The sequence below is a fragment of the Phaethon aethereus genome, assembly GCF_964289735.1.
Source record: "Phaethon aethereus genome assembly, chromosome: 5".
Classification (NCBI taxonomy): domain Eukaryota; kingdom Metazoa; phylum Chordata; class Aves; order Phaethontiformes; family Phaethontidae; genus Phaethon; species Phaethon aethereus.
The window spans coordinates 8,821,063-8,893,151 of NC_138579.1; the positions used below are offsets into that span (position 1 = coordinate 8,821,063).

At 44.6% G+C, this 72,089-nt stretch overlaps 1 protein-coding gene across 1 annotated transcript; it reads left to right on the top strand.

Annotated features, from left to right (window-relative positions):
- Positions 1-2,632: 2,632 nt before the first annotated feature.
- Positions 2,633-59,428, top strand: RHOJ (ras homolog family member J; the record flags this gene model as incomplete). Its single annotated transcript, XM_082000770.1, has 5 exons — positions 2,633-2,810; positions 51,011-51,069; positions 56,521-56,685; positions 57,991-58,086; positions 59,282-59,428. 5 exons carry the CDS (start codon positions 2,633-2,635, stop codon positions 59,426-59,428), a joined length of 645 nt encoding a protein of 214 aa, XP_081856896.1.
- Between the last annotated feature and the right edge of the window lie 12,661 nt (positions 59,429-72,089).

Consider the following 72,089-nt stretch of genomic DNA (forward strand, 5'->3'; position numbering starts at 1 on the left):
TGGAGGAATCAGCCATGGGGATTTTGTTGTAGACCTAAATACGTGGCATTAAGGCTTGCCTTAACTATGGTATGTCTGATGTTGAAAAACTTGCAGATAGATTGTGCCTGTGTAAAATGGGAAGCGAGATAGCTGTTGCTTTTGTCTGATAGAGGCGATGGGGAACTGAACCATGGATTATTGGAATTTTTTGCTTCCTCAGGCTCTGCAGCTACCTTGCAACAGCATGCACTTACTCATATATTTGTCAAACTTACCCAAAAAGGTCCCTAGGCTGGTAAGCGAAGGCACAGAGGTATCAGTGTGCTGGTACCTATTCAGCTACATAATAGCTAAACAGAGGCGCATGCTTGGAGTTTGACCTCAATTGCAATTAAAAAGAAGCTTAAAGAATAAATCCATGTAACGCTCGATGCACCTCAGGATGACCCAGCTGTGCTGCTGATGGTGGAAATGATCAGCAGAGTAAATGCCTGGAGAATGGGGGTTTAGTTGCCCAGAGCTCACAAGTTTTCTTGGATAAACCTCAGCCTTGGGCTGTCGTTTTGAAGCTAAGAGGATGCCACCTGACTCCTAACTGTGGGAAATGCTTTAGTGATGCTCTGTGACAGCGGGTGTGATGCTGGGCCTGACACTGCCTACTAAGGTCCCTGTTGTCAAAAGGGAAGAGGACATGAAGAAGATTAAGAACATGGGACATGGTGTACAAATTACTGAATGACCAGGACTCCTGATAAAAGACAGCAAACAGAGCTCCCTGGGACTCTCCGGGTAAAGAGACAAACCTCGTTCAACCTTGTTCACATGTTTTATCCATCTTCCACCTCTTGGGAAAGGTGTCCAGAGCTAGTCCAGCATACAGCTAGATCACTGAAGAGCTCTGGCAGACATGGGGCTTAGCCTGTCAAGGGGAGACGGCTGCACCCCTTCACTGCAAAAATTGAAGGACATGCATTTTGAGGGTAAGGATGTTCGTTATTGAAGTTATGTTTGTCTTTACTCATGCAGCTTTGGGCTAAGACAATTCCTTTCAAGGTTGCGTTGGTCCTTAAACTTCCAGGTGTGCATCACTCCAAACCTGTGTGTGCTTTGGGGCATTTCTTTCTAACCAGGCATGAACAAGACAGGGCAAGCATTCAGCACCGGTGTGCTTCCCCGTGGAGTCCCAGTGGGGGGGTGTTTCCCCCTTTCAAAGCCTTTGAGCTTCATGGAAGGGAAATGCAGCCAGCAGGATGTGCTGGGCTGCGGTACTGGGGTTTATGTTAATGTCTGGTTCATTTCTGCTGGAAATTGCAAAATCTTTCCTGTGGAAGGAGCAGGGAGTTTGGCCTTTCATGTGCATATAGACTGTTATATATTTAAATGGAGAGAAGTCCTAGGATGCACATGAAACACCAGAACAAAACATATGAGGGGACAGGAATCACACCGTTCAAATCTGTTTTCCACAGGCTGCTATGCGGTGTGGTTTTTTTTAATTTACTTTTATTTTTTTAATTCCTGTAACTCTCAATTCCACTTTTTTCTCTACCTCTGTGTTTACATACTTACACTGGGAGGGTAAAAATCCCTCTTTTTCTTTTTTTAGGTGGATGAGGGGAAAGCTAGCGAAACTTTCTGAGTGCCTGAATTGAAAAATCAATTATTTATTATTTCTAACAAAGTTCTTTAAAGAGCTATGGACACAGAGAAAGTTGACATTAAACTCCCCTGACTCACTATACCTCTTGTCTGCCTTTCCACCTCCCTCCCTTCCCCTCCGAAATGTAAGAAAATACCTATCCCGAGATCAGAGGAGATCGCGCCCGGGAACAACAGACAACCCTGCGACACAGGCGTAGCTCGCAGCCTCCCGTACCCCGCCCGGCCATGTAGGTCCGGCACCCGCGTCTTTCACACCCTCTCCGAAACCCTCCTCGCCGATCTTGGTGCCGGCAGCCCAGGGAGCAGCTCCAGCGCGGGATGGAGCAGGAAGCCTAAAAACTTTGGTCTGCAGAGAGACCTCTAGTGTTTTTCTTTCTCCATGTCCTGGCAGAGTTCCTCCAAAGTACAAATACACACAGAGCTCCCATTGTTTGCAGCCCTTCACAAGCCCACTGATCCTAATATGGAATTCAGCAGGAAACCCATGATTTCCTGACACACAGCAAGCTGGAGAAAGAAAGGAAAAACTCCATTAAAAACCTTCAGGCTCTCCTCCATGTTAGAAATGAAATGGAAAATGGAGTGGATTTAACAGGAATCCCCGATTCCTGCAGCCAAGCTGGAGGAAGGGAGACACGAATCAAAGCCGCAGGCTGCTGATATTTTTTAAGTCGCAATAAATACTGAGAACTACGGGGCAGGATGAGGATTTCCTGACGCAGACGAACGAAAAAGGACAGGTCACTTTTTGATCATATTCCTCTCTATTTAATTTATTCACCTCGATGATTCTCTGGACTGATCTGGTAATTGTCAGAAGCGGCTGTGACAGCCTGGAAACATTAGTATGATTTCCTGAGTTTGAGATTTGCTGCCCCCCCCCCCCCCCCAACTCAGGAAAAGTCAATACAATCGCACTTCATTTTTCCTTCATGTGCACTTGGAAGTCCTGGGAGCAGCAAGAGCAGCGGCAGCGGCAGCAGCAAGAATGAACTGCAAGGACGAAGATGACAACTGCGCCGACGGGAGCAGCAACAACGCGAAGAAGATGTTAAAATGCGTGGTGGTTGGGGATGGTGCAGTTGGGAAAACCTGTTTGCTGATGAGTTACGCCAACGATGCCTTCCCGGAGGAGTATGTCCCCACAGTGTTTGACCACTACGCAGGTAAGAAAGTGCTTTAAAAGAAATTTAATTGAGAGCCGCCGGAGGGCCAGGTGGGAGGTAAAGGAAGATCGAGGCGAGGAGAGGACCGTTCAAAAGGGAGGGACGGGTTACTTCTTGTCCGGGAATGTGACTGGGGCCTGAAGGGTAGCCAGGCAGCTTAGGTGGCAGCTCATACAATTGGGACAATGCTGGATTTATTCAGAGAACTTATTTGTTTGCTTCTGATTTTTATTTTGGTTTTCATAAATAAGCAGTGCTAGGGACGCAATTAAATCCACTGGATTTGGGGGACAACAAATATAATTCAGCCTCCATCAGGTTATACTCAGCTGCTTTGTTTGTTTTTGAAATTCTGAAGTTCTGAACTTTGCGGGCTGCAGTTATGATGAAGACTATATATATACACACACACAAAAAATATGTCATTGGTGATCTTGTGTGTCGTGGCAAACGATGCACAAATTATAATATTTAGATCCTATTTGAGGAGTAATCTTTGAGAAAACCAGCACAGTGTCTTTCAGTGCTGACAGAATATAACTCTCCTTTCAGAGATATTTGTTACTCCATCTATAAATAGAATTTGATACTATAACTTGATGGTAGGGAAAACAGAAGTGGTGACTGGTTTGAGTACTGTATAGTGAGGGAATTTGTGGTATAAGAAAAAAATATGAATATAAAGGTGATCGTCAATGATGTTCACTACATCAGATTAAGTACAATATTCACAGGCCTCTTTCTGTAGCAATTACTTACTTTACCCAGCTCTGTCCAAAGTTACCACGCAGATGGTGCGATAGGCTAAAACTGCTGCTCAGATTTCTACTTAAATGTTCCTATCGCAGATTCTGCTGGTTTTCTCCTCTCACTGTTCCTTTGGCTTACAGTTGTTGTTTGTGAGATCCCTGAAAAACAGATTCTCGGAGCACTGCAAAACTCGTTGCTTATCTTGCAGCAGCAGTTGGAGTTTCCTTCGTTCTCTCCCCACCTCCTTAAAAACTGAATTTTCATGGCGTGGCTTATCATAGATTTGGTGTTCTGTAATGGGAAAATCTCTGTTTTCATTCTGGCTTCGTGTCAGGTTTAGCAGATGAACTGGCCAAACAAGAAAACTGTGTAATTGCAGAATCTGATCCATGAAAATGTGAAGACCTTTTCCTCCACAAGAGTGGGCAGCGTCACTTCTAATGCAAGCAATACGCTCTTTCCTCTACCCTTCCCACCAGATACAAGTTAAACGACCATTTTAGAAAAAAAGCCTTGACCCAGGCAAGATGTAAGAATACTGCATGGTGTAAATGCGTACTTCCATGAGCCAAAAACCCTGAGGAAGCCTCTCTGTGTGAAATTATGTCTTGTATTGCAACAGCACCCACTTTCCCGTGGTAAGCCGAGATCCTTACAGCCTCGCTCCCCAGCAATACGCTGCCCCTCGGGCTCTCCCGCGCCCCGTGAATACCTCTGCCGATGGAAAAATCCATGCGGTAGCGGGTTCCAGACCACGCATGCGTCGGCCCGCGGGTCAGGTGGTTCCGGCGCGCGTGGGGCACACGCGTGTGCGCGTGGGGGCTGTGCACACGCACAGGCGCTGGTGCCAGCCGGGCAGGCTGGCACTCGGTGGGGGCACCACGCCGAGCCTCTCTTCCCCACCCGGCCATGGGTGACTCGCAAGGATGTGCTTTCATTCTGTTTCCTCTCTGTCAGAGGCAAAGTTGGCAGTGGGCTCCGAAGTTACTGAGAGGAGGGCTGGGAGAAGGATGGGAAGATGAAGAGTGGTCCTGCGCGGTCCTTATTTCCTTAGGGTGCCAGGTAAAAGCAATACGCGTGCACTTTTAAATCAAGCTATGTTTTCAGGGTTTGAAGATTTTGACCTCAAACATCTCCAGCTATTCTTATTGGGCCTCCTTAAGTATCGTAGCACATAAATATAAACGAAGAATGTTTTCAGTGAGAAAGTTCAGAAAGATAAGGGAAAAAATAGCTCTGTATATTAACATGCTATTCTGAGACAAACCCTGTCCAGCAGCAGTGGTCAAGACCAGCATCGATCAGAAAAGGAATTTCAGCTTTTTGAGAAATCCATTTATTAAAACAATTTCACTACGAAGCCGCACACAGAACTGAGCAGTGGAAATGACTTCTGGAGCAGAGTGCTGGAAAAAAACCACTCATATAACATAAAAATATTACGTGGCATAAAGCATAACATAACCCAGTTAAAATACTATGAGTATTGAGAGGGAAAAGAGCTCACTTGGGGCAACCTTACCCCTGGGCTCACAGCCTTTAAGAAATTCTGTAGCAGCAGCCCCTTGCACACCCAGCTGCGTGGCAGCCCGTGGTCAGGAGGAGAAGTGGCAACCATGGGCACAGCAGTACCACGGGCATGGTGGTACCACAGGCACCACAGCACACAGGGAGGCCTCGCATGGCAGCAGACCCCGCAGGAGGGTTGAGGCTCTGGAAAAATCACATTTGAATTTACCCCAGGGAATTGGTTTGTCTGACCCTGCCCTTGCCCCTGCCAAAACCAACTGTTTCAACTTTCCCAAACAAGCTGAAACTGTTTGATTCAGTTCTGTGCTGGAAATGCTCAAAAGCAATTAATTGCTGTGGATTTTTTGCAAAGCTGCACTTTCCATTGAAGGTTCTTCGCCCAGGCGCTGTTACCAGCAGTGGTGTGTTAGCGAGCGCTTCCTCTTGCCTCACCAGGTCACAACCTGGTTGTGAGTCCCAGGGCATTTACCGATTTCCTTCTTTCTAATGGAAAAAGAGGGGGAAGCATTAAAAATCGAGGATTCCAGTGGTGATCTCAGAGCAGTTTCTCACTGCCGTGACTCCAGCGACTCCAGCGAGACAGTGATGCTATCCAGCCCAGCATTGGGAAAAGCTCCAGATGCACCGCTGCCATGGCCAAGGCATTAACCGTTCATGGCCCCACAGTGCCAGAAATGTTTACTTGCCCTCTGCTTTGCATCTTTTTGGCTGCATAACTGGGGCAGGTTTCAAAGGCGCCGGTGAAGCAGGTGAACGTACTGACAAGGGTGGCCCAGAGGAAGCAACTGGCATTTCAGGGGGCTGAGCTCCAGCAGTCTTAGATCTGTACGGTACTTATTCAGTGCCTTTCACATGAAAGGGCTTGAAACCACTTAATAAAATTTGGGCCCACCCTGCCTCTAAGAAAATAAAAGGGAGTACATGGATTTCACCCTGGGAAGGAGCAGGCTTCCTGCAGATATCTCACACAGTATTTACAACTCAGATACAGCGATGCCTGGGACGAAAGACTGTTGGTGTTTCACCATGTACGCAGCTGCACTGTACAAAAGTCCAAACCAGTTATTAGCTCCACACTAGTCATATTCTGCCACAGATTTCACCCACAGTCCACAAAAATGGATTTGTTCAGGGCCTGTTGCCAGGGTTGGGATGTGATGGATGTAGAGTAGGGTCAGCGGCAATGCCAGACAGATGGGGAAAGCAAATTTGTTATTTGGATAGGAAACTGGGTTCTTTTGTTGGATGTGTGGAAGTTCATGAGTCTGGTTATTTCTCAGGGCATTTTGAAGAGGTTTTACTGGAGGCCAGAGCCCTGAGTAGGTTTTCTTACCTTTGGTGAAATTACAAGTCCCACACTGAAGGGGTTTAGCCACGAGGTAAATGGCTATTTCTAGGGCAGGCAAACCAAAGTGCTATCCCGGTGACAAACAGGATATTACTGGCTATAACTGTAACAATAGGGACTGTTTGGATAGTGAGTAGATGCTTTAACATGCTGGTTCCATTCTGTCTTTTGAACATCAAATGCTGATTTTCCGAGAGCAAAGGTCTCTCAGCCAGGGTGACTTGTATTGTGTCTAAATATGCGAGGTTATAAAGGTTTAATTGGGGCTAAGGTTGTACCAACAAAACAATTCAATTGAGCTGCTAGTGGAGTTGGTTTAAGAGTACCAAAATTAACTGGTTTGCTCTGTGAAAGACAGAAGGGAGATGAGTGGTGTTTGTTACTTAAGCAGCCACTGAGCATCTCATTTGGTATTCATGAACCCTAAAAGCCCAATAATTTTTAGCATGAAATTTAGTCACCCTAAAATTTATATTCAGGATTCCTAGAGAAGTGGTCGATGCCACATGCTTGTCAGTATTTAAGAGGTATTTGGGCAATGCCCTTAACAATACGCTCTAACTTTTGGTCAACCCTGAAGTGGTCAGGCAGTTGGACTACACGACCATTGTAAGTCCCTTCCAACTGGAACTATTCTATTCAATTCTATTCTATTCTAAAATTGTATTTGTTTTTTTATGTAAAATACCTCAATGACTAGGGAGCAGTACCAATGCCATGCAACTAACTTAGCCCACTCTGCAGACAAAGTGAATGGACTCATTAGATGGTTGAAGTCTAAGGAGAAGAGAGTGGTAAGTCTTAAACTGTCTGGTTTAGGCACAGCACATAGGTGAATGTCATACAATAGCTTTAGGAGTCAAGCTGCATCTTTGGTAAATGAGAGAGAGGTCAGCACCTCCCAAGGAGAACTGCAAAGCATCTGCACTAAAGACATAGAGTGGATGGTGTAAATACGTCTCTCCCTCCCCTCATGTGTCGGCACAAACTGGTGAACATTTATAAATAGTGAATCCATTTGAAAAAAATTAGCAGTGGCATGTGCTCAGCTAATGAATAGCATACAGAATAGTTCAGCCATGACTGAAGTTCTGTAAATTAAAAGCAATATAGAAGATGACTGCCATTAATTACTGTTAGAAGACACATTTTTTTGGGTTTTTGTGATGATTGAATCTAATCTGTCTGACTTGGCATTGAAGTGGGCTGGAGCACTCACCGGTCTCACAGAGCAGTGATCCCAAATGTGCTGGCCAGTCAAGCCATGCCGGAAAGGAGACTCTTCTGCTTTGGCATTTTTATTAGCATAGGAGGCAGTACCACTTCTCTGAGCAGTCAGCAAATCCATAAATCAGTTATATCCTGCCCATATGCCACAGTACTGACTCAAATCCCTGTTCCTCATGTCCTCCCATGAAAGAGAGCAGTTGAAAGTGGGCTGTCACCAATCCTGGGGCTGCCCATGGCTGGCCACACTCAGTCCTGGGGCAGGCAGGAGCACCCAAGGGAGACTGGGACCACCCTGACACCATTGACAGGCCATGCACCAAGCAGCTCGCCTCGCAGCTTCTCCCCATGGGGAAGGAACTACCAGCCAAGATACGGCAGAAACCAGATGGGAGCTGTAACATCCCAAATTTCTCCAGCTACAGGCACAAAAGCACATCTGTCTACACTTTTGATGTGCTAGTTATTTTTAATTGATTGCTAATGCACACTGGTTTCGACCCGTCTCTGCTTGTCATGATGTATGAGCAATGAGTTAAACCCCATACCATCACTTTTTTCCCCTATTGAAACTTCATTAGACAGGAAGAGGCTGCCCAAGGAGGTTTGCAATTTCTGCATGGGTGCTGCCGTGGGAGTCTTCACACTACCACATTCTTGAGACAGTTGTCTCCTATAAGCAGTCTTGGTAGCACATTAGAGAAACTCTTCATACAATGTTTGGGGTCATTAAACTGAGAGCGCTATAAATAGCACAGAAAGAGAACTGTGATGTTTATTTGCATGGATGTTTGCAGTGAGGGGTTTTTTTTCCTTTTAATGTTCATCCAATTTTGATCATACAGATTTGAACTTCATCCTTGAGACAAGAAAGCATTGACTCTTTTAAGATCTGGCTCTTTAGACTAGCAGCCGCAGAACAGATATGCTCATTTTGCCTCTCAGGAGCTAAAAGGACTTCTCTGCCAATCTTCCCTGGTATCACCCAGAACAAACCAGGGATCTCAATAAAACATTCAATGTACAACACAACAGTTTCTGTTGCGCAGTTCACCAGGCTTTCATGCCTGGCAGCAGTGCAATTCAAAGGTTTTCATGGATGGCTTTTCTGAAGATAAGTTAAGTTTTACAAGACCACTAATTCTCAGGCTCCCCACAGAAGGTTTAATTTTGTGTCCTGTGTCACATAAGCCAGAGGAGATCTAGTGATCCTCAGGCTTTTTCACACCCAGGAAGCCTAGACAGTCTTTATAGCGAAAAAGTGCTTTTTGCCTGAATCACCATCATTTTTCCACATTCAGATGGATCAGGCACCGTATACACACCCAAGCGTCTTAGGACCTTTTCCTTCTGAAGGTGTTTTACGGTATGTGAAGACTTGAGATAACTATCACTCATATCTCTCTTCCTCACACACATCCCTGTATTGTCCTGCGGGTGCATAATCCACTTGAAGCCCATGGAAACAGAGGTGTGTGCATGTTTTGTGATCCCGTTTGCTCAGGGCGGGTCGTTTCTGCAGCAGTGCTCGGAGTGCTGTGGTGACACAGTCCCCGTTGTCCCTTGGCACTACTGAAATGCAGCTGTGGCTGGGAAGGAGCCTGCAGCACCTGAGCTCTTTCCTACCTTTGCCTCTAGCTCTGTTATACAGCTTAATTTTGTACTGTTGCCACTCCTGGTTTGATTTTATGCTGGCCAAAGCTTTATGCTACAGAGAGAGACAAAGATCTCGGCACCCATCCCTCCCATACCCACTAGCATCTTGCTGATCACCCATGACTCAGCTGACAGCCCAGAAGCTGCTGCAGCCTGATGCAGAGAACTGATTTCTTCATCTAGTATCAGCAGTAGATGGATGTCCTTGTGCGTTGAGCGCTGCAGGGGACAACACTGCCCCATCAATAACATTTACAGTCTAAAAACTAGATGTAGGGAATAAGCAAACTTACAACACACATGAGGAAGGATAGTACCAGGAATTAGAGGAGTAGATGAAGCAGCCATGTTACTTTATCCAGACTTATCCACCCCAAATTCCACCTAAACCCCTCTGTCTACTATTTTGTATTAGCTATGATGTGTTTGAAGGGCAATAGAAACACAAAGAATACTAAGCAAGGAGTTAGACCATTTGAATGTGTGTTGGTGGCTCAGATGTAGAATGATGGGAGTTTTTTAAGGTCAAGTCCTGAGGGAATGGGTTGGAAAGATGAGGAAGTCAAATGACTTAAAAAGAAATATTTATTTGCATGTGATTAACCCAAGGAATTTATCACTGTACAGGAGTTACTGAGGTCAACATTTTAATGAGGTTTGCAAAAAGGGAGGTTGGACCAGGTACCAGGGAGATTGAGTGCTATTGTAAGCTAATGAAAGAGTCTTCTTCAAGAGGTAACAAAATGTGAGCTGACACCACCTTCTGTTAGAGGCCAGGATAAGACCTAAATTTGGTCTACTGAACGGCAAATTTTCTTAAATCTGCTCCCTGCCACATCAGTGACTTGACTCCCTGTGCTGTGAGTTTGGCCCAATCCAGCACTTTTATACTGAGTACTGTGGAAAGGGACTTTTTGGAATGATTCTTCTGATATATGTATAGGCAAAGTGATTTTGAAATTTTGCTTATGCAGCAATGGACTCCTGCAAAGACACATGGAGAGATTTGTCTGGAGCATGAAAAAGATTAACAGTGGAAGCAATGAGAAAATGACCCTTTTCTTCTCCACTATCCCAAGACAGCCAGTCTTAGTCTTTCCCTCCCCTTTTAATCAGTGTAACATTGCAGGAGGTGACATCAGCTGAGGAAACCAAAACTGAAACTGTGGCCTCTGGCCCTTGAAGGACAATCTCTACAGCTTGAACTAACAATCACATCCACTATCTTAAAATCAATAATTGACTCAGTACATGTGGCCAACCATCCACCCCAGGGGGCAAAACCACTTACAGGTGGTGCCAGACCAAGTGCATGTTGACAACCAGGCAGATGCTTTTCAACAGCAGATGCTCCACATGTAGCAAAGAAAAATAAAAACTTAGCAAAGTCTAAGCAACCAAAATTCCTAGACGCGTACAAACGTCTTCATTTCTGCAGGATGTGGCAGTGTTTTTACTAAGTCATTGTTACGACGGCTTTCTTGCTGATTAAGTAGGTGCAAAATACCTCCACTAAAACTTCCTTCTCATTTTCTGTTCTCTTGATAAACCTTGATACCTTGATGACTGTATGAGTGATACACATCATTGCTACTGTGCATCACTGTGTATATTTTGCCCTGCAGGCAGTGCCTTTCCTATGTTCTAACTTTCCAGTTGTTATGGCCAGACCTAATGACATCATGGAAATGGCAAGGGATGAGGAAGAGCAAACATATTTCCTTCAATTGTTCTGTTCAGACAAAGTCATTAAACAGTAATGACATCTCCTGTCAAATTATTATTTATCTTTGCAATGAAAAAAATCCAAGTTATTATATTTCTTGTCTGCTCTTAAGAGTGATCACTTACCAGTCTCCTGTCAGATATATTGTTCTTCTATCCCAAGCTATGGGTCTTTCAGCTAAGTTAGGAAATAAGTTACCAAAGAATGAAAGCTTTATGAATTATCACCCCAAGTTTTATCCCAAGAGGCACTGAATGAATAAATTCTGGACTGGATTTATAAACTGTTATTCATCTCTCTTTTTTTTTCCCCCAAATAAGATGAGGGAAAATGTGTTTTAGAATAATGTCTAATAATTAAAAATAAAACAAAAAGGTTGATTTACCTTATTTATTATCAAGCATTATTCGCATTCAAACTCAGAAGTCTCCCACCCAAAACAAGCTGTGCTACCAGCAGCCTTGGCTGAATGCAGGGACTAGGCCTTACAAGCCACTTCTACATGTGCGAAAATGCTCAAGCGCGATTCATCAGCCAATGACTTTCCCATGTACCCAGGTGGACGGGAAAGCTCTCCCAGATCTGAGAATGAATCATTACACCTCACTGCAACCCCAGGCAGCATCCGTCATGTCTTAGCAGTGAGGACACAGACAGGTGCACATAGCATGAGGGAGGACCCAATGATACAACCCAGCTGTATGGTTGCTACCACCTTTGGTTGAAATGGATGAAGATCTGGTTATAGAGTGATGGCTTTTCCTTAGTACGTATTCTGTAGCATACATATTCATAGATTTATGACCGAGAGCAAAACCCTCTTCTTAAACAGATATCACTGTGGGCATGGAAAGTCATCATATGAGAGTAGGCAAGATGCTCGGAAGGGTTCTGTGGGTCACAGTGCCATCTGCACCCTATGGCATTTGCTGGGAAGTGGTGTCCCCAGCTGGTCCCCGTAGCCAAAGAGGTGTATTTGGGATCCCAGGGAAGGGGAAGGCATGAAAGGCTATGAGAGCTTGGTATTTCAGCTAGCACAGTTCCCCAGACTTACTGTGGGCCCAGTGCATCAGCAAATCCAGCAGTGAGGTTGCCCCAGGGTTGCCTTTCTGCCTTGGGGACTGGCACGGCAATGAATCCATAAATACGAAACGCGCCAACCAGCCTCAGGGGAAGAGAAGTCTGGAAAAACCATTCACAGGCAGGAGAAGCACTGGGAAAAAAAGAAAAAAAACCCCTCCCCAAGGAGGGGGGTGGACAGCTGTAAAAATACTCCCAAGCGCAGTGGCACAGGAGGCACAGTCAGGAGGGTGACAGCTTGGGAGCAGGAGGAGAGCGGCACAGCGCTGTGCCAGGACCCTCGCTCCTGGCTCAGGGCGGTACGCAAGTGCGTCATGGAACCAGCGCTCCCAGTGCTGAGCACGGGAGCCAGCACTTCGGCGTCTGAAAGAGTTAAAGAGAGGCTGGACAGAAAGGTCCTGCCACAGTGCAGGAGGATGCCTGAGATGACTCACTGCAACTACTTTCCAACCCCTGCAATTCTGAGGGGATGGAGGCCACGTCTCTTATTAAAGAGTCTCTGGCACAGACATCCAGCTATAACTTTGAAGTAATGGTATTAACAGTATCTGCTAATGCTCGGCTTTCTGCAGAGTATAAGGAAAAGAACAGCTTCAGCAATGAGTGGGAAAACATACATGTTCAAACATAACATTAATTTTTATCCCCTGGGAGGTGGGACAAAAAGAGCATCTATTTACAATAATAATGCTGCTTCGCTGAGAACAGACCATAAGGAAAATCCCATAAGGTTGGAAAATGTGTTTTAAGTTCACAAACTGTCTCATGCTCCAGCTCTAAAGCGGGCAGCCATCCAGCTGCTGTGAGCAGCTCTGTCCTCAAAGGGCAGACCCTCCCCGTCCCAGGCACTCTTGGTTTCTGAGCAATCTCCCCAGCTCCATTTCAGAATTGGTTAGCTTACCTCAGTGTGTTTCTCTCCAATAACGAGGCATAGACTCAATGTCTTTTTCTAATTTGGGGGCCCAGTTGCTTGAGAACCTGCCCATGAACAGCAGAAATGCAGAGACCTGATTTCTCATGTAAAAGGTGAGGTGTTTTTACCAGGGAATCTCAGCTCTGGAACAAACTCACGCTGAAAATGCCTCCTGAGACCATCTATTTTATGCTATATATATCAAGCAATGGCTTGTGGAAGTCATGCTCAAGACTTCGTGTTGTCCATTGAAGCTTGGACAAGAGCGCTGACAGGTTGGGTTGCTTGATCCTGCTTCCCAGATGCCTCCATATGGGTACACAAACTTCACTGAGGGCTCAGGGTCTATCTACATATAGATTACAAAATACCTCTAGAGAAGTATTTTGTAATTGCATCTTTATTTTTGTTTAGTTATAACTACACATAGACCTTTTCAGCTATATGAAAACACACGGGATACTATAGAATTACTTGTAAATTCTTTCTAGTTTAATCCCATTTTTGCTCTCTGAAAGCTTGCTATTAATATTTTCACCAAAAAAAAAATGTAGGAGACCATATTTATGCTCTTATTTAAGTTCTTAGAAAGACCCTTTACCTTCACAGTGCTGCTTTGCTTTGTTCTGTGTATGTAAACGGTAGATCTCAAAAATCAAGTACAATTCCCTTCATCTCATTGCCTTCTAGTTACTGCTCGGAATATTTTAAGCCTGTTCCAGGAATACAAGGGAGTAACATCTCTTATTAAAAAATGTAGGTGAAATACAGCTTTAAGAAAGTAATTTTCCAGGAATACCGACCATGAAAACAGGATCAAACTCAACATTAAAAGGGGAGTTCATATTCAAAAAAATATTCAGCTAATCTGCCAGAAACCAAGCCTTACAGAAGAACTCCAAATGAGCTGAGCAAGTTCATGATATCATTAATACGGAGAATTTCCCTTGCCATGTATAGAAATATTATCTGATGGAGTGTGCCACTTGGAGATCTGCTGGGAATTTACCTAAACCATTCAGTTTGGTTCAGTTCCAGAGGGGTGAGGTTGCTGTGGTTCTTGTTATTTTAATATTTTAGAGTGTTAAGTGCATTTTCTCCCTCTACTCTCCCTCCTGGGAAACAGCTAAAATGGTGAAATAATTCATTCTGCCATTATTTGAATTATATTGCCCAATTTATTTCTTTTCCTGTAAAGAGCTCCTTGTAGCAATACCATAAGTCCCTCCTGATGCTTCCAAGGAAGGAAGAAGCAATGAGGAGTGTGAATGCAGAATGAGGTCTCCAATCTGAAGTAATGTTTGACAGAGGAAATCTGTGCCAAGAAAATGGTGGAACAGCAATAATTTGTGTTGTCTCCATATGGTGCTCCCAACTGGGTTTCTCTGTCCCTGCCCTCTATTTAAATGCATGGACACGAGAGATTTAAAAAAAAAAAAAAAAAAAAAAGTCTTGCAACAATTTTGCAAAGAAAACAGTGTTTTGAGACTATGCCCAACAGGGTGGAAACGCCTGAGGACACAGGGAAACCTTGTGCCTGGCTGAGTGCATTCACAGTATGTCATGGTGAGGTGCATGAGACAATTCATAAAATGACTACATGACTAGAGAGCACCATGTACCTTCCATCACATTATGTCCTTCCAGCTCTTGATCCCCCTTCTGCAGTTCCCTCCATGTTTCAGAATGAATAGCTGCATCTCCTTTTCTCGGCACTTATTTTCTACATTGATCTTTTCTCAAAGAATAGGTCTTCCCACCTGAACTGTTAGAGAAAAAGAAAGATGGTTTGTCTTTCCAAAGCATGCTTGGGTGCAGCATGGGGTATGGAGCTGGCCAGAACTAGATGTGGGTCCTGCAGAGCCAGCTCTGAGCCAGCTGCGTCCAAAACCAAACCACAGACATTGCACACATAGCAGCTGCCCCACAAGCATTGAGTGATAATTATTACCGTGTGGCTCTTCTGATTTCCTTAAGTGCTGCCAAGCTGGCGAGGGCTACAGGCCAGCCAGGACATGAGAGCAGATGTTCTTGCCCTTCTGACAGATGTCAGCTCCATCTGATGGAAAATACCATCCAAGATGAGTGAAAACCAATGAGCAGCCAAACAGAGCTTTGCAGGACGGTAGTGGGACCACCCCGCAGTGACCACTATACATTGCAGAGACCATCCAGCAGCCACCTCTTTCCTGGCAAACCCCTGCCACAGCATACCATGAAAGCATTATCTCAGCGTTGCTGCTTGTGCGTAAGCTAGGGAAGGTCAAAAGCGCCAAGGAGCTGCACAACAAACAAAAAAAGCCCAAGAAAATAGAAGAGAAGTGGAGGCGGGTGGGAAAGAAATGTACATCCTTAGAGGATGGAGGGGAAAGGTACGTTTAAGAGAAGACAGTCCAGAAACAATCCATAAATCATAAAACAAGTGATTTGTAACAACTATGTTTTGGGGGATATGACTCATGATTTTGAACTTTTGGGGTTAGCAAAAGTTCTGGCCAGAGCATTTTTGACGAACTATCCCACCAGGAGAAAATGCTGATTCACGAAAGTTGAAGCATTTTTTAAATACTTGGAAGGACAAATTCTTGAGGTCCAGGGCCCTCTGGTTATTTCTGACAGTGCAGGAAGAAAGACCTAAATTGAAAACATAATATCCAAAGGTTTTGTTTTCATTCCATTGTAAAATGAAAACAAATTGTAAAACCTCAGAAGTTGTCGCAAAACTGAATTATCATCCCCCTGGCCAGTTCTAGTGGGTTACTGTTATTATCCATTTTACAGTTACTGTATTGTAATCATTATTACCAAGGGCAGGCTTACTCCCACTTCCTCTAAAAGAAATGTTTGTGCAACAAAGACAAAAATCTCCAAGGAAAATACCTCAAATAGTGTGAGCTCAGGTGTGGTTTTAAGCTCTCTCAATATGAAGAGCTGTAATGGTTGGCAATCCCTGCAAGCCTTGGCAAACCTAATGGCAGAACCAGCAAGCGCTTAGGAGAAGAGAAAACAGTCTTTGAACTGAGTGTCACTCATTGTGTCTTCCATCCCTCTGGTACAGGCTACCTGCAGAGTGTTTTTTTCTCCTCCTTTGATGACTTTCGTCATCACATTACTGTCCAATAAATCCACATTTCCAACTAATAAGACCACATAGGCTTGATTTCCAGAAGGCGGCAGTTAGACCAAGTGCTCTCAAAGGTTTTCAAAGTACATCTTCCCTCCCTCAGACACAACCTTGCTCCAGCGAGTGGTCCCCAAAATTAGTGCCACTGGAACAAGGACTTCAGCCATGGTGCCCAGCGCACGTGGAGGGAGGTGGCTGTGGCCACATTCTAGTAATGCTGCTTGTAGATTAGGAAGGAAATACACAGTAAAGGACCTGATGGGATCTCATGCCATATTAAGTTAGGAAGGACACCATCGTGGTTAGGGGAATTTGTGCTGCGTGCAATCAGTTTGAACTTGAAATTCAACCTACCTTCCAGATTTTGAGACCTTTTAGTGTTGGGTCACTTTCAGGATCCCTCCCATATAGCTGCATTTCTATTAACTGTCATGTTAACAAACTGCTATTTGATAGAAAGGATTCATTCCATCGGCCGGAAGCTAAAATGTCTGTCCTTCCCAGGAGCTTCTCAGCAGAGGTCTCAAAATCCTGTCTGGCTATGAATTACATCTGACCTAAGGAAGTTCATTTGGTGTGTCTGAGCACCACTGAATTTCAGGTTTCCTATATGGGCAACCCTTTTTAATGTGCTCCTGCTGTGAGCTGTCAGGCAAGAATAAAACCAGAGCCATCAGAGGTAATGAGAAGGTACTACCGACAATGCCTAAGGGATTTTCTTCCTTAGAAGAGCTGGAAGCGTAACCTGAAAGAGACTGGTTTCATTTCCCAGTGGGCATGGTGGGTGTGGGTACCTAAAATTAGATATAGTCTCTATTAATTGTAAATATTTACGCCTATTGCCATAATAGCTTTTAGTCTTCAATATGATCTTCAGTATGAGGAAATGGTGATAAATACATTTTAATACTGAAAACAGAGGAAATAATAGATCTTTAGGCAATCCTTTTGAAGGTTAGTTGTGCTCACAAAAACTGCTGGGTTCATCTGGTTTTGGAAGACTCACAGAGCTGGGGCCAAGCAAATCTAAGTCAGGAAACCCTTGAAGTGAAGGAATGCGTGGCGTATAATGAAAGGCCAACATGTACATGAATAAAATAAGTGAAAGAAGCAGATAATTTCCTTAACGCATTTCTGTGCAAACTGCTAAGCTCCCAGGAAATCAGAACGAAGATATTTATAACACACAACACAATTTCTCAAGAAGGAAATATCAATTTTACCCTTATATATTTGCAGGAGATGCAAGGAAATGTTCATGTATTAATAATTATGTGAGGTTGAGGGTTTTTTGGTTAAAGAAAGAATTATTAGATTACAAAGAAGCCATATGTTTGGGGATTTTTTTCCCCAAATTTCTTTCTTTGCTATATTACTTTATATAAGCAGTGGAGAAGTACCTATAGTTTCCACTTCAGGGAATTTTACTCCAACTCATTTGCACAGATGCCTTTTGCTAAGCAAAGAGAACAGTCCTAATGCCACTCCCTATTTCATAGATGCAACCCCTGTTAATTACGGGGGCTAGTAAATGAGCTTTATTCTATGTTTTTAATAGTATGAACAGAAGAAAAAGATGTTGATCAGCAGAGGAATACACATGCCATCCTGGCATGGGGCAGGGCCCTGGCTGCTCCATACCTCAACGTGAAGTAATGGGCAAAGAGCAACCACAAGTGCGAGGACAGCTGCCGATGAAACGCAGCGCAGAGCAGCGGGAGCGGGAGACAAGAGAGGTAGGATAGGATGGAAAAACAAAAAAGCGCTGCCCCTGCTTTCCTCCTGGCACTCCAGTATTGGAAAATCCCCCATATGCCTCCTATAAAAGGCAAGTCCTCCATGATCCCAGTAAGGGCCAGAGATCACCAGCAACAATAGGAGAGAACAGGAACCAGAAAGTCGGGGCAGATCAGGCAGATCAAGATAAACACCAACTTGAAAAAACGTGCAAAGCCCAGAAGGAACCTGGACCTTGGCATTCATGCCAACACTAGAGTTGTTCCTGGGGTAGAAAAAATGTATCTGGCTGGAAGAACTTTTTCTCTTGTCTGGGCACCTCGGGCTGTGGCCAGATGTGAGAGGACGTAAAATCTTCCATATCTCTCTCTCTTAAGAAAACTTAGGTTGGAATTTTTGAAGCCACCTTGTAGAACTGGGGACCCCACTCAAATTCCATTTGCAAATAAGCACCTTGGGTTCCCTGGAAAATCCCCTCCCATCATTTTGATTCCCAAGAGGTTCAAATCCCCTCATTCAGCTTCCTGAGCTGCTGAAGGTTCCTGGTTTCTCCATTGCCAATGGTCTTGTCACAGACATCAGGGTCTTCTCTGCAGGATGGCAGCACTAACTAAACCCCATTAGTTTAAAAAATGGCTCGTTCAGATGCTCATTAAACCTTTGGCTATGGAAACACAAGCACTAAGCAGGAGTCTCGGTATCAGAGACTCTAGCTGTAGAAGAGGATGTTAGACATATCGCAATTTTTGCAATCAGCCGTTTGGAGGGAAGACCACAAATTGCCTTAGCTCAGCAAAAATATATGGTAACTGGGTGATGATCACTGACAGTGGGAGTGCAACGGATACACTCCAGATGTCTCTTCAACATCCGCTGGGATTTATATCCACCCATTGACAGATGGGAAACCTCAGTCCTGAAGAAAAAAAAAAAAAAAAGATCTATGGGCTGAGTTTATAGTAAGGTGGCCAAGACCAGAATTTCTCTCTATTTGTTTGTCATCTTGCTATTTCTAGAAATACCTCCTTCTGCCCTCTTGGAACACCAGAGTGCGTATTTCCCAGACATGTAGCTGGCTTTAAAAGAAAACAGATCTTAAACTAGGAAGATGTAAGCCTATGGAGATCAATATGTCTGAAGGAGCTAGGGTGGGAAAAACTCCAGAGAATAATGTTTATGAAGGAAAGCAAATTTGCTAAAACAAACTCACTGTTACTGCAGTTTGCCATCACCCACATACCCTCAGGTAAGGAAATAGCTGTTTGGAAGTGAGTGAACACAGGCGTACATGGCAACACAGGCTGAAGGGCTGTTCAAAAGGATACGACCCTGAGACTGTTTGTGAAAATATTGTTTCACCGTGTTAAAGAATTACAAAGGGGATAGTGAGCTTATGAAAATGAAATTATACACAGGATCAGATTAACTTGTCGCCAGTGTTTTTTGGGAGAAGACAAGAAGTTCCTCGTTATTTTTTCCATAACAAGCCCCCAGATTACTTTAGCACTGGCTTTCTGGATACCAACCCATCATTGACCAGGTATATCCTGCAAAGTGTCTGATTTATCAACCTCTTTGTTAAACAACAGGGAGTCTGCTCAGACACCCCAAGCTGCCTTATGAACATAGCAGTTATAGTTTAACATTTTAATGGAAGGAAAGGAGTTTGAAGAGACATATAGGCATATATTTCCTGATGGTTTTCTCATCTTAATTTCTCCAGAGGGTCTCAGCACTGGCCAATTCATCTGTTTTCCAGAATATGCTCCCAAACTCAAAGTCCGAAGATCCTGGGTGTACAGAGGAATGTTGCTGTTTAGAAAGGGCAGAGATTTTGAGAAACCTCTTTATTCTGAAATCCTCTTAAAACCAATCCAAACCAGTTTCTTAGTGGTTCTCAGTGGTGTGGTATGAACAAGATTTAAGTCTCATATCTTTGCCATTTGATCACTGCTTTCCCAACTGAAATGGCACCAGCTGGCCATTATTATTTCACACTCTGGAGGGTTCAAATGTTCATCAACTCTCTGTGAGCTCTCATTACCAAGAGCAAGAGAAATTTCTGGGCTGTTTGGTCAAAAAACACACTTCATATATGAGCACAGCATAATAATGCATACACTGCTTAATGTTAAACAATTCATTGCACACTACTGAATGCTTAAAAATAAAATGAACCACTGTTACTTTAGATTATCTTAATCTTTAAAGTCCTGTGGGCAGCAGGCATCACAGCAGTTAATAGTAATGGTATTTAATATCAAGGAGTAGTGTATATTAAGTAAACATTAAGTTCAACCCATAAACAGTCTCTAGTACAAGCATGGTAATACATGAGATTTTATATGAAAGCGGGTTTGTGTCAATACTCACATTTTATTTGGAGGGTCACACAGCTGCAGGGCAGGAATCAAGGCCAAATCATCTGTGTCATGGACCAAAGCTTTATCCACAAGCCACGCTGCCTGCCATTCCATGTGCACACAAGTTGCTCCTGCCTTTATTTTTCACCTGGAAGAGTTCAAGGTTGAAGCCCTGTTTCCTTTGCCAAAACACTTCCCAGCCAGTCATATACATCATGATTCCTTCTCTCTTTGTTTCGGTGTCTGTTGATACACACGCATTGAAATGGGGTCTGCTGGAGGCAACATGCCTGTTGTCATGGTCAGGATGGAGATTTCATCCTCTGCCCCAAAGCTGTTCCAGCTGGGCAGCCAGGCTTCTGTTTACTCCTCTTCAGGCTGTTTCTCACAGCCTGGCTGAGTTCATGCCCACACAAGTGATGTCGGAGACCACTGAAATCTGTCCTGAGGGAAACAGCAGAAATACAGGATAACAGACCACAAACCGTTGCAAGCTCACATTCTTTCTGCCACTAACACCCACCCTCCATACCTACCTGCAAGAGTTCATTCAGCCCCCGTGCAGGTGTAAGCATAAGTTTACCGCCATGCACGTCAGGAAGCCAAGCCCTTAGGAAAGTCCTTCCCATAAGTACGTTAACAGATATCTGGGCTTAAACACTAATTCAAGATAAGCACACGCGTGCATGTTTTGCTGAAACAACCCCAGAATGAGGAAAGTCTGAATTACGCAATATGAAAATAATACTCTCCATTTATTAAGCATGCCTTGACAGTACATTAAAAATTTCTGGAGCTTTCTTCTTGGCCAAATATTTCTCCCACTTCATACCGTAGGTATGTTCCAATTGTGCGGGGAGCAGAATGGCAATATCATGACTCACTTCATATTGTAGGCTGGAAGCACCATATTTTGTTCCAGAAAGAAATAGAATGTAGGCATAATATCTAAAAGGCAGCTTTTTGTAAACTACACTCCAGTATGTTCTGGAGCACATTTTGATCTGTTGCACCATCCAGTCGCTCTTCAGCTATAGCCCTGGCTGTGCTAATTTTTAAATTTATAACTGTGCTGGGAATATAACATGTCCAAATTAACTTACAGTGGTGAGTGAGGGAGTTAAATGAATTTTTTATGTTTCCTTCCAGAGCAACTCTCATGGCAGTAATTGCTGCCACACACTTTTGCCATCAACTCAATGTTGTGTCTGTACTGAAGCGCTCAGGCACATATGAAATGATGCTGTTCTTCTGTCTCATCAGGGCCCATTAAAGTGATGCAAACCTTTTTGTTTGTCAGCTTACAGGGAGTGGAAATTATCATCCTCCGCCTTTGGTTTTGCACAAATTATATCGGGTTTGCCCACCAAGGCTACCACGGACTGAAGGTTTAGATATAAGTTTCTTTTGGTGGTGGGGTGGAAATGAAAAGCAAATTAATTCCTGGTGTTTAACAGATGATGCAAAATCCCTATGCTGTTTAGTACCAGCAAGTTTCATTTGTAACAATCCAGCATTGCACCCTCTGCAATGGTCTGAGCCACCAGCTGGCATCACTGGCCCCATCAGACCTGAGCTAGAAACTTCAAGAGGGCACAGAATCACAGAATCACTACAGTTGGAAAAGACCTTGAAGATCATCAAGTACAACTGTCAACCCAACACCACCATGCCCACTAAACCATGTCCTGAAGTGCCACATCCACATGTTTTTTGAACACTCCCAGTGACGGTGACTCCACCACCTCCCTGGGCAGCCTCTTCCAATGTTTGACCACTCTCTCAGGAAATAAATTTTTCCTAATATCCAATCTAAACCTCACCTGGTGCAACTTGAGGCCATTTCCTCTCCTCCTATTGCTGGTTACTTGGGAGAAGAGACCAACACCCACCTCACCACAACGCCCTTTCAGGTAGTTGTAGAGAGCGATAAGGTCTCCCCTCAGCCTCCTCTTCCCCAGACTGAACAACCCCAGTTCCCTCAGCTGCTCCTCAGAAGACTTGTGCTCCAGCCCCCTCACCAGCTTCGTTGCCCTTCTCTGGACACGCTCCAGCACCTCAATGTCCTTCTTGTAGTGAGGGGCCCAAAACCGAACACAGGATTCAAGCTGCGGCCTCACCAGTGCCGAGTACAGGGGCACGATCACTTCCCTACTCCTGCTGGCCACACTATTTCTGATACAGGCCAGGACGCTGTTGGCCTTCTTGGCCACCTGAGTACACTGCTGGCTCATATTCAGCCGGCTGTCAACCAGCACCCCCAGGTTCCTTTCCGCCGGGCTGCTCTCCAGCCTCTCCTCCCCAAGCCTGTAGCGTTGCAATGTCAACAATGGCAATTCTTAAAAAACATCTGCAGTGTTAGAAACAAACCCTGGAAAACAGTACCTTGATCTGCAGCCTCTCTCACTAGGGCCAAAGCTTCTTCAAATACCACTGTCATGTCTCAAAATCAAAGGTGTGTGGACTGTTGCTGATGTTTACACTAGAAGTGTAACATCACCTGTGACGAGCAAAGACCTTTGGCAAGGCTTTGTGAGCCACGCCAGCCAGCCATGCTCTCTGGGGTTTGCCTTCAGCACACCTGTCTGGAGACCACAGAAATCATGTAAAATGTTGGAGGTTCCCAGATATCCAGACTCAGCAGCTGAAAAGCACGTGTCCCTTCTGCAATTCAGATTTTATACCTGCGGTTTGTGTTTAACCACCAAAGCCCCTGACCACCCTCCACACACCTCGATGACCATTATACATCAAAGAAATCAGCACGGATAGGGCAGTGCTTTAAGCCTCCGGCCTACCTTGGCTTGGCTTCTAGCCAGAAATCCTTCCAACCTCCTCAACCGACTCAGCCCCTCATAAGCCCCGAGCTTTACTGGGATCAGTTGCACCTGATGCTTCTGGACGAGGGCCGCATTCCTCGAGGGAACTCTGAATCCCCCAAAGGATCTGCTCCAAGCACATTTTTTTTCCTCTTAGGAAACCAACAGTGCAGGATACAAGAGACCTTTCAGAGGATATACGTGCAGACAAAGCCTTAAAACTGCTGGTTATGTAGAAACGGTTGCATGGCAGACAGAGGCGTTTTGCTTTTGGTGGCAGCATCCTCACTGGAGCAGGAACAGCACTCCCCACCTGACCCCGCAACCTGCATATCTCTGAGAAAGGACCAGGCTCGTGTGGGCACAAACTGGGTCTACACACAGCACCCGCATGAGCACGGGGAAGGACTCTGCAGGGTTAAAAAGGAAGGGTGGAAACACATGTGCTGTAAGAGCAGGTTGGAATTATTTCGGTCTGTATCACATCAGCCTTCCAAAGAATGCTCCTGAGATGGCAAATGTCCCAGAAGGTCAGAAAAATAATAGAAAGTTTAGAAAATAAGGTCTGTAGGAAAAAGCTTCCAGTTATTGCAAACATCAAGGCTGGGCACTGTATGGAAAAAAATAATACAGAGCAGCAAGGTAAGAGTCCAGAGGGACCAGTGAGGAACAGAGAATAGGAAGCTCAGGGCAGAAGAAGAGAACCCTTTTTTTCAGGAGTCTATACATACAGAATAGCCTAAATGACCTCCAACAGCCCAAAATTTAAGATATAGTTTTTCAGTAAGACACATACTGTAATCTGTGGGCCAGCTGTAAAACTGAATAAACTGCCCTGTGAAATTCATGTGGCACAGTCATCACAGATACACTGTTCAGAGAAAGCCTGTGCAGGGATTGAATGTTCATTCACATGACCCAACAGCACGTCTTTACCTCTAAAATTCATACTATCTGGTTTTGTTCTCTTTATCTGATCAAATAAGAATCTACAATAATATAAAAAAACCCGCATTATACGCTCAACATAGTGTCATATTTGGAAAGTGCACAGGCACAGTAAAACAACCTTCGCGGCACCCCTCCAGCCTGAATTCAGTGAAAGGCTCAAGTAGAAGGGCATGTCTTTGATACCCCATTTGCTGTTGTTATAGCCTCTGGTTTTAAGTTTTAAACCTTCTAATAGTGTAATAATGAGCTTTCCATTTCTTTGCTGACGTGGTTGATGCCTGCAGGGTATTCAGTTTAAAAGCCAAAACACACAGACGTAGAAAATTTGCTTCAGGGTTGAAAAAATACATATCCCATTAGAAGGGTGGGATTTAATTAGCCTTTGTTCTCCCAAATCTCACATAAACAAGAATGCTCATAGATCTCCCAGTACAAGGCAAGCAAAATCAAGAGTGCCTGTTCTAACTGGAATCTTACTACTCCCCGGTGGGTGGCAGGAACATATGTGCAAGTTACAAGGCTTCACAAAACGTCCACATGGATCAGATGAGAGATTGCCACTCATTGAAAGAAATGTTGTGCACTGGGCCAGATCCCAGCAGCCTTAGTGGTCCTTAGCGGACCAGCATTTGCCTGTCCTGGGAGTGCAGTTGTGCTCGTGGTTGGTACGTGCATCGGGATTTGGTGTACAGCTATTTTGGTCCTCAGTTGTATTATTTGCCAGTGAGTTGTTCGCAACAAATATACAGCGACAACCTGTAGAGGTGGATGCAAAATTTAAAAAAAACAAACCACAACAAAACAAAACAAGTAATTTCCAAATCCTGTAGTGGATAATACTTTATGATCCATGAAATAGCTGTAATACCAAAAAAAAAAAAAAAGAGAGAGGATTAAAGGTTTTTTTAAACTGTGATAATTATCCATATCACTACATTGTAACCATATAATTATTCATTGAAACACATATTCTGCCTTTTTAAAACTTCTGGTGTCATTTCTCAGCCATTCAAAGCAGCTGTTAAATGATGCTAGGAAACAGGCCACATTGTCTGCTGTGTTGCCTACCTCCTCCCCCTCTGCTTTTGTGTTTTCTTCCTTTCTCCTCCTCCTCCTCCTCCCCCTCCCAATCAGTTCCAGAACTATAAAATATCGCTGCCTGTGGAAACCAGGAGCAATTCCACCGAAGTCAAACCTGGGGGAGGGGGATCTCTTCAAATGGTGAGGGAGCCTCAGGGTCAGAGACAGGCTCAAAGCCACCTTATGGTCACAGTCTTGGTGACTGAGGCCAGTAATGGCAGTGAGCACGGGAGAGCGTTGCTAATGATACTGGTGGACACGAGAAAAGTCTGCAAAGTCTGTCTGAAAGTCTTTCCGTATGTGTATGTGAGCCTACTAAAAAAACAGGAATTTTACAATACTAATTATTGGTACAAATGAATCCCCATGAGTACATCAACAAAATAAGAGGATATCTAGATCCATGGCAGATCCTGTTTTGCCATATTTAGGAGGAAATACAACAGGCATTCATATCTTCATGAGATGTTGCACATGGGCCAAACATTTCAACACTGAATTACTTGTCAACACACCTGGGAGACAAAAATGTCCTTTCCCGGACTCTCTGCCTCTTTCCTGTTTCCAGTGGCTTGCCATGAACTGGCAGGTAAAGATGTAGTCAGGAGGGTCCCTGTGACCCTGTTTCTACTCTACCACTTCTCATGGACATGCCTGAAGTTATCTTCCAGCCTTACATCGTTCTCCTTAGAGAACCGCACTGTGCGAGCTGAGAGCTTTCTAAGTGCAGCACCAAAGGCATTTGCTTTCATTTAAATGTTATTCGTCAAAGGAACAAAGACAAAAGATTATATTTGAATCTAAAGAGACAGGGAGGAGAGAGAGAGGAGGACAAGTAAACTACAACAGCTTCCACCTCTTTTAAAATTATGTGCAAATCTTCTCTTCTGTGAAAAATAATTTATATCTAAATATATATGGCCAGATGGGCATGGTAGCTCATTGCTGCTTGAGTCACAGAATCATTGGAAAAAAAAAATATTATTAAAACAGGCCCTTCCCAAGCTATCTAAGGACTGGTTTCTGATTTTGGTAGTTGTTTTAAATGATCTTATGTTTTGCTTGATAATAGAGAATCAAAAGCACAACTGAGTTTCCAGAGCAGCACTGACCTATTAGCCAAAATAATGGAAAATTTTTTTGAAGTGCCAGGAGAGCATAGAAAAGCTCATCACAATGCTTTTGCTCTCATCGCTCGCTCTGTTTTCCCGGGGACAGCTGATGGAGGGTTGTTCCACTGGAGGTGGAATTTCAATGAAGGACTTAACATTTTAGTAAGTAGGGACTGTAAGAAAAAGCTTGTGGAAGCAAGACAGCCGTATTAACCATATTTATGAATTTGCATTCAGGCTGTGTCTGGAGAGGACAATGCAGTCTTTTTTATTAACTATGGAAAGCTGGGTACAACAGTGCCATTTTCCTAAGTGTGTTGTATACAGTGGAGGCATTGGCTGATTTTCACATCATGCAAAGTTCAGCCTCGCCACTCTCAGCAGACGGAGTCCCCATTATATTCCAGGCGCAGTACACACACCTCTGTGTACAGCGTACGGTCCAGATTCACCTTTTTTCTGAAGTGAAAATGAGTCTTCACTTTCTCCAGCACGTTCGACTTCTGAAAGCTTCTTCCTGAAGCATTTTTTCCCCCCTACTTTCTTCTGCCATATATATGAGATGACCAACATCTCTTGTGCCTGGGCTGAAGCCAGGAGAGTATCCCAGCCACAAGATGGGCAGCAATCATCTTTATTCATCATCACGTGCAGCCTGTGAGCTTGCCTTCAGAGCAAGGGCAAACTCTGCCCTGGTGATCTGAGAGTCCAAAGTAGTGCCCTAAACTTTGTCTGTCATTTGGTGTTGGATCACACTAGCCATGTGCTACCTGAGAGGTGATTTCTACATAGCCACAGAAGGAGTATCAGCCCATATCAGGCTGGTACCTAATGACTGTAAAGTTGCCGTAGTTTATTAACGGAACTGAACTCCAAACGAGCATTTTATTGTGGTTTGGCTGACCTCAAACACCTGTTTAAAACATCTGACAAAGCTCATTATTTCTTTTCATATTCAAAGTAGCATCTCTTAAACCTTCTGTACAAAGTATCATTACTATCTTAAATAAGGATCTCTGAAACCAGAGCGTAATGGACTACAGAGGGGTTGTACACACATACCCACTTTGCACACTGATTTTGCTTTTAGGGATGACAGTTAACCCTCATTACTAGACTGTTATTACCCTCCTAGTTGTATATGTTGTGCATCACAATCAGTGTCAAGTTCAGACCAGTAATAGAGTCTTAAAAGCCAATTCCTGCTTCCAATACAGTCAACAGGACTCTTCCATTCACTCACTGGGATTCAACCCAAGAAAGAGTTCAGAAATGCTGAAACACCAAAGGACAGAAAACATAACCTGACTGATAGGTTGGGTGCTCTGGGCATGTATGCAGAATTCACTACAGCAGGCGAAGAGCAGGCTGGATAACACTAAATTTGGTAGCAAAGTTGGTGGAATTTCTCTACATTTTCAAGCTTACACAATGATGGAAAAAAAGATAATTTACTTAGACTCTGAGTGTGCTTGACAGATTGTCCCACTGTTTGCTGACATTTAAGATGTTCAAGTCTCGTGTTGAAGCATGACCTTGGAAAGGCTGGAAGTGAAGAGATCTTTTAGGAACAGACGTCTCTTGAGAGCACAGCTCCTACATGTAATCACTGACAGAAGGACAAACAGCCTCTTTGGCAAGACAAACTTCTAGGGCATTTTCTAGCAGCAGCATCTTTAAGAAAGACAGAAGTGGTGTGTTCTTACTTAAAATTCACTGTCTCAAACCTTATAGAAACTGTGTTCACTCAGTTCTCATTACTGCCAAGAAAAAAGTTGGGTGCACACACACACCCCACAGATCCTAATATCTGAAACTAAGTATTCAACTGTTATTTTAATGCCTGGTTGGCCATTAATAAGATTTGAGTGAAATTCAAGATTCAGTTAAATTTAATTTTACTTTTAGATCATTTATTTAGTTTTGCTTCCTCCAGGACTCACTGCATATGCAACACGCCTATGCAAACCCCATGGATATCTATGTGGTTCTATGCAAGGCTAATCCTTCATCTGGTTGTGTCTAGTTGGTTGAAGATGAGGGGTTTACATGAATAGCTGAGGGCAAAATCCAGGTCTCAATGATTGGTAACAAGGTAGGATTTAGGGGGATGGAAGAGTGAATGTTTGGCAAAAAAAATGGAAAATTAGAAAAATTTAGACAACATTTTTTAAATAAGAAAGGGATGACAGAGTTTCAAAAGAGCCCAAGCCACTTATGAAGTACAGTTCTCAATGAGAACCAGTGGCCTTCTGCTACTCAGCCTTTCAAAAACCCTCACTAAGACCTCGTCCAGCAAAAAACTCAAGGCAAATAGCTGACTTTTACTTAAAAACACACATGTCCTCTCCTGGCAGTCAGAGAGGCTCTGCAGGAGCCCAGACACATCCAACCACAAGATTAGGGCCAAAGTGTTTATCAGCAGAACCTTATCAGAAATTTTTTTAGTACATGTTTTCATAAATGTCAACACTGGCTTCTAAGCTTTTCTGTGATTTGACAGTAAGTGACATTTAAAGGGACAAAAGACCTTTTTACAGGCAGTGCAACACAGCCAGTCACGCAAGTGTAAAGATTGTAGCGTAACCATGTGAATCCACAGACGCGAGCACCATGTCCGCTTGGATAAATGCTCTCTCATCAGCATCTTGTGCAAGTAAAACACGTGCCTGTCAGATACGTTTTGCTGTCTTTGAACAATCCTGTCAGCACAAGTGTCAGCTGTTTGCATGTCCTCGTGCGTAAATAACCTTCCTATGAACAGTTTTGAAGTTTATGCCCATAGAAGCAGTTTGCAGATGAACTGGATCTGCATTGCACCTGCAGTCTGTGTCACAGGAGGAGAAAACATCTTATATCTTCCATCCAGGACCAAAGGATGTTCTTCCTTCTTTCTGAGGTGTGGATAAAAGAAAATGCACTAACGGCAACTCTCAACAGAACTGCGTAAAGCCAGGCTTCCTTTTTTTTTTCCCCCTCTATAATTTTATTCAATTCAATATTTTCCAAAGAAACACCTAAAATTCCTCCTTTGCCTATCTTCAGAGAAAAGTAACCAGTTTCACCTTTCAAATACAATGTTCCCTTTTACAGACTTTCATTTGAAAGGAAATTTCTTAGGAAATGGCCATTCTCTTCAAAGAACGTGTCATAAAAAGCCAGCGTAAGACACAGGGAAAGTTTTTTTCCAGCATTGATTCGCTGTGTTAGTTTTAGCGCTCTGGTCACCTTGTCGGTTGGAGGGACTTCAGAAGATACGTTGCTCGAAGTGGACCACACTAGACCAAGTCATAAGGACATTAACCACCTCCCTGTTTTTCTCTCCCTGTCGTACACAACGCGGCCGAGGAAGCCGGGCAGAGTACCCCAACCACGAGCTGCGATGATGACCCACAGCACGTCTGACTCATTGCTGTACCTCCATTACTGAGTGTGTCTAATGCGCTGGTATTTTACGGGTATTTCCCAAGCGCTGTAATACGAGTCCTACAGATCCCCGTGCTGGGGGTCAGCCCACCGTTCCCCTAAACCCCAGCCTTGGCGCCGCAAGCCAGCACCGAGCAGCGGTGGTTGGAAAAGGCTGGGCTGCTGCGGCGTGAGCGTGTAGTATGTAGATGAGCGCGGCGCGGCGGAGCAAGGCAGAGCCTCGCCCCGTGTCGGCGCGCGCGGGGAGGATGCGATGCGTGAGCAGAGCCCATTTCTGTTTCCATCTGCTCGCTCCGGTCCCGCTGCCGGACTGACTCAGACGCAGGAAGTCCCCCCCCAGCGGGGAGGGGTGCGGGCGTGAACCACCAGAGGAAGATTAATGCCGATGACGACCCCGTGGGGAATTTGACGGGGAGAAATGAGACACCAGCATTTGAGGAGAAACCTCCTCAGAAAGGATTTATCAGGCCTTTCCCGGTAATGTTTTGAGCTGGGAATAAACCCAGTGGAACTGTCCCCTCCTCCTCCTCTGTACCCACATCCCTTTGAGCGAGGACCCCAGAGCAGTGGTGGGGTCAGCCTCTTTCCCTGGCCAAGAGAAAGATGACCTTTAATTCACAATGCAGCAAAATTCCTGGAAGAAAAAAACGCCACCGACTCAGAGAAACAATTGGCCTCTGGCCCTTCCACGCAGACACATCGCAGCTCCTCTCCAAGCAGCTGCTTTGGATTCCCTGCAAGCACCAGCCACGGTCAGGGGTCAGCAGCACAGTTCAAGTATTAAATGATGCTTTTGACTCTTCATTGACCTGTGGAGCTGGACGATCTTCTAACAACCAGATTAGAGGTGCATTGCCTTTTCACATTAGGCAAGGGGAAAGACACCACAGTGGGAGTTTCCTAAAAATAGAGTAGAAGCCAGGAGCAGAATACCTTGCCAGCCTGTCCAGACACACGGAGTAGCAGCAGGCTCCTACTCTCCAGGCTGAACTGCTGCATAACTAGTGAGGATGGCAGGAGGTGTACTGACATTTCAGTATCTAGGGCGAGGTGTTGTTCCTTCCCAGTGGTACAGGCAGCACTGTCTTGCAGGCATCCCACTGCATGTGGACTAGAGACAGGATTAAAAGCAGCTAGCAAAGACAGAAATATGGCAAGTTAAGAGGGAAATGATTCAAGAATATAAGCCAAGTGGCAGTGTCTGCCATATGAGCCTCAGCAGTGAAGCGTGCCGTTTTGCATCAGACCAGACTCATCCCTGACTGTGCAGTTAAATTGCCAAAAATAGTGCTGTGCGTCTCGGCTAGCGAGACAGCTCCATCCATCCCGCTCCCAGGTCAGGCTGCTGTGTCACGTACCTCTGCCACATCGTTGCTGCCTCCATTGGGTTTGGATAGAGGGATCTCCACCGCTGCTTGTGATTCACACTCTTCATGCTGCTTTTATAGTGATGCTACATGGTGCAGTTACGCCAAATGGCAGGAAGAAATTCTGCAATGTGAGAAGGCTGCAATATTACCTGTGCTTCCTGTTTTCCACCCTCGTCCAAATCCTCGTTCTGATTTACAAAGGATCCCTAATCTTGACATATTTCAACAGTCACTTAATCAATTACTTTACATGGCCACCACTAGCTCCAACCCATTTACGTTGATCCCAAGGATGAAACAACATAGGAAGTCACTCCCAGACTTCTGTCTCTAAATGGTCATTCTCCAAGAAGACCAGGAAAAGTCTCAGTCTTCCTTTAACTGTGTTCAGTTTTGGGCCCCTCACTACAAGAAGGATGCTGAGGTGCTGGAGCGTGTCCAGAGAAGGGCAACGAAGCTGGTGAGGGGGCTGGAGCACAAGTCTTATGAGGAGCGGCTGAGGGAACTGGGGTTGTTCAGTCTGGAGAAGAGGAGGCTGAGGGGAAACCTTATCGCTCTCTACAACTACCTGAAAGGGCGTTGTGGTGAGGTGGGTGTTGGTCTCTTCTCCCGAGGAACTAGTGATAGGAGGAGAGGAAATGGCCGCAAGTTGCACCAGGGGAGGTTTAGATTGGATATTAGGAAAAACTTCTTCACCAAGAGAGTGGCCAAGCATTGGAAGAGGCTGCCCAGGGAGGTGGTGGAGTCACCATCACTGGAGGTGTTCAAAAAACATGTGCATGTGACACTTCAGGACATGGTTTAGTGGTCATGGTGGTGTTGGGTTGATGGTTGTGCTGATGATCTTAAATGATTCTGTGATTCTGTGATTTATATTCACTGAAAGATTTGCCAATTTGCTTTAGCATCCCTCTAAGAACCATAGCAAAATGAAATTCAACCCTGTCACTCTGATATAAAATTGTGTGTGTCAAGCCAGGGAAAGCCCTGCTCTCCATGAGTCTTCTCAGTGTTATTTAATAATGTAGGTATAGCTCCCAGATATAACAGCTTACTTTTTAGCTACGATGAGAAATGCTTCGAAAAACAAACAACAGACAAAGTGGCTGTACGCCAGAGGGGAAAGAGACGAACAGCAAGTTCGGCTTGTACAGTAGGAGAGGACAGTAATTGCAGTGCAGCTACTGCAGCACAGATTTGGTATATGCAGGAGATCAAATTGTTAGAAACGGGAGCTGCAAGCATATGGGCAAAAAAAGAAAAAAAAAAAGAGCTGAGGGTTGAAACCACAGTTGTTCAAACAAACCGGCTACTCGCAGCCTCGGTTACACACACATGTGCAGATGCAGACTGATCTCAGCCAGCATCTGTGGAAAATGTCACTTGGCCAAGGAGCGCGTCACATGCAAGCTAATGCTGCGCGCGCACACGCAAAGCTGGCTGCTGGCAAGCTACGCTAGGAAAGGGTCCTCTCCGGTGTACGCTGCACGGTGGCCTCTTGAAAGGGCCATGTGAAGTGTTCCCTGTCCGGCAGCGCTGGCTCGGTCCGGTGCAGGCAGAGCTTGTGTACCTGACCCGCGGAGGGCTCTGGCTGGTGGCAGGGCTGCTCCGAGAGCTGGCGGAGGGGCAGCAGCGCGGGGAGCGGAGGGGCTGCGAGGCTGAGCCTGGAATGAACGCACCGAGCAGCACCTTCCTCACCCTCCCGCTCCCCATTCCCAAGTGGCTGAGATTGCACAACCCTTCCTTTGCATCTGCTCCCTGCCTGGTTGCGTAAAATCTACGACCAACATGTAGACACCGTTTTGCGTGCTGGTTTTGTCCTGCTTCTACTTTGATTGCAGGAGCTCTGCATAACCCTGAGATCAAAGAAAAAGACAGACAGCCAAAGTGCACCAGCTGAAATCAACTGAGTTTATTCTAGCTTCTGTGTTTTGTAGAGTGAAAATCTTTTACCCTGCCTCCCTGTGACAAAAGCTGGGTTGAAACAAGAACAGAAAAGTACAGAGAGAAGGAGAAAATAAAAGGCGCTTTGTTCAAAGCACTAAAAATATCAGTTATTAAAACAAAAAAAATATGCTTTTTTAATCTTTTAACAGTGTCTTCAGGCTTTTGGACAAAGCTTTGTGGTCCACACTCACTTCCTCTTCCTTCCGATTTGTCTCGCCACAAGCTGTGACTGAGCACATGGTGCGGTCACTGGTGGCAGAGCAGAGCATCCCATTGCACCCAAGCATTAGCGGGCCGCCGGGCAGACAGACTGACACATCGCAGACATACAGGGTGCTCCACCGCCTCGTGCAGGTGGCATCAGAGAGGCTTTAAAGCTAACATCAACCTCCCCCTTGCACCTCTCTGCCGATGCAGCTCGGTGGCAGCTTTCCTTGTATGACGGGTTTGAAAGCAGCCGAAGAGATGTCCTTAATAATGCCAATCCGTGGCAGCAGCAAAGACCTCAGAAATCAAGCCTAGGGTTGGTACAGGAGAGCCCTGGCACTGCTTTAACCCGTCCAGCCATGAGCTCCTTCCCTTGCAGCTCTGCTAAACCGGCGCTCAGCCCCAGAGCTTGCTCGCGCCCACCGGCGTGAGCGAAAGGTGCAGGGTGAGGTGGCTAAACCCACTCAGGAATCTCACAGCCTGCTTTTACCTGCCTTTTTTTTTAACTTGCTTTTACCATGAGGACTTTTAGGGTCAGGAAATGACCACACGGATTTGCACGTGCTCAGCCACCAGCCAGCCTGGTTTGCTGCTGCCCTTCAAAGAGGTTCTTTACTGGACGTGGGTTTGAAACGCTGCATGCTGTTTTGTTCACTCCATTTTTGTGGCACCAAAGTAGAGAGTGGAGGGTTTCTCAATGTTTTCTAAATTTGTCCCTATGAGGATGCACAAAGATGCTCAAAACTCTTTTAAACTGCCAAAAATGCACAAGAAAAAAAATCATTTTATCCACGACTCATCTTTTCTCCATGTAGAAGGGTCCGCTTCAGTTGAGCTTAGGGGTTTCTCAGTTAATACCTGTTTTACCTAATCTGGCAGGCTGATTTCTTTGTGGATGTACTTTCTGAATGAATTTCTGGGCATCTGTCAGACACGTTACTCTGAAAGGGCAGGAACCAGGAAAAAACATGATCTGATGAATTTGGCTCTGGACAAAGTCAGTGCAAGACCCCAAGGTGCCTTTTTATACAAGCATCAGCACTATTTCATTAAAAATCAAAGGAAAATTATCAGCAACGTCCCAGCCACTAAAGAGAAAAAATCCCTGCCAGGCAGCTGCGGCCGAGGCGAGCGCTTGCCCTGCTGGTGTTCGAAATCAATTTCCAGCAGTAGCGTTGTTTGCTCACGCTAATCTTGCTGTCAGGGAAATCAGCTGGAGTGAAATATTGCCGGTGCTCTTGTGTCCTGGTTTCAGCCAGGATAGAGCTGGTTTTCTTCACAGAAGCTGGTGTGAGACTGGGTTTTGGATTTGGGATGAGAAACTGTTGATAACGTGCTGATGTTTTGGGTTGCTGCTGAGCAGTCAAGGACAGTCCAGCTTCTCGTGCTGGCCTGCCAGCGAGCAGGCTGGGGGTGCACGGGGAGCTGGGAGGGGACACAGCCGGGACAGCTGACCCAGGCTGGCCAAAGGAATATTCCCTACCATACGACGTCATGCCCAGTACATAAACTGGAGTTGGCCGGGGGGCGGAAATCGCTGCTCGGGGACGGGCTGTCGATCGCTGGGTGGTGAGCAATTGCTGTATTGGGCATCACTTGTTCTTGTACATTCCTTTGTTGGTATTATCATTGTTGTTTCCGTCTCTCTTTCTGTCCTATTAAATTGTGTTTATCTCAACCCATGAGGTTTTTTTTCCTAATTCTCTCCCCCGTCCCACTGTGGGAGGAGGAGTGAGTGAGCGGCTGCATGGTGCTTAGTTGCCGGCTGGGGCTAAACCACGACAGTCCTTTTTGGCCTGCAAGGAAAAACAATTACAAAAGGGGGTTCAGGTTCCTCCAGAAAAATCGTCGCTCCACTTTCCAGTGGGCAGTTTTGCAGAAAGAATAGAAGAGCTGGTCTCACCTCTGATCCTCTTGAGGGGACTTCTGATTCCTATTTACAAGAAGTGGGTAACGAGCACTATGAGCAGGACTAGAGGGGCCCTGCCTCCAGCCAGGCGGAGGAGACGGACAACCGAGTTTATTGGACTGTGTGGATTAGATGGCCTGGCACATCAGACCCACAGGAATATAAGGCTTTAGTGGACACCGGTGCACAATGTACCCTGATGCCATCAAGCCATACAGGGGCAGAACCCATCTGTATTTCCGGGGTGATGGGGGGATCCCAACAGCTGACTGTGCTGGAGGCCGAAGTGAGCCTAACTGGGAATGAGTGGCAGAAGCACCCCATTGTGACTGGCCCAGAGGCTCCATGCATCCTGGGCATAGACTACCTCAGCAGAGGGTATTTCAAGGACCCAAAAGGGTACCGATGGGCTTTTGCTATAGCTGCCTTGGAGACGGAAGAAATTAAACAGCTGTCCACCTTGCCTGGTCTCTCAGAGGACCCTTCTGTGGTGGGGTTGCTCAGGGTCGAAGAACAACAGGTGCCAATCGCTACCACAACAGTGCACCGGTGGCAATATCGCACCAACACAGACTCCCTGATCCCCATCCATGAGCTGATTCGTCGGCTGGAGAGCCAAGGAGTGATCAGCAAGACTCGCTCACCCTTTAACAGCCCCATATGGCCAGTGCGAAAGTCTAATGGAGAGTGGAGACTGACAGTAGACTATCGTGAGCCCAGCTAGCTCAGTCAGTAGAGCATGAGACCCTTAATCTCAGGGTCGTGGGTTTGAGCCCCGTGTTGGGCGCCAAAAAGGACTGTCGTGGTTTAGCCCCAGCCGGCAACTAAGCACCACGCAGCCGCTCGCTCACTCCCCCTCCCACAGTGGGATGGGGGAGAGAATTAGGAAAAAAAACCTTGTGGGTTGAGATAAACACAATTTAATAGGACAGAAAGAGAGACGGAAACAACAATGATAATACCAACAAAGGAATGTACAAGAACAAGTGATGCCCAATACAGAAATTGCTCACCACCCGGCGATCGACAGCCCGTCCCCGAGCAGCGATTTCCGCCCCCCGGCCAACTCCGGTTTATGTACTGGGCATGACGTCATATGGTAGGGAATATTCCTTTGGCCAGCCAGGGTCAGCTGTCCCGGCTGTGTCCCCTCCCAGCTCCCCGTGCACCCCCAGCCTGCTCGCTGGCAGGCCAGCACAAGAAGCTGGACTGTCCTTGACTGCTCAGCAGCAACCCAAAACATCAGCACGTTATCAACAGTTTCTCATCCCAAATCCAAAACCCAGTCTCACACCAGCTTCTGTGAAGAAAACCAGCTCTATCCTGGCTGAAACCAGGACATCTTGCTTTCCAAAAACACGCATGGGCAACACGTCCCGGTCTCTGCTGCTCCGTGCACCTGCAAGAGCAAAGGACCCGATAATGTCCCACAGGGATAAGCAGGACACGATGGCCAGGCGCTGAGCGTCAGCCAGAGGGGTGGGCTGCCTGCAGCAATGGCCAAATCCAGAGATTCCTCTGTTTTGAGATGAAGCCACAGACAAAGGCTCAGGGCTTTGCACCCCGACTGCCCGGCATGGCCCCGAAGAGCCACGTCCCCTCTCTGCACTTTGTTTCCCTTGTCGCAAGACAGGAAATTTTCTTTCTCCACCTTCATTGTTGGCGTGTTTGCTCCACTGAGCCGGGCTGGCCTCTGCCCGCCTGTTTGCACCGGCCTAATACAATGGAGTCATAATCTGAGGTGTTGTCGTCGTAAAAATAGAAACGGAGAACAATGTCTTCCTCAAAAACAAGGCTTTTGATGTATCTGATTGTGTAAAATATGCTGCTTAAAATCCGCTCGCTGTGCTAACCAATAACTCAAATCAGAGACACAATTCATGTCGTACTTGGTAACGGTTTGCGGGAAGTAGCTGTGGCTTTTCTACTTCAATTCATTTCTCCTTTATTTGCAATGTTCTGTGATTTTTCTTCAAAGTCCCTTTGCTCTGAAGTCAGATGTGATCCCCATTAGTGGCACTTTCATGTAGCTGAGGAAGTGTGTCAACATTTTCTAATACAGATTAAAGCTCCAGAAAACAAGGGGGGATGAACTGCTCGGCTCTCTGGAGAGCAGTGTGAAACAGAAAAAATTACTGGCCATGATGCTTAAACCAGTCTCTCCGAGTGCCTCTTTTTAAGAGCTCCATATTTCAGTCAATCATTAAGCAAATACAAGCTTAAATAAAGCTAGGTGGAAAACAAATAATATTTCTGCCAGATGAAAGAATAATTTGCAGAGATGACAAATTTCATATTGCCTAATATTTTGATTTTTTAATTCAGGTATATGCTGCTATCTTGTATTTTGCTGACTGTGTTCCTTTCTCGTTTAAGGGAAGAAAGGAAATGTTATCAAAATAATAATTTCATCATAAATTTCTGCTCTTCTGCAACTAGTTACCATTGCTTTTTAAGACCAAAACATTTTAACAGCAATTTACGTAACAATATACACCACTTGTTTCAAAATTAGTTCACTGTTATTTTCCAGCTACAAGACATTATGATTGACATTTCTCCAAACCAAAAGTAATTCCTCTGAGCTCACCAGAGCTGCCTCTGATGTTCACAAGGTGGAAGAAAAGGTGAATGAAACCTAATAAATCTTTTCAAGAGTAAATACGGCCTAAATGGAGTTATAGGTAACAGTGAGTGTAAGACATGCCAGAAATTCAGCCAAATCAGAACATTTGATTTGATTCAAAAATTGTATTCAAGCATGGAATGATTAACAGAAAAGTTAAATTAATTAATCCTAACGTAGTAGCTAGAAGTTTAAAGAGCTTCGGTTAGGGCAGAAACCCATTACAAATTCCTGTCGCTTGGAAAAACTACACATTTCAAAATTAATTTTCATTGTACACGAGGATGAAAGTTTAAAAATTATAAAATTTTCCTAAGAGCAAACTTTCTATAAATAAAACAGTAAATAAATGGATCCACTGGAAAAAAAAAATCAACTATTTCACTTCAAAACTTGTAAATCAAAGAGGTGGTGACACCTATCTGTGCCAGCCTTAGTTCTAATGCATTTGCAACAACCTGGAAGTTTTGGTCTCTGCACTGAGCGCCCTTTTCGCCATCCTGAAAAGCACCCCGTGGCAGCTGACGGGCGGGCCCGGGCGGTCGTGTTTTGCCGCGCTCCCCACCCGGGCTGCGCTGCCCTTCGCCCAGCAAAGCCACCGGCCGCCACGATGGCCGCGGTGCCGCCCTGGCTCTGCATGGCTGGGTTCTCCTCGGGGGTTACCCCTCCCGGTGCAGCAGCCGCCGCTCACAGCACGTGTCACCGTTACGGCGGGAAAACAGCTTTACGTAAACTGGTCCAGGTCTTTTCAGCAAAGGGAACGGTTCCGATCAGGGTCAGTTATTTCACTTAATTTCCCCTGATGAAAACGTTTGAACTCTTCTGTTGAAAGCAGCTTCCCATGGAAACTTCTGATTCTGTAGAAATCCCATCCTAGCTGAAAATTCCTGTCCAGCTCTATACAGGAATTTTGATTTATTTTTTCTGTCCAAAGGAAAAAATCCTCTGGCCTCAGCTCAACCAGGCACTTCAGCACCTCTTCTGTACATCCAGGGCTGGGCTGCAGCCAGCGTGCCGCCTCTTGCTCTCCTGCAAGACCCAGTCTGTGCTGAAAAGGCCACCAAGTCGCCCCCGGTGGTAGGAAGCACCCTGCTCAGATCATGGGGGCTGGGTCACACCCCACTTGACGTGGGTGCAATCATGCTTGAATAAGGGATAAGGGTGTCTTGTGCTCAGGTTTGCACTCACCTTCTCTCCCTTTCACACAGGGGGTTAAGGCCAGGCCTTTCATCCAGTTGCATCTGTTGCTTTTCCACCATTACAATCACTTCATTGTCTGCAGCGGCTGCCACACTGGAGAGGACAGTGGAAGGTTTCTCAGCAGGACGTAGAGAAAACATTAACGATATTTAAAACCTTCATGGTAACCATGGAAAAAAAAACTCTCTTAACTTCAGATTTTCTTATCAGAAGGTTTAAATATTTCCAAGATTTTTGTTTACAGTGTTTAACATTTCTGCTTCCTAAGTCATTTAGACTTGGGTTTAGACATCTAGGTTTAGAGCTGCTGGACGTTTGACTAATCTCTACAAGCCGCAGGGTAAATAGCAGCTGAAGTTTGGTCCTGGTGCTAAGTACGACGGGCCCAATTCTGTTTCTGGGAACTGCAAAGCAGAGTTTCTGTCATGGTCCTCCTTGGGTTCAGGAACAGGTAGTCCTTTCAAGCAATACCTGACAGGGAAACACGCACGAGAGAAGACAGCATTAAGGTCAAAATTAAACAAGACGCAGACAAAGCATCAGAGAGGCTGGTGCTGGAAGGGGCCTCAAAACTTCGTTTAGTCTTCCCCCTGCCTAAACCAGGATAGACGTATGTAAAATGTCAGCGATGGAAGCACTGAAATTTGGGCAACCCTAATGCTCCTGAACTCCCACACTTACCTTAGCAAGTCCTGCAATGCATTACACTGGAGACAGCTAGATTCAGTCTAGTGTGCTAAATGTGCCCCTGCCCCAGCAGTTCACAGCTCAGAGGATCAGGTGCTATTTTAAGTTACACTACCGTAACTCTGGAACGATGCCCGAGGCACTGCTCGGCGCTCTGAGCTGGAGAGCAGGTCTGACTGCAGGTGTCTTGCTCAAACGCACACGGCAGTGCCTGGGACGCACGCAGATGTACCCCACAGGTCCGTGCCCAAATGCAGCACCCAAAAACACCTCGGCCCATCACTAGCCACATCTTTGCGTTAGGTACAGCAGCTAGCTCAGGGCAGATCTGGTCAGCTTGCCTGGCACCTGAAGGTAAGGAATAGGAGACTCAGGCTTTTTGCGCAGCAGCCGAGCCAGTGGCTGCTCGCTGGTTTAGATTCCTGCACCTCAATCATATTTCCCCTAATATCAGGTTCTTATGGAAGACACACTCCTGTCCCCTTCTGTGTGTATCATAGATAATTTTTTCTTGCTTTCTAGCTTTGGCATCTCTACATTTTGTTGAAGATGCTGGTAAACAGAGAAACCATTTTTCCCCTGAATCATGTCCGGCAGCAGTAGGATGTGCCGTGGTGCACTGCAAGCTGTAGTACTAATGACACTGACGGGGCAACATCTCTCCTCCACCCTGACCCATCATCCAGGACAGGCCCATCTTAGTTCCATGCCCCTCATTCCTTGGCTGTTCTACCACAATTATGAACACTGATTAATATGGGGCGATACTGAGAACCAGCATGGCCAACATAGACTATCTGCCCTTGGCCACCCTTAGCCAGGAATTCTTCAGGAACCCGAGAAATGAAAGTTCCCAAAATTGTCAGCCTCAAAGCCCTCAAAGAATTCAATCCACTAAAGCTGTAGCCACTGAAGATTAAAATGTTTTTGCTGAAGTCTCTTTCTCACCAAGAACCTGTGACTTCTGTCAAGTTCAGTGTATAGGGTCTTCTGCCTGTATAAGTCACTGTGATATAACTACTCCATAATCTGAAGATCCAGCCCACAGTGAGGATAACACATCCACTGCAGAGCAGAGATTTTGTGCCCTTCCATCAGCATTATCTGCTCCCACTGCCATCTAACCCAGACCAAAGCAGATCACCACAGTTTTTAGGAAGACACTGTTACAACAAAGAGCCAGTGCTGTTAAGCAGTACTGCCTCTCCAGGCTGCTTTCCCCTCCCTTCCAGGCAAAAAAACCCCTAGCTCTGATCCTCAAGCAGTGCAAGAAGAGTAGTGGAGAGCTGCCCTGATGCCCCCCAAGCACAGAGACCCTTGTCCTCTCATGCTCTGGGAAACACTCTGTGTATTGCCTTGATACATTTCAGTGAAATTTGCCTCATTTTGCTGCTAATCTTCCATTTATTCTGATGTTATTTACCAAGTCTCATGTTCCCTTGATAACCAGATGCTTGACATAACTTTGGAGATAGTCTTTTCCCCAGCATCCAGTTGAATTAGAGGAATAACTTTTACCTTACACGGTCAGGAAAGAGGAGCTAGGCAAACGGTCAAAGGCTTCCTTTTTTTCACATTTTTCCTCCTTGGAGTAAAATTCACACTCCTTGCTCTACTTACCATGATCTCAGCATCACTGTTAGGAGGCTCCAAATACATCCTTTACAATCAGGTTTCAGTAAACAGTTGATTTAAAGAGTCTTGACTGACTTTATCTGTGTTAAAATAAACTGAAAAAGTCCTGGTATCTGGTCTTTTGCAGGTCAAGTCTGCATAGATAGTTAAAATACTAATAAGATTATTCCAATTATCAGTTCCTGTTTAATAACCTCAGAGCTCTACCACCTTTGCTATAGACTTGAGTCGTAAACCCAGCTCCAGAAAAACAGATATTCCTAGATACTGTGGTATGGTGATAGAAGATTCAAAAATATTTAGTAGAGCTAAAAATATAGAAAAAAATCTACATGCTGCCTTTTGTATTTTGGATAGGCTTACACTATAGTCATAGCCAAAATTTTTTTCTTTCATTCATTTCAATGCCACAGACAATCACGTGGTCTCAGGAAGAGCACTTCCCCTCCATCAGGGCTAAGGAGATGTCTAGTATTCTTCATTGTTTAGGAACAATCATCATATTTTTAATAATATTTTCAGGTTCTATCTATTTATATTACTTAATGCTACATTTGTTCCTCTCCTAGCATTTGGTTGGATTTAGTGCTATTACTTTCAGTAAGGAGTAAAAAGAAAGACCCTCAATTAGCATATCATTGAAATGCACACATCAGAGTCTACTTGCCTGCAAATTTAGTGCATTTACCTAGGCAGTTACTATTAGTTTCTAACTCAGGAGCAGAACTGCCTTCCACGAGTACAGCTGATGGTGCGCTGTGAGCTGAAATACTCAGGAAGCACCTCCCAGTCTGCTGCAGTGCACAGTCCTCTATTTAAGACAGAATGACATCTAACAAAACACTCTCTTAGACACAATGTCAATTGTTCTTCAATTCCCCAAGCACTATAATGATTTTAGCCTTTTCCATCCAGCACAACTTTGCACAGTGTTGAGGTTCCAAGACCTCCCTCAGGACTGTATTACTGGAGAAACTGGGCACAGCTTTTCTGGAAAACAGAGACCCCAAAGCTTCTTGGCCTCTACTATCAGCAAAGCTGAACCTGTTCAAGGATTGATTAGCACAGCAATAACTTACTGAGATGCAGGGGAAATCCTCCAGTGCTGATTTTACAAACAATGAGGTCAATGATTCCAGTAAATCAACTTCATTCATGCTGTCTATAAATAAGTAATGTCCCAGACCGGGGAAGAAGCTGGCTCATGTTTTAATGTTGTGCTTGTTCTGAAAGCTTTGGGAATTTCCATTGTCTTTCATCCATTTCTGGACCAGATTGATTCTGCTTGATCTTCCTAATTGACCTCCACTGCTTATGTGTTCTCTGTCATGCAAGCTGGCCAACGCTGAAGTCTGACTTCTCAACGTGTGTTGAAAGATTTACAGTGTTTCATATCACCTGCTTCAATAAAAATGATTGGTGGGCTGGTACATCTCTTCGGTTTGCTGTCTCTGCATAGCAAATACCCAGCTGTGAAGAGCCGTAACCTTTTTCCTCTCAAGATGCTAAAAAACCACATAGTACAAGTCATAAAACTTCCTACAGGATGGCACTGTCTAGATGAATCTATTCCTGTCGTAGAATGGGACAACAGAGCTGTCGTGGTGTCAGCCTGCTTCCCCAACGCAGCTGCAGTGCGGGCCAGAGCTGGGCGTTTTCCCCCCAATTCCAGGGGAAACCTCAAACCCGTATGGATGAGGCAGAGGGGAGGGGGTGCCCCTCACTGCGCCAAGGCAAAGAGCAATCCCTAGAGGCAGTGGAGAGATATCTGGAACGGAAACACCAAAAAATGTTTAGGTATCGCTTCTCTGATGCTTCCAGAAGTACCTGAAACGCCATGTTAAAAAAGATTGTCTCTGCATAGTCAAATCCAAACTTCCAAAATGCTTTAACATTGGCTTCCATACCATGAGACTGCTGTAGGACCATGGCTGTTTGGCTCCCCTTTTGCGAGATGCCTTCATGGGGCATTTGAGTTACAGTCTCCAGATTTTCCATACAACTGCAGAGTTAAAAAGAACGTAACAAAAAACCTCACAAACACAAAAGCAAAGAATGACTTGACTTTCTCCTTAAGAAAACCATAAAGTACTGCAAGACTCATTAAATAATGAGAATAATCAACCAATGAGAGCTTTAGATCAGCCATTGGAGGATGACAGGTAGAAATAGGAAAGTCATGTTACCTCTGGCTAGATTGTTAATGAAACTATTGCTAGACCACACTGTCTAGTCATAGCGATCGCTTGAAAGAGAATTTGGAAAAGAGCTCCAAGAATTATATAAGAACAAGAAAATATGCCTTGTAGGAAGGCACTAGATAAGCTATTTAGAGCAGAATAAATGATGCTATGAATCCTATCTGGCTTTAAAATCACTGAATGTCAGTGGCCTAAAGACAAAGCAGAAAATTCCTCACCACCTCATTAGATCAAGAGCTCCACTGAGTGAAATCAGCTGAATCCCAGCCCTGAAGGCCTCTGCCTCTCTGTGCTCCCACCATGGGGAGCAGACTGGAAATGTTTTTCAGGTATTGTAAAGATCAGATGGGCAAAAGTATTTGCTCAGCAGAACGTAGATCTCATCCACTGATGAGGTGACAGAAAATGGTGAGGTTTACTCAGAGCCCTTCTTGTGAAAAACGCTGGCTCTCAGAGGCTTGGACCAGCTAGTGGTAGATGATTACAGGAGCAATTAAAGAAAGGCATTTAGTACAATTTACATCTAAAGTGCGGTATTTAGGCCAATTACAGGGTAAAATAGAATGCTTTTGATTTTCCCTTTAGAAAGAATATAGTTAAGCTGCACCATAAGTCTGAGGTAGAAAATCAATTTGGCTGCAATCCAACCTTGTTTGTCATGAAGGAGGAAATGGGGGAACACGCTGTGAGCAACATGTGACTCAATTTCCTGGAGATGACCCTCACGTGTGGAGTGAATAGTGGCCCAGGCTTGAGTCACGGGGCACTGGCAGACCCTGGGTGAGCCAAGGGTCCGGTAACACCAGCTCTTACCTGCCCTGGGTGCGTTGGCCACACAATGTTGTAGCACTGCATTCAGTCAAAGCAAAGGGAATATTTCCAAGGAGGAACACTGCAAGGATAGCCTTCTAGCTAAAGTGGCAAACAGCCATCAGAGCTCAGCTGAGTTGATTGTCATTCCTGGCCTGAATGATGGGGACATGTCAGTAAGGTCTTTTTTACTCTTTTTTTTTAACCGGCTTGCTTTGGTGGCTGCCAGATTGTAGCATCCCCAGGGCTTTCATTCGCAGATTCCCTGAGTCTTCCCGGCTTCAGCTGCAGCGGTGTAACATCTTCTGAAGACTGGTCCACAGTAGCTAAAATGAAGTTCCCCAAACACTGAACCAACCAAAATCAAAGCACTATGTAAGAGATTAATCCCTGGCAGCTCTATCCTTATTTTCTTCACTTGGATCAGTCAAAGAAAGATATTTCTGAACACAAACATGACCCAAAATAGGATTCATAAATGCACCTGAAGCACTTAGAAGGTGTTACAAAAATGCACCGCCCACATCTACGTTGTTTTCCTGTTGAATATTCAAAGCTGCTATTTCTTAAAGCCTGGGCTATGTACTTTCAATTCAGTTACATGCTTGATTGTTATGGGAAACAAAGGGAACCTAAATATCTTTGAGACATGTTTGAGTTTCAGTCCCCACCTGGAACATAACAAGGATCCTCACATTTCAGCCATAGATACCCTTATTTAGGAGCTATGTGGTATGAAAAGAAGACAACTAAAACCAAGATTTTTTAAATTGCTCTTCTTCAAACAAACTTCTACAAACACACTCCTGTCCTGTCTGCGGTAAGCCCCAGAGAGTAGAAGACATCTGTGAAGAGGAGGGGGTTTCCCAGTTCATTACAAAACCTTTCACAAAACTACATTCAGGAAGGAAGGAAAATGTTACCCAGCAAGTAAACTTATCATCAGTATCCCCAGGTATATCAGCTGCTGGAGAACACATCACATTCAGTATATAGATAACTTCACTTCACAGAAATCTCTCTGAAAGGTGCCAGAGGAAGGAACTTCAGGTTCCTGAGACACCCTGGCACTTGCTGCAGTTCACAGGCAAGGCATTTACTCTTGAAGATATGATCTGGACTTGAGTCATGCCTTGCAAAGATGATTATCAGAGAGGGAGTAAAACCTCCTGGGGAAATCATTGACTGGTGCCCCTTTCTGAGGAGTTCAACTTAAACCTCAAATCTATGCTGAAGACAGCACATAAAAATAACCACAATAAACTCCACATAATTGCAGGTGGACTCTATCCTTTATATGAATGACTTCACAATAATTCTGCTAAATAACACAGAGGAAACTAGGAACTAATGGTTCTGGCATTGCTGAAAATGTTCTGATTTTATACATTTGTGTTGCAGCAGATTTAGGGCATATTTACAAGGAAGATAGCATATCAGCTTCTTTATTTACTGTAAGAAGTGAGGAGAAGGGGATTCAGTTCTCACCTCCCTGGGAGCTGCTCTAGTCCTCCAAGGTGACACTGTGGTTCCAGACCCTATTACTGAGCATGGAGCAGTTCACCTATTATTTAGCCAATAAGGTCTATGTTCCTCTGTGGATTTGAATCCTCCCCCTTTCCATATGTCCTAGGCATGATTAGGATGCCCCCGGTCAAAGCAAAATATTTCACTCTACAACGGAAAATTTTCTTCAACTACAAACTGGAAAAATACATATATTTGTGTATTTTATATATAAAATGTGTGTGTGTATATGTGTGTGCATATGTATTTTAAAGACAAAAATATTGCTCTGTTTATTTCTCATTGCTATCCTCCCTCCTTAGTATCTGATCTGTATTTAATGCATTGATCAGATCCAGTTACACTTTCATGTAGAGCTTTATCCAACAAACACATCCAGGAGCAAAGAATTTTGATTTGAAGTAGCATTGCGAAACTGGGCACAAGCTGAAGCCAGGAGTTTAAAACAGTACTGCTCCCTCTTGAGTGAGGCCTGTATGAACAAGCACCTTTGGAAGTGAAAGGAAACCTATAAACCACAGACATAAAGAGCTTTCTATATAGAAATTAAAAATCTGGTCAAGTGTCTACCCACTGCTTAGAGCAGTAAGAACCCAAAACTTCCATCTAAACTCCACTGCAGCTGACCAAAACCTGCTCTTTTGTTCATCTTTTGATTTTAGGTCAAAAGGCTTTTTTAGTTTAGGCTGGAAAAGAAATACATTTGGGCATTTCTACTGCTAGCAGGTCAACCAGAACTGCAGTTTTATACTGGTGACCATTAGTCTGCATTAAGTAACGTGTCTGGTACACGTAATCATAGTGAACAGACAAATGCACAAACTTAATAGTCAGAGCTTGCTAACAAGGGCAGAAGATGGCCCTTGTGAAAGTTTGAGGCTTGGCACAGACTAATTTCCCCCAAAAAATGAGAAAGCCTTTCCATCCAGGCAGGTGTTACCATCTCTGCTCGCTCTCAGGCTCCTGGCATCTATCTCCAAAGCAGCTGGACCTTAATTTGTTGGCAGGAAGGCACTAGAATAAATATATGACTTCTCCCATGTGGTATCACATTAGATATTGCCTAAGCTCTTGCGTGTATTCTGGCTAGTGATTTCACAGTCAGTCGGTTCTGCAAGAACTTCTTCACAGGCATGGAAAATTGTGTCCCTTTTCTGTCAGTGCAGACCATGAACATTGCTGTTACGTGGCTGAAGGGCTCTTACATAGGTGCAGTTCACTCCCAGAAAGTCACCAGGGCTGCAAATGAAACACAGCAGGGGAAGAGTTTGGCAAAGACTGACCATGAATAGGTGGATCTGGGGCAACCTGGGCAACAAGAACATCAACAAAAATTGTCCTACTGTCCCCAGGAACACAAGCTAACCACTTGTTTAACAACGGAGCTCCCAGCTCAGACCAGTTCATGTTCCACACACTGGATCCAGCCCACACAATAACTCCATCCAGCACCTTGCCTTTCTGCTGTGGCCTTCAAGCGGGACAGCATGTTTCAGAGCTTTGTGTTGAAGCCCATCAGCAAAACCCCCAGGCACACAGACCTGCAACAAAGCCCCTGGAGGTGACTCAAAATAGTTACTCAAACTCTAGCAAGCAACACCCAGCTAATTTATGGTCTAACTAACATTTTTAAAGCTGTGTTTTACACAACCTGCACTTAGTTAAAGCCACCCGGTGAAAGGAGGAAAATGTCTGCCCTGTTGCAGAGTCTGACGCAACCCGGACTGGAGCCAAATGAGAACCAGGACTGTGCAAGTATTCAGCCACATTTTATTGCAGTCCCCACTGCACTTGGTGTAAAAGGCCATAACATTTCAGTGCTTAATCAATGTATCAATATGGCCAGTAAATGGCAAGGAGAGTTTGTATATATCTTGCTATTCCAAGACTGCTCATAAAGCTGAGTTCACAAGCCCGGAAAGGAGCCTGCATTACCCCCGGTGACTGGGAAGGAATTCCACATTGGCTTCCCATAGGCTTGGCCACTGAGAGAACAGGAAAAGACAGTAAGAGGGTAAGCAAAAGTAAAGTAAGATAAAGCCAAAGTAAGCCCTACAAATCTAGCAGACCAATCTCAGCTCATAAATACAACCTACCAAGTGGACATGCTGAACAGCCTTTTGCCTGACAGAGGCAGACTGATAAACTCTTAGTATAAAAATACCATGATGTTTTCACAGGCAAAACCCATTTATTTTGACATCTGTTTTACCTGCATGAAAGCACGGTGGAAATTTCAGCACCAAGACATTAATCTAGACATTGCTGTTTCAAGAGCCAGTGATTATTTGAATTGTTGGTATAAGCCATTTGGTCCCCACTGTGTCTAGAGCTAGGAATCCACAGACAGTGGTTTGCCTGTTGCTGAAGTTTAGCCAACAAGACAGTTTTGCTGGGGTGGTATCTGTAAACTTAGGCAGGTGATGTGGACAGGAAGGGTATCTTCTGATGATGAGATAGTTTAGAAAAATTGACAAGAAGAAAGAAAATGCAAAGGTTGATGGGGGGAAAAAAAAGAAACAGAAAAAGAAACAAAAGAGAAAGAAAAAGAGAAAGAAAAAGAGAAAGAAAAAGAGAAAGAGAAAGAGAAAGAGAAAGAAAAAGAGAAAAAGAGAAAGAAAAAGAGAAAGAGAAAGAGAAAGAAAAAGAGAAAGAGAAAAGAGAAAGAGAAAGAGAAAGAAAAAGAGAAAGAAAAAAGAGAAAGAGAAAGAGAAAGAGAAAGAGAAAGAGAAAGAGAAAGAGAAAGAGAAAGAGAAAGAAAAAGAAAAAGAGAAAGAGAAAGAAAAAGAAAAAGAAAAAGAAAAAGAAAAAGAAAAAGAAAAAGAAAAAGAAAAAGAAAAAGAAAAAGAAAAAGAAAAAGAAAAAGAAAAAGAAAAAGAAAAAGAAAAAGAAAAAGAAAAAGAAAAAGAAAAAGAAAAAGAAAAAGAGAAGGAAAAGGAGAAGGAGAAGGAAAAAAGGAGAAGACTGGTGCTATGCAGAAATTCACAGCAGGACCCATGAGAGGCAGGGTACTATAAGGAGAATTAAAATGTGATGTGCAAGCTGGGTAGACTCAGGGTGTGTTTTTCCAAAAGCCGTTGCATTTCTTAGCCCATGTGAAGAGTAATGGTAGGTCACCACTAGCCTCTTTATTCCCCCCTCAGCACTCCCCAGAGATCACAGAGGTCCCCAGAGCCAAAATGAACTGTACAAACTATCAATAACTATTCGGTGTGTGGCTCCACAGACCTGTTGCAAAACACCCCCCGTGACTTCATGGACCACTGAGCACAGGTAATAGTTTAGGAGCTGTTGCAGCACATCCTTCTGGCAAAGCAAAGCGCACCAGAGACAGATTGGACCTCTATCCAAACTCCAAACCATATTAACTACTGCAGCAATTTGTATCTACACCAGGGCTTTTTGCCAGTGTAGGTCTGTCAGATGCCACCAAGAGATGGGCCAGCAAAGCTTCACAGCAGCCTGAGCCTGGACGGAGTGAATTTCAGTGTTCAGACTCTTAAGTTTTTAAAAACACTGAATACCTGAGCTGATCTTTTGCAAGCAGCTCAGTTCGCCTGCGCTCAGGGCTAGCCAGCGTGAGAGGCAAAGCTGAGTAAGTATGTCAGTACTGACATATGGCAAATGTCACTTCATATTCACCATACACATTACATCACTTGCACCTCCATGCACCCCATGGTCACACGGTTGCCATATGAGCATCCTGCTTTGGAGGTGCTCTGCAGACTCCATACAAATTCAACCAAGGACTGACAGTGCGACTGATGTTCATGTGCAGTCCTAAACACCACCTTGGCCAGCTGACCGCTAACACATGGCTAACACATCGCAGCTGGAAAATCGCCTTCAGCTGAAGGCTACATCTTCCCACAGCTGGTCCTTGAGCTGAGTAAAATCAGCAGAACAGGTCTGGCTCCCGAGTAATCAGTCTATCCAGTCACACTGACAGAGACTTCAAGTCTAAGAGATTTCAAGTGTAAGAGATTTCAAACAGAACATTGTTCCCCAGTGCAGGAATGATTAACTTCTATAAACTGGTAGGTTCTTTTCTCCTACAATAGTCTTATCCCTTTAAAAAAAAATCAGCAAGAATCTGTGTGATGTTTTCAAGCCTCCTCTTTCCCAAAAGTAACTACTAAACTTTTCCGGCCCTCGTTAATGGCAAGTTGTGATCAGCTGATGGGCACCACTCTTAGCCCCCTTCCACCCAAGCCATAGCTCCATGCTCATTCCAACCATTTGCCCTCGTGCTTTAAAACAAGTCCATGGGCTGTGAGAACACCCTTCTTTTGAGCAACCTTCCTGATGAATGTTTAAAATCTTCCTGTTGACTAATGGATGGAACTGGATTCCCCTCCTTTATTTCCAGTTGAGAAGTAATGATTTAAGCAGTTTAACTGGTTAACTAACTCATTAACACAGATCATATCCTTTATGCAAAATAACACTGATTACAGAGATCAGCTAATAATGGAGTTCATCTAAGAAAGTGAGAAAACATTTTCATCAATGTCAATGGGCTCAAAATGAAGTTCAAAGGGAGTTCTTCTAGAGGAGTAAACGTGCTGAGTGTGATCAATAAACTAAGCTATGCCTGCCTTCATTTGCAACAGAATCTGTTCAACATCCCTGCAAATATTAGTGCTCCTCTTCCTCCCCATCCTTTGGAGCATACACCGCAGAGCCCCACGTTAAGCACTGTCACTTGACCTGCGATTGCATGACACAGGACAGGTTGCCCAAGAGGCAGCGCGTCTCCACTGAGACCCGCCAAACATCAACCACTGCAGAATGCTTCACCATTTCACAGCCTGGAAGAAATAAAATAATAGAGAAACCCTCTCAATGATCCATGACAAACCTACCCCAGTGCTCAGGGTGGGGAGGCAGGAATCCTGTGCTTTCAAGTCCTAGTACCTCATGCTGTCAGCTGATGGCTGCAGAGACAGAAGTAAATGTCCTCTGGTCTCCAGGTTCTTGTTAGCAGTGCTGTGTAGCTCAGCTATCTTGGCTGTCTGTGAAGAAATAAGAGTTTGGCATAAAGCATTTGCTTCTGTCGTGACTTTAGGTTGCCTTCAATATGGGTTAAATCTAAGTGCTCAGTTTAGGATGCGTATTGTAAGACACGAACTTATGTATCTCACACAGGGGTTGTATTGGCATTTTAGAATTAAAACACATAAAAATGAGTCCACTGGCTAGTGCATAAACAACATCTCTTGTTTCTCTCTTCCAGTAACTGTGACTGTGGGAGGACAACAGCACTTGCTGGGACTTTATGACACTGCAGGGCAGGTAAATTACAGCAAAACATTCATAATTTTCCTTTCCCAGGGTTTGTTACTACCATATACTGGGGTTTGTTGTTCATGCTGTTGGGGGGGGGTAGAAATATTAAAAATCACTTGTGAGTTGTAATGGTTGAACTGCTGACCTTCTCTTTTTTGTTTTCTACATAAAGCTTTCATTCTGGTTCAGCAATAAAACACACAGAAATACACTCATCCCTAAGACTGTATTTTGTCTAAGCAAAAAACTAAAGCCTGATTAGGCTGTTCAGCCTCCCATATATCCACCTCCTACTGCAAATATGACGTTTCATATAAAGTCAGTGTTTTCTTACATTTACCACATGGTGGCATTGGAGATACAGAGAAATCCCATTTCCAAGCTCAGAAAATTAATATAATACAGCACCAGCCTATTGGTCACCAGCTGTTGACTTTTTAAATGGTAACCCAGCCAGACTGGCATTCATCCCAACATCCTTCTCCCAGGACAAGGGGGTCCATTACAGGAGAGTCTGTACCCCATGCTTACTTACATATATAATGCTTTTACTCTTTTCACTGTCCACGGTCCGATACAGTGTGCTTGCACAAAAAGTTTGGGGAGGAGCTCTGGTCTGTGGGCTGATTTCACCCACTGGAGAGAAAGAGAATTGCTCACCGCCTTGCTCTGCCAGTAGAAGGGCAGAAAAGGAGCAGGGAGCAACATGTTTTCATGGTGAAATTTTCTCTCTCCTACCTCCAAATGCCAGCAACAGGCAGAATAAAAAGAGGACCACCATCCGCACAGAAGCTTTGCAGAAGATCACCTGCCGAGAGGAGAGGGAGCAGGTCCCAGGTCTCTCCCAGCCTGAGAGGGCTGGAACCCACATTCACCAGCTCCTCCAGTCAGAGCTGGCACTGGGCAGCCAAGGACCTGCTCTCACTGGAGGCAGAAGGAGAGGGAAGCAGATTCGGGAGCCTGCTTCACTCTCTGGGAGCCAGCAGCCCTGAATGCAGGTCTTTGCTTCCAGGAGCATTTCTTGGCTGTGCTTTTTTTGGCCATGACTGACTGCTATGAAATGCATAAACAATGCAGAAGGAGACCCCCTCCCGCCTGCAGAAGGCCGGTTATTACAGAATACACTTTGCAGCAGTATGCAGAGAGGTCAAAAACTGCATCAGGAGAGACTGTCACTTCCAGAAAAACCTACACTCAGCAGCACTGGGGCTTTTATGCTTGGGGGTTGGCTTTTTTTCATTTTATTCTTAACACATGTTTGTAGGAAGCAACGGTCACTTCATAGCTAGCTTGGTGTCACTTACAGTCCACCTATCCTTTCTATTTACATGGTGCAAACAGATGATCCAAAAGCCAGTCCCAAACTATCACCCGAGTCCTTGTCCCGTGGTCAATGCATGTTCAATTTTCTATTCTGTGCTCACAAACACAGAGCTCAGAGCGTGTCTGCCGCGATCTGGCAGCACTGCAAGCCTTTGCAAATGAGACTGGAGTTATATTTGGTTCTCAGGCAGATTTTACACACTGCCTGAATATTTCTGCTTGTTTTGTAGAGCTGACAGTTCCACCTGACAGCCATTTCCTCAGTAACACATCCTCTTATTTGTCCTGCTGATCCCAAAGAAAAACAAATCTCCCTCTCTGACAAACTTCACCCCTCCATCCGTTCCTCCACAATCATTTTGCCATCTTCTGCTTCAAACTAGCCAGAGCACCACCTGCTTCCAAGCACCATTCCGAACTCATCATCAGGCTCATTTCCCGTTCAGACCTTGGTCCAGAGGACGTGGCCATCTAGTCAGAACTCAGAGGGTGAATCACTTCTTGATGACTAGATTGTATCTCTGTGGAGGCTGAAAGGATGATGCTTCCCACATGCTCAAGCTATAACGACAGATCATCTGGGTTGTTTCCTCCTGCCTTCTCCTTGTGTTGTGTGGCTTTCCAAAGGCATTGGTGTGAAGTCATAGCCAAAAATAGCACTTGACATTACGGTGCTATAAAACATATACTAATGAAATAACAATTGGAAAATGTACTCCTGCAGCAGGACCCTCTGTCAGCCTCAAGGGAGAGCTGGCAGAGACCCAGATCTGGGTATCTGGTTTTCTGCATCCCTGGCACACACATTCCTAGGAGGGAAAAAACGGTAGTCCTAGCTGGATTTGGGTGTGGAGCGCTTTAACTGGCTGGCATGGCAGGGAGCGTACATGAGATCAGCGCGGCAGCAACATAAAAAAGCAAGTTTTGCTGTTCTTTCTGGGCCCGAGCCCTGCAAAGCCTCTGGCGGCAAGAGAGGAGGGAGGGAGCAGCACCGGCTGATGCCTCTCAGCACCGGCATGTCACAGGCATGTAACTCAGCAAGGCCAGGTCCGGTGCTGGCATTTCCGTGCCAAACCAGTGGCCAGGCAGTGTAACTGGGAAGCCTTGCACTCCCTAAATAACAGGCAAGCATGAGCCAGGGAAACAAATTAATGACCAGCTATAGCCCAAGCCCATGAGGACTCATGTCCCTTCCCAAACACCACTGTCACCAGCTGCAGCACCTCTGGGTATGCCCCATGCCCATGCTAATGTCCAGTCCTTTTTTACTCTATTTATTTGCTTGACTTCAACAACAAGCTGTCTCTGAATGAGAAATGATCCCAACATGCCATGTCTCGTAACGGTCCATTGCAAGGTTTTACAGCCTTCTCCTAGAGAGCAGGTATGAAGAGACACAGGGTCCTTGTCTGATGAGGTCTGGAAGCTCCTGCCAACCCGCAAAGACAGGGAAATAAAGGAGCTCTGGGCGACTCTTACCCACAACATCTCTGCTTGTGCTTTAATACGTCCATGCAAGCTCCCCTGTGCCCTGATGGGAGATGAAACCTCTGCTATACGATGCCTGGTTGTCCCTCCTTACGCTTTATACAATGATCTGTGATGCTAACACAAACTGGGAATGCTCCTTCTGAAAAAGGATTTTCTAGGGGCTCCAAAGAAACAAGCAAAATAAAATGAAATGCATACTCCTGCAGCTGTCACTGCAGAGCACTCGTAGTTTTTATTTATAATTTTAAGAGTATGGTAAGTTCCAGCCCCTCTAAATATGAATGTCTGGAATATTGAAACTGGTCATATTTAGCCAATTTCTTTCAAAAAATCCTAAATCACGATTCCTTGAGGGCTTGCTGCCACCACGTGGGTGTTTCAGGAGGCTGGTGTGCAGCAATTAAACCAAAAACACAGAAAAATGCCTTTGCCAAGCACCTAGTATCAGCCCATGTTGACTGTGGCATAGTAATCGGAGAAGTCATTAGGTTTGATGTTCCAGGTTAAAATAAAGTCCCACAATCACGCAGGCATCAGGCCAGGCCTCCCCCACCCACGGCATCTGCAAAAAACTCATCTATAATGCAATTGCTCCTTTGCTCCATCATGTTGGCATCCACTTTGCCTCTAGTAACTCATTCGTGGGGGCTAGGTCATCTCCAGACCCTGATATAAATCTCCTCCCAATGACTTTGCTTCTTCATGCCCTGTATCACTGATGTTCCCACAAATGTCTCTGAGATTCCTACCATTTTCCTACCATTCTTTGAACATGGAGAATCCACTCTTTCTTGGTCCGGCATGTCCAAATACCTCCTCTTGTCATGTAAATCCTTCTTCAGATCAATACTTTCTATGATACTGGAAAGACATAGGTCAGTTGACAAATACTCTGGCTTTACCCCAAACACTGTGGCTGTGCGGCTGGAGGTGGTAACTGGGAATTTACTTTTCCTGTTGAAGAAGGTTTTGGACAATGAACATCCAGTTAGGCAAAACAAAATGTTTTGTTTGGTTGTGGTTTAGGAAATTTCTTTAAACTTCTTTTTAATGAGACAGAGCTAAATTTGGCCTCATACTTCCTTTCAGAATAAATAATTACATTTTTTTTTGTTTAGAAAATCTTGGAGCAGACTGTTTTTACATAATCCATCATTATTTTTCTGAAATTAGTGTAGATTCAGAAGTAGTCCATGTCATCTTATCACTGATGAACAAAGTGAACAAAAGACTTCAGAAAGAAGATATACCAATCTCGATTCATAATTTAGCCCTCTCATTTGTTGATCCAACCAAAGCCAGACAGAAGCAAGACTGAATTAAGGCACCATCTGATCTGGGCACAGGGTGATATAGACATGCAGGACAGACAGTGGTTGCATTGCTCCTGCCCCTAATGTGGATTTTCCCTACCTCAAATAAAGGTTCTCAAGTCTGAGCAACAGCACCTGGATATTTTTTTTTTCTTTTCATTGACTTATTAACTATTTCAGTACCTGCAAAGCAGAACTGCCCCAGTTGAAGTTTCAGACAATATAGCCAAAAAAGACCATACTGCAGAGATTTGAGGCTTGTCCAGAATGCAGAAACTGTAAACTAAAGACCTAGGTCTCAGTCAGGTTTGGCAGCAACATGTATTGTCATTTCTCACTCTCTAATGTTGTGTTCCTTTCCCTTTTTTAATTCTGGACCCCCAAAAAGTCTTCAGAACAGGTGTATCCCCTGTAAAAGCATCTGTTTCTTTGTACTGAAATTTTCTAACAGGTTTCATTGGAAACTACCAACAGCTACCTATGTTCTCACTGTCAGAAAGACCCAGTCTATCCCTTTCACATGGTTTGCAAAACCTCTGCTCACTCTCAACATCTCAAGCCTGAAAACAGACCGAAATTCTTCCTTGAAAGTCAGCTATCAAAGCCAGCTCATGACATGACACAGTTGTGCTTTAAGCTGTTTGAAAATTCACCTGCTTCACAACTAGCACAAAAAGAAGACATCTCTTCTTCCCCAGTCCAGGGCCTGTGGAAACACTAGATCACACCCAGCATTCACCCATCCACTACAGGCTGGATTTGATCTGCTTTGTGCTTGCAAGATGAGTGTCTTCTGCTGACTGATTGCTGCGTACCATACATGACTGTGATGGCACCAAATAGCCCGGAGACCCATATTTGTTGTATATGGTCATGTCTATAATGCCTACCGGGAATAGAAAGCCCGTAATATTAACAGAAAAGCCCCTAGAGATGTGTATCATCAGCAAATATTAGCTAGTGGTGACAGTTAAATAATATTCCCCAGGATGGTATCACATTGCAGGAGGGCTGAGGCCACTACACGCAGCCTCAAGATCCATTTTTATTACACCACCAGTGATGGCCGCTGTTTAGCATTACCCTCTACACCAGCGTCACCACGGATGATACACACACAAACAAAATGTGTTAGCTCTTTTGGGTAAAGAAGCTAGCAAAAACAACAGCCCTGGCCCACGAGATGTGACTGCTCAGCAGCTCCCTAGAGGTTATGAGCGTGCATGAGCACGGAGGGACAGTGTTGAGCAGTTCATCAACAGCCAATGTGATGCCCCCATCTGCAGTTATCCCCCACCCCATAACACACTTGCTGTTTCCCCCCTGGCAGGAGGACTACAACCAGCTGAGACCCCTGTCCTACCCCAACACGGATGTGTTCTTGATCTGCTTCTCAGTGGTGAACCCCGCCTCGTACCACAACGTCCAGGAGGAGTGGGTGCCCGAGCTGAAAGTCTGCATGCCCAACGTGCCTTACGTCCTCATAGGAACACAGGTAACACTCCTCCAGGGCACCGCTGGCCATTGTGGGGGTCTTCAGAGTGAGGGGGCTCCTACTCCCCCCTAGGCATGGCTGGAGGCTGAGCTCTGTGGAAAGGTTTCCTATTTAACTTCTTATGTGAAATGCAGCCAGACTTCCCCATCGGAGGGAAAACTCAGGGACTGGGAATGGAAACCAACATGTAGATGTCCCATCATGCTAGTCACAACTGGCAAAACTCATCCCAGTTTTTACTCAAATGAATATCAGTGTGGTATCAAGGCATAAATACCTATAGGGAGAAAATATTTCTGACAGGCCTTTAGTGAAGGAAAATAAAAACATCATACTCTGTGGTCTTCTAAGCAGAAGCTAAACTTCAAACTAGATTTTAAGAATGGGAATAATTAACCAAATGAATAACTTAGAGACACGGGAAGGAAATAGCCTCCCATCATGCTTTTACATCAATGTTGCAATTAGTGACTCACCATCCTGCTTGTGTTATAGTGGAGGTTAGACTAAATGATCAAACCACTTCATTTTGGCCTTAAAATCTATGAATTTATCAATCAAATAAAAATGCCTTAAATATGGGTTTGTTTCCAAGACAAAGAGTGGCTAGACACTGTGAGAAGTAGGGAAACCATCTGGAAAATGTCCGAACACCGGATGGTTACCTAAGCCAAGTTAGAGAAACAGATCAAATTCTGGTCAAAACCAAAATCTTCATGCCATAGGGAAGTCCAATCATTCAAGCACTTGCTTTGTGTTCCACACTGGAATAATCTAAAATACCCATTTTAAAATGAAAGTATTACCCTTTGGATCATACACTCTGAAAATGGGTTTGTGATGCCAGAATGCTTCACTTTGATGTTTTCCATGGAAATAAAGGATTTTGTTTCAAGTCAGTCAGACTGAGCTGCATCTGTCTGGCCTGTCAGGGTGTTTTTCAGGCGATGCAGTGCAGGGTTACAGCAGCTTCCCCTTCCAATGTGGCTCAAGCTTCCACCAACACTTTCCAAGATGCATTGTGTGAGCCATTGAGGACCACATCTTCACTGTACTGCAGCTATCTGAGCTGTGGCCCAATAACCTGCCAATGAGAACTAATTAATATTAAACAGAAAAAAAGAAAAAGAAAGAAGAAAAAAAAAAGGAAAATATGTGCAATTAATTTCTGAAGTATCATCAGAGGTGTGGAGGACAGGCGCCCTTATGCAAGGACATGACTGTGGGTTTGTAAAGATATGAATATCTGTCTCAAGAATTACAGCAAGGCAGTACTCAGCACAGGGTTTGTGTATTTTCTACTAGATTGATCTCCGGGATGATCCCAAAACTTTGGCTCGGCTGCTTTACATGAAGGAGAAACCACTCACCTATGAGCACGGAGTGAAGCTAGCAAAGGAGGTAACGGCTTTTTCTGAGGTCCCATGAAATTGATTGATCACAGCTTTCCATTGGGTTTCTTTCATCCAAGGTGGACTCCTTCGGGACGAGTTGGTTGGTCCCAGCCAGAGATTAAAGCCTCTGTTCAAACAGGCTGGACCCAGACTCCCAAGCCTGCTGTTCTGCTGCAACACCCGGCTGAGCTCTAAGCAAAGCAGCAAGGTGCAACAGGACAGTAACTGGCAAATGGGCAGAAAAACAGATCTTACTGCCTATTTTACCTAAGTCAGTCAAGTGTTTCTTGTTCAGGCTTCTGCCAGGAGGTGCATGTGGCAAACACCTCTCTGCAGTCACCTCTTTCCAAACTGTCCCTTAAAAAAAGCACAATTTGATGTTCATTTATCCATTGTACTTCAAGCAGATCAGAAGAAGGTCCCAAGGTTTCTATGCTATTGAACCTTTCTCCTGGGACGGTGAGGGGATAAAAGCCCTCCTCAAGCCTTGAAGTGCAGGCATCTGGACCCCAGCCATTTCCACCTTATATGCTGCAGGTGCCCTTACAGACCCTGGCCCTCGAAGGCCAGCAAGAGCATCCACTAGCAAAATAAGCTGAATAAGCAACAACGTTTCTGAATAAGCTGAGGTTGCTTTCCCAGGCCACTGTGTGTGTTTTTGTCATACCAGCACCTCCAGAAGGCTCCCATCCCAAGATGATGCTTCCCACTTCCCAGAAACCAGCTGGAAGCACTCCCCCAGGTAGCAGCTCCCTGGTGTTGCAGGAGGTAGGACATGAGTGACAGGTCAGGAGAGAAGAACCAAGTATATGAACAGGTTCAGCTAACAGCCCAGCATCTCCTTAAACCCCCCCCCTAGCTGCACCGACAGGAGGCGAAGCTCCTGCACTGGCACTCAAATATGGGTGCAGCCCCCCTCTCTCTGGAGAGTCACGCAGGGAATCCCTACTCCCCATTACCCTCTGTGGTGAGGAACCGGTGTTGATGCTCATCCCTGCTCCCTTGCTCAGGATGACCACCCGAGCTTGTTCCCTTATTTCCAAAGGCATCCAGACACAAAACAAAACAATGACTTGACCCCCTTTCTAAGGGTCTGGGCTTCCCTCTGTGGCAGGACACATATGCATGCAGAAGGATGCTGGAACAGGGTCGCTCTGTCTTTCCCAACAGTAGGTACTCACGTTTTCTCTCTTCTCTTTCAGATCGGAGCACAGTGCTATCTGGAGTGCTCGGCCCTCACACAGAAAGGCCTTAAGACTGTCTTCGATGAGGCAATCCTGACCATTTTCCATCCCAAGCAGAAGAAGAAGCGTTGTGCAAAGTGCCACAGCTGCTGCACCCTTGTGTGAAGTCACTTGGAAAGAAAACCGAGATGAGTCCAATGAAACCAAGCAGGTTAGAAAGGCAATGAAGGTCACATGCAACTGAAATGGGGAACATGACCAGAAAGGGGTCCTTCTTACCCAAATATAGGAGCCCTCTGTTCTGTGAAACCTCCAAGCTGTATCACAGTAGGCCAACTCATGTCTATGTGCTTTCCTAATCCTCCAGAGTTGTATGCAGCCTGTTCCCACTACTGCAGACTGCACTGAGCCAACAGAAACCAGGATGCCTGCTCCTGCTTGACTCTTCACCTTAGGAATAAGGTGAAGGTGGCGTGTGGAAAAACAAAGAACTAAAGGTGGTAAAAGAAACAAGAGAAACTCCATTTGTGGCCTTAAGCACAATCAAAATTAGGAATTTGCAGTACTTAGGAATTTAATCTGAATTGACTGAAAGCACATGGAGATCTGTAGAAATCTATTATGTAAGATATACACGATAGGTAAGATGTACTTTTAAATTACTTTCCTTTTGTAAGACTCACTAGTTCAGGATATACTTTGGTTTGTTCAAACTACATGGAAGCAAAGGTGGAGCGATTCCAGCTTGTTTTCACTTAATGGTGAAACTTCACATCATCAGCGTGTTGCTGCACCCAAGCTATCAAAATGGATCAACATTTACCTCCAGACTTAAGGAATGTTCTTACAACAAAAAAATGCAAATAACTGTATTTTAACAGGGGAATGTTCAGGCTGAGCCACGTTTCCATAAGCTGGGAAAGGAAGAACAGAGTTATAGCATTAGTGTATTGAAACAAAGAAATTCTGCCACCAAAGAATATTGCCCTCGACGTGAAACCGCAGCATGGAATGATCTCTCTTCCAAACTGAGAACATCAACAAGACATATTGCCATGGCAACTGAAAATTTACCTTATAGATCAGCTGGATTTCTACATCTCACCCAGCAGATGAAAATAGCAAAAAACAAAAAGCCAAAGGTCACACTGACTTCAAGAGCTTTAAGGTGATCCAATCGCCTTAAGATTTTTTTTTAAAGGAGCATCTTGTGTAAAAAACCTCATCAAAGTGGAGTTGCAAACATGTTGATTTATTGTAGTCTCTCTCCCCCCGTTCATTACTTCTTTCTTTGCTCCTGTTTTACCATCTTCATTACTGTGCATGCTCTTTGAGCTGCAGCGTGGCCACTGTCCTCGGGAGTGAACTTTCCCAGGAGTCGCAGATGACGGGAGCAGCCGACAGCACAGAGGTGGGAAGGGAAGTCCAGAGCCGAAGGGAAGGGAAGCCGCCTGTTAGCGGCTGAAGAAAGCGTGCCTTTCCACTAAAGCCTCTCCGGGGAGCCGGTACATTTGCACACCACGGCCACGCAGACGCTCAGAGGTGAGCTCGAAGGGCGCCTTGTTACTTGCCTCTGCCTCAGGCACCCTGGCAATGCCACGAGACCGTCTTGTTAGGGGCTTCATTCCCCAAGCAGAAAATCACAGCGCCAGTGAATACAGCTTTCAAGACCTCTGGCGTGACTCCTTGCAAAAGCAGTGCCTGCAGTCAGCGTTTCCAGAAGGCTGGGAGTAAGCGAGGAACAGCCGGGCCCCCTCCCAGCCCCGCACCCCGCCCCCGGGGACCCCCGCCGCCGCCCCGCCAGCCGCTCTGCAGCGCGGTGAGCGCACGCGCGCAGCCGGACAAGCTCTGAGCGGTGAGCTACAGACTACAGAACCACAGACCCGGTGTCACACAGAGCAATCGGCAGCTGCAGCAGGACCGCAGGGCCCGTGCCGCGGGGGCGGAGGGGAAGGAGCACGGCCCGGTGCCCCATCCTGCAGTCTTGAGGCTTGTGGGTCCACGCTCCTCCTTTAGCACAAATTCCATTTACTATGGACAGCTACGGAAACCGGAGCTGACACCCCAGAACATTCCCAGGTAGAAGTCAACAGTCCTCTCCGACAAACGTGATCAAATTCGAGGCAAATGCCTTGTGGCCTGCCCAGCAGGCTTTCAGTCACCATTTCTTCCCCGCCACACACAAGCATGGACGCTGAGAGAGTTGTGCTACATCAAAGACAGGCAAAAGAAAAATTTCCTCACTGCTGGCATTCTTTGCGCATATTTTATATTTGGTTTTATTACGTCCCAGCCGTTTGCTTCAAACGGGCTGGCTGATAAAGCACGGCTCGGAGCGAGGGCAGTGCTGAAGCCCGGAGAAGGAGCTCATGGCGTGCCGCAGAGGCCATGCTGCCGTCCCCAGGCGTCACTGGGAGGCTGGCGTTCAGCTGAACAATAACGTGCAAAGAGATATTAGGGGGGTTTGAGGAAAACCGGGAGTGGATTAAATAAATAAATATTTTAGGTAATGTTGGTTGGCTTACAACATGGCTAGAAGTCCACTGAAACAAAAAAAAAAAAAAAAAAAGCTTTCAACAGATTTCAGAGAAAATTAGAGCTTCACTGTGCTGTTATTTACTTCAGTGGAAATAAAATAGGATGATTACTTTGTTTTACTGGTTTAGGTTGCTGTAAAGCACTAGCCTGTATACAAGTCTCTGGTTAAAGTGAAGCCTGTTTTAGCCAAAGCGCAATGCAAACACTCAGGTTGGAGCTGCCAGATATTCTTAGAGCTTTGCAAAATACAGAGGAAATAGAAATCCAGACTGACAGCTGAGCTTATCATAAAATAATGAGCACACTGGAAAAGTGCAATATAGTATTCCCAGCATGCATCAGAGAAAGCCACAAATAATCAAATCATATTTTTGTGTGCCACCAAGCATCAGAGGTGTCTATTAACGCTAATGGGAGGACACAGGATAGGTATATAAAATCAAAAATAAAATAGGAAGTTGTAGCATTAACGTGACTGCAGTGGCTTGGGAAAATTAACTAAAAAATATATGGTGATGTAGAAGCTAAAATGCTACTATCCTAATGTATTCAACTGCAGCACCCTGCACAAATCATTGCATAGCAGCAAAAGCAGATAGAAAAGTATTAATAGGCATACAAAAATGTTAAGATTAACCAGGGGTTTATTTGTACTTACAGAACCAAGCACATTCAGTTTGTGAGGCAGTAAAATGTCAAGTTTTTCAAGCTGATTGTGACCAAAATTTGACATCTGGGAGCGGCAAGGGAGGGAGGGTGGTCACAGTCCACTGAGAAATGGCCTCTGCACTCCATTTATTTTTAATTTCTCTTCCAACAAAAACAAATATTTTTAAAATAGCCATGGTTAATGCAGGTCCCATAAATATTATTCCTGTGTTAGGTTATGTACATGCACTTATCCATGCACTGTGGCACCTACTTAAGGATCTGCCCTGTTACACTATTATTTTGGGGAGGCAGGAATAGCACAGGCCAATAGGCTTTAGAAAGGGATTGTAGGCAGACGTAAGGAGACTCATTGACTATCTGGCAATAGTCATACCTAATACCTTTTCTAAAAGCCAACAGATGGTGTGTGAACAGGCAGCAAAGCTTATTTTCAGAAATATCAAAACACCAGACACAGTGCAAGCACAGGCATAAGGCAACAGATATAAACTTTGAGTTATTTTCAAGCACCATTAGCAACAAGAAAAGAAAATCAATAAATGATTGCCAGGTGAAAGGAGATGGGTTTTCTCATGGTAAGATGAGCTAGAAATCAGACCCCGATTTCACCTTCAAAGGAACATGGTTAGAAGAGTCGTAAAGGCTATAAACCATCCCAGGAATCTATTTGGCAATGTCTTCTTAATGCAACCGATGTCAAACCCTTTCCTGACAGAGCTGCCTTTGCTAATAGTCTGCTATCATTTCAAAAGCACTCTCAACGTAAAAGAAATCTGCTAGATCTTGTAAAACCCATCTCCTTTGGCCTCTTCTGAAACCTTAATGTTCTACCAGGAGTTGTTAACTTGAAGTTGTAGTTTCAAAAAGAGTTCCTAAAGGATTTTCATGCAAACTCCTTCAAGGAGATATTAGAGACATTAGGCATTAGAGATATACCTCAAGACATTAGAAAGCTGTTATATTAAAACAATCTAGAGATGCCTCTTCCCTTCAGAGCACTGCTAACACACCAGGCCAGTGGAACTAGGGCAATCCTGTGCTATATCACCACTTAAGCATGGAAGAAGGTCCCACAAACATTTCCACAGTTTGTCCTGTGCCCCCCAGAGCTCAGAATAGTTGGGGAGAATGCAGAAACAAAGCTCCAACCCCACACTGGTCCACCCAGGAGCATTTGTTCAAATGGGTGTAAGTCCTATGTACTTATATCCTCCAGGAGTGGTCGGGAGCAGTTCTCAAGATGAGCTCCCACTGGTTGTCCTATGTGCCAAACACTCCCAGACCTTCTCCCTCTGCCCTGTACATATCTACAGTAGTATGTAGCTTATGAAGAACAACCAATTACAAGCCCTTGTCTCACATTTCCTTGAATTAGGCATGATGTGAATCTTTCCCTCGACTTCCACACACGTTGGTCCTGATGCTAATCTTCACCAACATGCTGGGAGAGAGACTGACACTAAGGGTTAGTGTAGCTGAGAAAGGAAGATCCTTCTGCTGGTGGGAACTGCAGAATTCACTCGAAGTCCAGCATGACAATCAAAACAAGCATTTCAGCAGCTCTCATTGATATTTCTTACTTTTTTTTCTCTTTTAAAGCACTGCTTCTGTTCAAAATAAACAAACCTAAATATAGTGCCTCATCTTAATACATAATAAAGTTATTCCAAGTACTTTTATTAAAGGGCCAGATTTTGGCAGTCTTACTGAAGACCATCTTACATCACAAGGAATTGTCTCCAACTTCCTCATGTCTCGTTCAATCCCCCTGATACTGCTCATGTAAATGAGGGAAGCTGAATATGGCCACTGGTGACCTGCTCTTGTAGTGAACGTATTACAAAATATCTTCTAGCTGCTCTAGTGTTGGTGGCTTGTGACAAAAAACAGTGATTTCCCATTCCCCACATGCTGTACAATCACCTGGTGTTCTGTCATGCTCAGCACCATGAGCTGTCTGATATCTGGCATCTCTAGGGAAGAGTGGTAGAGAAGAATCGAGAGATGAGTTGGGAAAGGAGACAAGCCTAGGGCATGCTGCGACACAAGCCAAGCAGGACTCCCCCAGAAAAAAACACTGCAATGCAACTCTAGGCAAGAGGCTAAAAACCCACCCTGAGGGTGGGGAAATCAGTGTAGCAAACAGTAACAGGGAACTAACATTTCACTACCAGTGACTCTCTGTTGACAAGGATGCACGGGCATCACTTCCCAAGACAGCAAGCTGTCAAGGTCCCATCCAAGATATTGTCCCAAGACTCCAGAGACTCAATCTGAGAACATTGTACAGGAGCTTGGAAAAGGCTGAAGAAGTTCTTGCAAACAATTTCTGTCACTGCCTCCCCTCATCACACCCAACCTCATATACAGCAAGCAATACAGTGGCCAGTTACACCCATGATATGTATCTAGCAGATGTATTTTCACCACATGAGCTGCCATGTCCTTACAAAACTGTCCTTCTAATTCAGCCATGAAAGATGCCCGTTTGCTTACATAGCTTGCTTACAGTCCATTTGGAACAGCAAATACCCCTTGATTCACTGTACTGAAATTTCACCTGGATTAAAAATAAATTGCAATGCCGTCAATCCATCTCAAGCCAGGCTTGTTTAAAAGCACATTTGCCTTCTCCAGTGAAGCAATCAGCATATGCTCGTGTTGGCCCAGGGACCATTTGTTCAATAAACAGGTAGAATGCAGGAATCTGGCTGCACATGCCTTCCTCCCTGTACTTTCCTTTTCTCTGAAGAGGATTTGTAAAGTGTTTTATCCTACTTAAAAAACAAATGTGGAAATAACAGAATATTTTCTTGGTTCACAACTCTATAGGACTGGAGGAGCATCTGCTGTGACAGGAGGTGAGCATGGAGCGATCTATGTCAGATAACTTCTAGACACATTTGAACTCCACGTAAAAATGAAGATAAATCTCTACTATAAATGTTTATTTTCCTCTTAGTGAATAAAGACCCTCTGAAAGCAGGAGAAAGTCTCCCACTGATTTCGGTAGTGGCTGATTTCTCAGCTGTCTTCACCTATCAAAACAAAATACAAATTGAAATATTTCTGCATCAAAATGTTGGGACAAAAACACTGATTAGGAGGAATGAACACAATAGAAGAATAGCATCTACACCTCTGCTTTGGGGGAGAGCCACAAAATCAGAACCCAGAGCCCGAGTTATTCAGTTTGAACCTAAAACTTAGATTTCATTTTAAGATGTTAAGGTGATGCCCATAACGAGGATGAAAAAATTATTCAAATCCTCTTTTCTTTGTCTCAGTTAAAGCTTTCAGAAACATGCAGGCAAGAATATATTTTTCCTGGGCAGTTACAGGAACCCCACCAGAACAGCAAAAAGAGTCAGAACCTCATTGTCAGAGGAAAATGAGATCACAAACCCATCACAGAGCAACAAGCAAAGATCATATGAATTGCTGTCAATGGTGAAAAATCTTTTTAACTTTGAAAATCTATTAAGAAAAACAACTCTGAGCATGATCACCACTCCACCTTCTGGAATGAGCAGACCATAATGCAGTGTTTGGCTGCTTATTCTAACTATAATTTTAGGGTAGGATTTTCAGAGATGCTGTATGTTGGCTTCATTTCAATTCTCATGAAGACAATGGAAAATTTCAATGGGGTCCACACATGACTAATGTGGAAAGTATTTGAGAGTCTTTACGTTTCCTCCTTTTCTGCCCTTTATTGTGGCTGACCAAGCTTTGAGCACACAGATACACTGAGCCAGGTCCAAAAATCTTTTATACCTTTTGGCTGCTGGTTGTTGACTCCCGAAAGAAGTTCGGCGTCTGGAGACTTTGCTGATCTGATCTTTAGCTTGAGCTTTGGAGACTGGATTTTTAACTCCCGGTTTCAACCACTGCTGAGACTGAAGATGAAAATTATTACATTAACAGTGTAATATTCAAGACAAATGGGTATCTTTGCGAAGTTTGACGCCACGCTCATTGCTGCCACTTAATTTCATCTCGTCCCAGTGGTACGGTAGCATTCAGGATGCCAGATTTAATTTTGCGTTTGGTATTACCAAAGATCAGTTTGAGCTCTTGCTGATATCAACTCTGGTGAATTTTTACTTTGATCGGAGGTTAACGAATTCAGAGTAAAGAATTGTCACCAGTCTGTAGTTTCCAAATCTGCTAACACAACAGTTATTTGTATCGATAACATGTAGAAATTTTTGTCTGATGTCTGTCAAAGTAGTTTGGGTGTAAGCCATATCCACAGTACAACTGTCATATCGTCTCTCCCAACACTTTTCTACAAGATAGGCAACTGCTCTAACTGCATTACAGAACTGGCTGACACTGAACTGCCTTGTCAGTATGGAGTAAATGAGTCCAAACTTTCCCCAAACTTGTAAATATTAATTCATTAATATAACATAAATCTAGGTAAGAGAGGAAAGGCACTGGCAAAGTCTTCTTCACTTATGAGCAGAAGTGATCGAAGGTGGTGAGCTCAGGTTGCCAGACAGGAGATGCTACAGAGCAGGGCACAGCACGGTGTCCATGCTGCCCCAGCAAGTATGGCATGAGCCTGGCAAATGGGCTCGGCAGTGCCTCCATGGAGTCACACCGGGGTACCTGAGGCTCAGCAGCACCTTGAGACTGGGAGGGCTTCAAAGAAGACTGCAAAGAGGAGCAGAGATGGACCTGAATTGTCCTTGAGTGCAAGGAAAACTGAATCCAGTTTAACCTGTTATGATGTTGATGGTCTTGTCAAATACAAGCATTTCACTGCAAAGAGATTCTTTGCTCCCCTGAGAACACAAAGACAAGAAAATTTCTTTCCTTTATTCTTACATAGTACTTCAGCGATACTTACAGTAACAGTGCAACAAGTTATTCTGATTTAGTTTGCTTGTGAAGCAGATGTAACAACCTCAGCACAAACCAGAACCTAACCTTAGCAGGTTAAGAAAAAGAGTCATTGGCTTTACTTGATGTGGGCAACTGAATTTTTCTCTCTTAAAAGGTGCTGTGTACAATATCACTGGAGTATGGGGCTGGTAAAACCAAAGGATGAGTACTAAACCATTACATCTGACTTTTGAGTGACACATCTTTTTTCAAAGATTAACCAAATCTTCAACATTCATGTCAAAGCAATAAAATTTCAAACCAAGGAAATTACGTTTTCCAGCAATTATGTTTTGCATATTTTAAAAATCATGTAAACAGTATTAGTTTCCTATTTACAGCACATGATTCTGTACTCTTTTGCTTATCCTCTTTTAAGCATGTAATTATTGTATATTGTAACTGCACATTAATATCACCTATTGTACATAGTTTATTTTAACAAAATAAATGCATTACTAAGTATTTTGACAGCATCATTTTGAGAAGGTCTGGTACTGTGTTTATTTTTCCAGATGTTAATCACATACACCTTGCAGGATATTTCAGGTAGGAAAACCACATCTTAACATATAGGGCTGCTTTTGGATGTTTCTGGAACCACCTGCACCTTCCAGTGTCCCTTGCAGACAGTCAAACAGGAGGTGACACCGCAGAGGGTCTGCTTGTCTCAGGCATGTTCCTCTTGGGAAACTGCTGCTTAACCAAATTCTCTGCAGCCTGGAAACATGGGAAGGTGGAGATGTGGGACCCGCAGGTCTGGCTCCCTGCTGGCACTCAGCCTTCGGCTCACTCTGGTCCTGGAGTATCCCTCCATGACTGGCCTGGAGATATTTAGTTTCCCATCCTGCATCACTATTAAGGTGGTTGGTTGGTTGGTTGCTCTTTCACACAGAACTTTTTTTTGTTGTTTTCCTAAGGGGTTCTTGGCATTACCGTCTGTGGTCTCCACTGTGATATCACAGCACTATAAAAGGCTTTTTTCCTCCCTTGAGTAAGTATTTAAAGTGTTTTGGAGACAAGCCAGTATGCGGCAGCCTAGCAGGCACTGGACCTCTCTTGGCAAAGCAGCTAGGAAAAGCGTTAGCCCAAGTGCTAGGAGTTTTGAGGGGAGTTTGTTACTCCCTGACAAACCTAACATACAGATAACAAAATCCTCCAACAAATCCTTACTGATGGCAAGGAAGATGATGAGCTGCGTAACCTTTGGTCCAGCAGACAGGGCAGGGAGAGGCAGGAGAGAAAGTGAAATGCTTAAAGGGCTGAAGAAGTTACGTGAGGAAAGACAGCCCTTAAATGTTGGACTTGAATCAAGAATATGACTGGCTCCAGTATTCCAGGGATTCAATGCGGAGATGTTGTAAAAAATATATTAAAAATTAAATAAAATGAAAAAAAAGACACTGCCTTTATTACTCAGCTTTTCAATTCCATTGATTTCAAGACCAGAAGCAATTCCATTGACCAGCTAGTCTCGTCTTCAAATTAAGACCATAAATCCCATCATTCCTGAACAACGTCTCTAATACTGATTGAGCTAAAGCAATTTTCGCCAGAGAAAGGCTCTTTTCATGTTCCTGCAGCTTGTGAAGCTCATCAGGTTTAACCAGCCCCTCCCTGGGGCACTCACTCATGGAGCAATGACAAAGGGTGACGAGGTCTCTTCCTAATAAAAAGGCACTGCAGCCCAAATTCCTGTCTGCTGTGAATGGATATGTCCCCAGAGGAGCCAAGACAATTCAAGAGGGCACAGCATGTGGCCTGGAATATACTTGATTTACCTGCCCCTGGAGGAAGCTGGTATTAGTCACCAGACTTTCCAGGACCAGACTTGGTCCGGGAAGAAGCAGCGTGGAGGACCCGTGCCTCTGGGTTTAACAACAAAGTGCTGAATGCATCTTCCCAAGCAGAACCGTCCTCAACTGCTGCCTGCTAAAGCTGCGTGGCTATAGCTGGGGAAGGGCAGCTCTGTGCAGCCCTGGTGCTTTCACATTTCCCCGAGCATCTGCTGCTGGCTGCTGTCAGCGGCAGGATATCGGGCGAGACAGCCCCTCGCTCCGGCCCAGCGTGGCGGTTCCTCTGTTTTCATGTGAGTACAATGAGAGCAGGAGGGAGCTGCCTCTCCCGTCCACCAAAGAGAAATATGGTCACTGCAGGAAACACATGTCCAGGGAGGCTTCCTGCCCTCCCTCTCACTGTAACTCAGGTTTGAAGACTGGGTAAAATATACTGGTTTCTGACATGGTCAGGCTGGCCGGGCACACCAACTACAGCACAGGAGCAAGGGAAGCTGAATTTCAAGACCCAGAGGACTTTTGCAGCCATCATGTAACAGGAAAGTATTGTCAAAAATCAAAGCGCCGCAGGACTGTGACTATTGCTGTTCAGGTTGAAAGAGTGACAACAAACCTGAAAAATTGAGTGCCATGCAGGATACAGGTACAACTCATCACAAGGGACCTTACAGCCTATACATTCCAAAACACACTGGGGAGAAAAAAAAATCAGCTGTATCATCACTCCCAGTGCCCAAAAGGGAAACTGAGGCACAGAGAAATCCACTGATTTGCCCCTGCTCACCTGGCATGTTTATGGCAGACCCAAGAGCCAAGTACAGTCCCCAATTTGTATAATCCTGCCTTCTCCATATCTGCACCTGCTTCTTTCTGAGCAGGTAGATGCAGCCATCTCCCTTCCTACAGAAAACTTTTCACTGCAGCAGGTATTTCAAGCTGGGGCTGCAGGGCTGAGAATGGTTCAACACGGAGCCTTAATGAAGGAGCTTCTCTCGTGGTCCCTGCTTTGCAAGTACAGTTCTCCCAGGGAAGTCAAGTTCCCCTTATTCATGTAGAGCAAAATTTCTTTCCCTTGTTTTAAGTTAGTGAACATCATGCCAGATTAAATGTGCAGTGGCAAATGACACTTTTAAGAGGTCCGTGTTGCAGTCTGTGAGGACTTTTGTCTGGTGCTGGTTGTCAGTGTCCAGGTGAAGGGAACAACCGATGTGCTACAAAAAGCTATAGGGGTTTTCACAGGAGAGATAATATGTAAGACATGACAGCCTCTGTGGCAAACATTCCTTGCAAACTTACACACCAAAGACAGAAGGGCTCTTTAACTGCTTTGGACAGGTAGGAAGGTGAGATTTAAATCTGTGCCTTTAAGGAGCGTTAAAAAGCCTCCAAGGAGATGAAGGTGGTCTGGGAAGGGGCTTCTCATGCTCTGAACTGTGTGGGCTATTTCGACTGCTTGCAGATTCTGAGCAGGACATAACATCCCAGCTGCAGCACAAAGGATGTGAAAGCCAAAAGACCTGATCACGAGTATTAAAATTAGTGGGAATTGAAGACCTAGGGAAGTGAAGAATGAAGACCTACTAGTGTAAGAAGTTCTCAAAAAAAGACCCAGATTTGCAATTACCAGCAGCAGGAATGAAGTTGGCTCCTTGAAACTCACTGTGGTGTGCCCAGCCTGTGGGAACCCAGCAGAGCTGGACAAAGAGGGAGGTGCACCAGTCAAATGGGTTGATGGGCTCCAGCGTTGGCTGTACTTTTGTCACCCACAGCAAATCCACAGCATCTCCATTTGCTTTTGCGTTCCTTAAAAGCCCATCTAGAAGCATTAGTTTGGTTTCAGTCAATACATCCTTCCCACTCTTCCTTTTGCACCTCCCAGTCTGGCTGCTACTGCCTCAGTCAAAACCCTCCTTCACCTTCACACCCTGCAGTGTTTTCTTCTGAAAGCTTGCTGAGGTTTCTACTGTCTCACCACGTCTGGATACAGCCCATATTTCCTGCTGGCTGCAAAGGAAGGAAGTTTACCGCTTTTTAACCCTACTTCTAATCCTGAGACTGTAGCACAACCAGACTCCGTGAGAGAAATCCAGCGAAGGAAATGACTTCACGTCAGCATTGAGGAGATGTTTTGCAGGTGTTCACAACTCTGGCAAAAACTTTGTAGGAGCTTATACATATTCTACATGAGAAATCTCTATGCATAAATAAAGAGGGACACATCGCTTTAAATTACTTTCATACTACAATTTTGAGGTTTATTAAGGACACAAAATAATTTGCAGGTTTCCCATAATAGTTGTGATGCCAGTTAGTACAATAACAAGATCAGAGGGATTGTAGGATGCAATCTGAAACAAAACACAAGGACTTTTTAAAGGACATTTAAACTCTCCATCAGCAGAAAACTGCTCCTGCTGCTGTTTGACACAGCAGTCTCTATTCAGAATTACAGAAGGCAGAGTGATAAAATCACCTCCTTCCTACTCAATCACAGTGCAGCTTTTACAATTCCACAGACCAAAAAAAATGACAGCAACTAATAAAATACAGGTTAAATTAAATCTCAGTGAGGTCAAGACACTTGGGAAAGTTTCTAGCATGCATCCCTGGAAATAAAGGTGACTGCATCCAGAAGACAAGACAGTTATTTGGGGGGAAGGCAGGTGTGGATATTACTCTCAGCAGCAATTCTCTCCTAATGGCTATCTGAGAAGGTGTCTTTGTTTTGCAAGCTCCCGTCAGCGTCTCCCACTTGGCAAATCTTCCTACTTTCACATAATTTCCCATTTTGTTCAGGGGAAAATGAGGGATGAACATGAATCTGTCCTCCTGCCGGTGGGAACGAGAGGACAAAGGCCCTTACGTGGCTGTGATCAATGGGGGGCTGTTGCAGCAGCTCCCAGGTGTCCCCTAGTTTGTAAATAGTG